Source organism: Dermacentor andersoni, chromosome 11 (genome assembly GCF_023375885.2).
Source record: "Dermacentor andersoni chromosome 11, qqDerAnde1_hic_scaffold, whole genome shotgun sequence".
In the NCBI taxonomy this organism is placed as follows: domain Eukaryota; kingdom Metazoa; phylum Arthropoda; class Arachnida; order Ixodida; family Ixodidae; genus Dermacentor; species Dermacentor andersoni.
In genome coordinates, this window is record NC_092824.1 from 114213235 (window position 1) to 114268118 (window position 54884).

The 54884-nt window shown below is 43.1% G+C and overlaps 2 protein-coding genes across 3 annotated transcripts; one reads left to right on the plus strand and one right to left on the minus strand.

Moving 5' to 3' along the window:
• Positions 1-680: 680 nt before the first annotated feature.
• LOC126539530 (transmembrane protein 203) lies at positions 681-2532 on the minus strand. The gene is made up of 2 exons (XM_072285241.1): positions 2152-2532; positions 681-689 (listed from the first exon to the last, which is right to left on the minus strand). Exons 1-2 carry the CDS (start codon positions 2530-2532, stop codon positions 681-683), a joined length of 390 nt encoding a protein of 129 aa, XP_072141342.1.
• A 3971-nt stretch (positions 2533-6503) lies between these two features.
• On the plus strand, positions 6504-45509 carry Dbct (Dihydrolipoamide branched chain transacylase E2). Of its 2 annotated transcripts, XM_050186404.3 has the most exons (10): positions 6504-6646; positions 7859-8046; positions 8873-9057; positions 9911-10065; positions 17380-17470; positions 22506-22816; positions 30471-30548; positions 35600-35791; positions 41869-41940; positions 43530-45509. In XM_050186404.3, exons 1-10 carry the CDS (start codon positions 6566-6568, stop codon positions 43695-43697), a joined length of 1521 nt encoding a protein of 506 aa, XP_050042361.1. In that variant the 5' UTR covers positions 6504-6565; the 3' UTR covers positions 43698-45509. The 2 variants fall into 2 exon arrangements, with proteins under 2 accessions (XP_050042361.1, XP_072141472.1); XM_072285371.1 differs by lacking the exons at positions 41869-41940; positions 43530-45509 and having other exon boundaries at positions 6564-6646; positions 7845-8046; positions 35600-37722.
• Positions 45510-54884: the final 9375 nt, after the last annotated feature.

The following is a 54884-nucleotide window of genomic DNA, read 5'->3' on the forward strand; positions in this document are numbered from 1 at the left end:
ACAGAACTGGTATCCAGTGCTCATGTATATAAATAAGGGCCTCAAGTAAAGGTTTGCAGACCAGAAAGATTAAACCTACTTTCAATAAATTCACGAGATGTTGTGGAGAGCTCTACTACAGCGATTGCATCGGAGCTTTCCTAGAAAAGAATTTAAAACAAAGAAGCTAAAAATGAAATTACAGTGCAGCTGACTCATATACAAGCACAAATATTTAAAAGAGCAGCAATCTATTAGTTATGTATAAGAAGGATAGGAAGTGGTTATGGATAAAGTTCTAAATTAAGAATGGTGTATTAACCTGTGTATCAGCAACTGCTCTGTCAGGGTTAAAATTGTGTCAAATACTATGCAGCAAACAAAATAAAGAAATTCTTAGATGTGGCAGTAGTTCAAAAATATGGCTGTTTGTTTACTAAAGTATAATAGCTTCGGAAACTTCGGCACAAGAAGTTAAGTACGAAAAGATCACACTACAAAGCAGTTGTGTCGTGTGGTCTTCTGGCCTAGTCCACTTCTCTAAATATTCCTTCCAAGCATAATACCATTACAGGCAACAACAGAAAAGACCTTGAAATATCACTGCTGTATGTTCGTTTCATTGGTTTCTTCCTCACTGAACGATGCACTGACCCCTTGGTTCCACTGTTTTCGCAGATATTTTACACCAACAGAGGCAGTTATGTTGTCTGAAAACACAAAAATGGCATAGAGGGCACATGGCAAATACACGCTGCAAGGCTGCCATTTTCATTCACGGCAACTAAAATTCTTACTTCGCTCAGATATTATGTCAAATTTTTTTTGTACCAATGTGTAAAAGAACTGAAAAGCTATTTATCAAATTGCAAAAGGGAATAAAAGAATTATTTCCTGAAGATTAAGCTGCACTACTACAGTCAATATAGTGGTCAGAGTACATAACCTGAATCAGTTATTGTTTGTGCTCTGCCTAAGCATCTTCGTCATCCTTGCCAACCTAACTGTATCATGAAAATATATTTTTGTTTGTGTGCTCAATCTATATCAGTCACTAACTAGTAAAATCATTGATAATAACAAGGAAGGATCTATAACACAGAGGTGGATACGGGCATACTGGAGACACCGGAAAACCCTGGAAAGGCTACACAGACCATATGCAACATGTTACTGACTTGACTTATGCATGAAAACTAAGTGATAAGGCAATGTCGGGCAAAAAAAGAAAAAAAAAAAAGAAACTTGAAAATGTAGAGCACCTATTGCTGTGATAACTCGATTTTCATTTAAGCTCTTCCCCCTTGCCATCTCATGCGTTTCCAATTTCATCAGCTTTGGCACACTTTCGAGCCTGTGCTTATGTAACCTGGCATTAAATGGTTATCTCTTATTATGTGCATAGATTCCCTTTCCTGAAACACTCATTGAATAACAGCTGTTGGTTGTGATTCAGTGAATCTGCTATGATCTCAATAAAGCGACTAGCAATATTAAGATTAAAATAAATTGGGGATGAAAGCACATACAAATTTTAGGAACACTTCTATGCAGCAGAGGCGCAGAAATTATTTTCCAAAGTGAAGAAATTGTTTTTATTACATGCAGACTTCAGTCAAAAGAATCTTAGGGCATCGTACTTGTGGCTGCAAGCTTCTGACTACATTAAAAGAGGTCAAGATAGCAATAAATACTCTTTGTACACTAGAAAACGATGGCTCACACAGTTCTTTCGTGAAACAGACGTGCAACGCTCAAGTCACTAACCAAAAACAGCCCGCAAAACACATGCAGCTATCACTGCAAAGCAAGACGACTAAGTGCAACAGCACTTTATAAACAGCATTCCGTTGACTTTGTATGTAGTCGAGACAATCGAGCAAATGACATGTTTTCGGGACATATCATTTGCCTTATTCACAGGACTCTGACAAGTTAAAGAGGGCAACGCAAAAAATAAGTAAATAAATCTCGCAAACAAGAGTTATGGAACGTTCGTTAGCTTTGTACAACGAGATAACAGCAGCAAACGACGCAGCACTGGCCCACAGACGATACACTGTGAAGATACGCAGACGACGCAGCGGCCCTACGCAGACGTGGCTCGCGCTCTTCCAAGAAACGTCACTTAAAAAATCCTAACACATGTCAATGCAGATGACAGGCACGCACCATGACGAGCATCAGCAAAATAAACAGCGGCGCAAATACTTCCGAGTACACGAGGCTACTCTTTTGTCCTTCGGCCTTGAGGCACAAGAGTAACTTAAACAGAAACATCAGCAGCAGTTGCATAAAGCTCCAGACGGCGCGAAAGGCACCAGCCTTGTACACGCCTTCGATGTACTGTCGTATGAACACGATAACGCAAAAATAAGCATTCAAACCATCGCAGATGAACAGCGACACAAACACCGTCCACCAGGACACGTCGAACGCCTTGTCCAGCTTGAGGACGACCATGACAGAGAAGAGAGTGATGGAAACGAGGTGCACGAACATTTCGAACACCGTCATGCCCAACCATCGGGCCAACTCCTTTAGCTTGAACATGGTGGCGACGCACTGTCAACTGCAACGTTGCTCGAAGGTCATTTAGCATCGCGGGTCCGGAATCGCCTTGTGTCGCTCCATAGCAGCGAAGTACGTCGCTCGAGCGTTTAGGCGCCGTCACCGTGACGTTAAAAATGGTAAAATCCTGGCAGAAAGCATACCAGAGCTCGGCACTTCTCGTAGGCCCTGTCCCCGTCTGCGATTTGTTTATCTTGTTGAAGCGCCTTCGATTTTGGATTTAGATGGAGCCGAAAATTACGAGCCAAACCGATCCAGAAGTCTTTGCGACATGTCAAAGAAAAATAAATAACAAAAAAAAGTGGATCCAGAAAGTCAAGAATGAGCATACAGATGGCGTAAAGCAGTTATTGGCATAACTTTTGCTTACTAGCCAGCAAACAAGCCGGTTTAGAGACCCGCCTCCATGCCCGCACCGTCGCAGAGGTTGCAAACGGCGAGGTGGCTTCACCGGGCGTCACTCTCTCATTCCAGCAATCGCCAGAGGGCGAAACATCAACCGCGGCGCGTTCCAGCATGAAGCGCGTAAGTGGAGCTACTATAGTTTGATCATATACTTTCTTTTTTATTTTTTCTGCTAGGAGCGCTAAAGGCAGCTAAATATTTTTATCTTAATTGTACATATAATAACCGACAACACATATAGAGTTACCATGTCATTTTCCACAATATATGTAGAAGATTGTTTTTATTAGAGATCTGTTATTGAAGTTTGTGTTTCATTACTTGAATAAAGATTTTGAGACCTCACTGACGTCTGATATGCAGCAGCCCACTGGTATCGATTGCAGTACGTGCTGTTTGTCGATTCAAATTGTACGGCGGTAATGTTTTCTTTGAGCAGCGTCGCGCAGGTTCGTTTTAATTAAATAACAATAATATCTTCGTCAGTTTATGCGTCTAAGATTCAATAGCCGCCACCAAGCGAACGTGTTTAAAGACGGTTAATTTAATCAGCTGCGGCGTTTCACTGGAGTTTTATAACGGCTGCATGCACGGCTTCCGTCGTTAGTGATACGCAGTGTCTGGCCGTGTTGACGTGTTGCTTTTAAAAAATGTGCTAGCTAGCGTGAAAATCCGCCGCTGAAACCTAGCACAGTTCGTTCGGAAACTACCCACTAAACTGGATTAACCTTGCACGCTCTGGGTGTGTACAACAAGCCCAGCTTTCTGCCTTAAATGTTTTGGAAAAGCTGCGCCGTAAGTACCGGAACATGTGGTTAGCATTCTTAATGACACACTCTGTAATAATAGTCCAATTTAAATTATTTGTAATGTGTACAGCATGATGGAATCTAAGGGGCGGTAAGTGCTAGGATTAGAATTAGATATGAATATGCGCATTAGTTTACATTTGTTAATTATAAATGGTTCATGTAGTTTGCATGAAATCAATAACTACGCTAGCCCCGCACTTTAAGAGATGGCTAGAAAAGGCAAGTTCACACAACCGGCCTACTCCACACTTCTCAAGCAGACATGCAAATCTCTAAAAAACAATTTTTCATTCTCTTCAAACAGCAAACTTGTCTTCGTCAAAGCACTCATAAATGTGTTTGCTGGTTGAAATGTTGGCTCCAGGCTGAAGCTTCCCTTGTACATCTCGTTTACTCAGTTGGACTGCATCTCGTAGCTTGCAACCTTATTGCCTCGTTTAAATACACAAATCGAGATTTAATTCTTTTCTTTTTTTCAACATGAAACCATAAATTACATTTTCCAAGGATCCGTGAACATTAATTGGGCTTGCTTATATATTTATGTAGTATCCTTGCTTATTCAAACAATATTTGCACAAGTCCTGTAAGAAACGCCTATATGACGTTCCATGACGAGTACTCCACTTGTGTCAAAGCCCTTAACACCAAAACTGAACACTAAATGAGCAGCAGAAATATCAAAATCAAACGACATGTGCTGAAAATTTTACCATACCGTCTTTTTTTTTCTTTTTGCTATTTTTCTACACTACGTGCCTCGATCGCTAATGTGTTATGAAAAGAATGGGACATGGCAGCGCGAGCTTGCTGACACTTCATCATTGCCGATCACCTTTTATGTTAAAATAATCGAACGCAGACTATAGTGTGAAACACGCCAAGCAGACCTGTATGCAACTACAGTACAAAAATAGCCCAGAAAAAATATAGTTGTCTGAAGTTTCATTCTCCATGCTTCATCGGCACGCCGAACACGATGAGAAAACTTCGCTCGATTTCAGCTTTCAAGCCCATTAAATAGACGGTTATCTGTGCTTATGTATGTTGTAAACTGAGTGACTGAAAGCATTAAGTCCAACTGACCTGTACGGAAATTGTGGACATGTACTCCTTCATTCGCCACTGACAATAAACAATGTAATCTTACTTGCTTGAAGTGTTTTCTTTTATTTTTTTCCCCAGTTGAGGCCTCGCTGTGATTTGGCGACATAATAAAGATATCTGTAGTCATGTTAGAGTATCGTGAACACTAATTACCACTAACACTGCTACCGCCCTGTCGACGGTAACAAAACGCCCAAAGCCAGCGAGCGAGCAGCGTGACGAATCTACCAGCCCTACCGCAAGGGCCATACCATAGAGTTTCCTCATTTTTGTAGGAAACTCTACGGGCCATACCAGTCATAGAGTTTCTCTTATGTATAGAGTTGTTCTACTATTATTGTAGGAAACTCTATGACTAAATGTATGTTCTTATGAATCCAGCCATATTGTTCACTATACGTAATGATGATGACAGCATTGCCTCCTTGCCTGCGGAATGGCTCGAGCTCCCAGCGTAACGAGCCTAATGTAGGTTCACGACCAACACTATCATCACGGGCGGTGGGCGGTGCCGACGGCTGGTTACTCGGCGCACGGTGAATACGTGGCCAATACCATGGTGAAACTACAGTCGGCAAATCGTTTGGGTGTACTTGTTAAAGGTTGGTTGTCAGGCTCTCGAATAGCTGCCGCCTGTAATGCGTGCAAACATACGCTGAGCGAGGATTGAAGTTAATGGCCTTCAAGAATGCGCACACGCATAATCAAGGTTTCGGAAGCCACGCGAAGTAGTGCCCAGAGTTTCCGCCAGCCACACTTGCGCTCGCGACCGACACTAATTAAAGTACCAGTGACTTTAACACTAATGGAGAGAAAGGGAAAGGGTTTAGCAGTTGGTATTGCCATAGAGTTTCCTATGGGTACTGCGGCACGCATGAAGTAAAAAATACAATGATGATAGTATGGATGGATGGATGGATGCTATGAGCGTCCCCTTTGGAACGGGGCGGTGGGTTGCGCCACCAAGCTCTTGCTACTATATGCTGCCTAATATCCTACCTAGGTTAACCAATGAAAAAAGAAAAAAAAAACACTATGAACTACCGCGTCCAAACTTTCTGATCCCCTATTGCGAATTGTGCTTTTGTACGTCTTTTGTCGTTTCCCTACTTTTCTTCCACCAATCCTCCAATCGCCTCTTACTAATGTCTATTGCGGACCTGTTTGCTTTACCACCGCTCCCGCTGAACCCAAGGGCTTCAAGGAGGCCAGTGGTGCCTAAATCGACCGCTGGGTAGACGTCTTCACATTCTAATAAAATATGCTCCGTCGTTTCCCTAGCTTTACCGCAGCAAGCACATGCTTCTTCTTCCTTCTTATATCTCGCTTTATAGCTGCGTGTTCTAAGGCATCCCGATCTCGCTTCGAAAAGTAATGAGCTTCCCTGACTTTCCGCTTGACCTTCCTTGTTGCTGTGTTGCCCACCCCACAGGCCGCATACTTGCTGGTAAGCTTCCTAGTTCTTTTCCTCCACTGTGAATCAATGTTTTGCATGTACAGATACCTGAACACTCTCCCAGCTAGTAACTTGATTTTGCCAGCGCCATCTCTCGATCACATACTTTAGTTTACAACGCCACCGCTACGCTTATTTCCGTTGCATTGTGGAAAGTGCAGGCGTCCTACTAATTTTATATAGGTGTGCTGTGGTGGCGTGTTGTCTGCTGTGCAGCTGCGTTACAACTGTAAGCATGGCAGCGGTCTTATTTCGACTCGTCCCGAGGGATTTCAAGCTCATTCCTCGCGAAGCCCGGCATCACGTGTCCAAATGGGTAACCGACTGCATTACTTTGTTGCCATTTAAAGTTTGTCTCACTGCAGTACGCATATAAAACCAGAACTAGTGCGCTAACGTAAACTCGATTGGCAAGGTACCGTACGTACCATCTGCTGATTTTTTCAAGGTACCCTTTCGCGGTACGATAATCACGCCGCCGCATACTTGCTTTTATCGGGGAAAGCCGCTACGGGGGGTTCAACGGCCTCTTTTGAAGCGATTGTAACATTTGAAACTGACAAGCTCGCGCTAAGTAACGTGATTACCGTATTTTCGGATGAATTACGGGCGATAGCCACCGTAGGCGCGACCACTGCCGAGCGTTCTTAGCACACGTTTGTCACGACTGTCTGATCTCTCAGCATTGGCTGTGAACAGTTGTGGATTCGAAAATGAACAACGCATTGTATTGGTGCTCAGTCGTTTACGAATACGAGTTGATGTGAGTCGAATAACTCGTGTTGATCGCCGTGCACTTAGCGGTAAGACTCACTTTTTGCTTTCGTATATGCGAAGGTATATGCAAAAATCTTTGACGCTTCCCGGATTATTTCTTTCGGGAATTATTCGGTACAACTATTATTGTGCGTACTACCTGTTAGTTATCTGCAGCATGTGGCGTTTGTAAGGCGAAAACGACGTAACTAAACTTATGCCAAAAAGCATGGATCGAGAAGGCATGTCATAATAAAATAATGTGCGAGCTTGTAACATTGCAAACCTTGTGTGCAACACGCTCAGATGTCGGTTAATATGCCACGCGTGTGCTGCCCTTACCTCTCTGCTGTCGTACTCATCTCTACAAAATAAACTTGAAGCAACTCTCATTGCTACAAATAACCAATGCAGTGAGGATGCTAGGCTAGAACGCTTCACAAGGCTGGTTGTTGTGATGATAGGTTGTTCACTTAGCAGAGGGATTTCGCATCATTCTTTCTCTTCTGACCTTGCTTTCAAGAGAAAGCATGTGATGTGCCAATCTTCTTCCATGCCCTCTATTCCTCCTCTAATCCAACAAATAATGCTTGCTGCCTATCATTCTGTTTTGGCCAAAAACATTGGGCGAACAACTCTATAATGAAAACTAAAACTCGGCAAGAGAAATTTCATTTGTTTGTTGCCTGCCAGCGACACTAGTCCATAGAAAGTTAATGTATTTGCACCACTGCCACATAACAACGGCACTCACCTAGGGCCCAACTTGCAGCATTCGAGACGAAGCCTGCATGTCCCACGCGCTGCAAGCTGTGTTCCACGTCGTCCGGTGGCATCACAGGTGCGAACCCGTCTGCCTGCATTGCGTCCCCTGCACACCAGCCCATGGCTTCAGGAGGTCGTGGCATTCAAGCTCTCAGACATCGGCGAGGGTATCAGCGAAGTGACAATCAAGGAATGGTGGGCCTCATCAATTCACTGTACCCCGAGTTGTTCTGGTCATTTGGTTTAGCACGTGTCCTGTTTCACTTTGTGGTCATCAAGTGCAATCGGAATGTAGGAGGCACTAAAATGGCACTTTCTCGCGGCCAGTGCATGACACATCAAATGTGCCCTCTGTACTTAGTCGTGTGACCACTGTAGAACACCTCTTTGTTGTACTATGCACTGAGAAACCATGGGGAAAATGTTTCCTTCATGGCAGTTTCCTGTTGTATTTGGAGATGTAGAATCAAACTTTGCTATAATGAAATCACATCTGACCAAAAAATTTTGTTATGTCCAATATTCGTTATAAGCATATATTCATTACACGGTTACATCGTCCAAAGAGCACATTAAATTTACTCTATTATATCCAATAATTCATTATATTCACTTTAGACTCTAGTATGAAAGCAGGCTTGCCAAATTTTCTTTCTAAATTTTAGCTGTACATTCCTTTGCTCCCCCAAGGTATATTTCTCATAAAGTTCTCATCTTCATTTCTTGCTCTGGAATTGTGATATTCTAGCTATAAAAGCGCTTCATAAGCACTTTAGCTGTTCTTAACAGAGGTAGTGACATGCTTGTCATTACCTTTGTCTGCACCTTCAGGTTCATTGTGCAAATTAACAGATGACAAATGGAGACACAACATGCGCAGAAACCACTGCATCTGCCTAAGGCATAATCCACCTATATAATTTACCTGTGCTTATTTGGAAGAGTCCATCAGCATTTGACTAAAGTAGATACTGGTACTGCTCATTTTGAAGCTGATCGTGGCAGCTTCTGGTCTGTTCAGGTATGTCAAGCTTGGTGACACGGTGAACCAGTTCGACAGCATCTGTGAAGTGCAGAGTGACAAGGCATCGGTTACCATAACGAGCCGCTATGACGGCCGAATCAAGAAGCTGTACCACGAAGTCGATGACATCTGCAAGGTCGGGTCCCCGCTTGTCGACATCGAGGTTGACGATGACTCGCTCAGTGAGTTGCCTTTTCATTTTCTCGCTAGGCCCTTACATGGAAATGGCCTAGCATATCTCGCATGTGACAAGAGCCTTACAGACTGTTTCCCCTTTGAACACAAAATAAATTTAATCAAGAGAAAAAGGCTATATGTTATAACGTGGACTCTTGTCACACATAGCCAACCGGAACTACCTCTGGTTAACCTCCCTGCCTTTCTATGCATCCTTTCCTCCTGGAAAACTTACTCCTGGAAAAGTGTAGCTCTTACTTCTGTTGTTCGCAGCAAGACAGGAAAGCTGAAGAAACTGAAGTGTTAGGGAAATGTTTGATAAAGTGCAAGTGCAGTTGAGAATACCACAGAAAGTAAAACGAAGTTAAAGGTGTCAACTGAACTTAAAGAGCATGACCAACTCTCTTGCTCCACGTGGCGTTACATGCAAGTAGCATGCACATTCATGAAAAGTTGTGTTGATATTGTGCGACATCTTTAGAGAATCTTTTAGAATAAACAACACGTGAAGAAATTACAAGAAGGAAATATGAAACTTAAGCACTTTTGTTCTCACATTGTAATAAAAACTTCCTTGTACACACCTCAGATGAATATTTAGTGAAATGGAGTGTTCAGTTTGCAGAAATATTTAGCTCTGTCTCATATACTCTGTGTAGTGTGTCCATCGGGCTCATTTCACAATCAGACTTCATTAACTTGAGAATCAACCAACTCCCTACAACAGACCTGGTTCCAATTCTATATACAACTGCTTTGACAAACCAGTTTTCCCATGTAAACTGCAGGCAAGGTGTGCTAATCTTTAGATTAAATGAAAAAGTGAACAAACATGGCATTTTTTTACAATTTGAACAGGTTCCTCAGATGATGATGAAGTCCAGGACCAGGACATTAAGTCTCAGCGCAGTAATGAACAGTCTTCGGAGCCCCTGGCCAGCGAGCCTGGTGGCGGACTAGGGGACAAGGTGCTCACAACACCTGCAGTTCGTCGGATAGCCATGGAAAACAATGTGAGCACAGTGTTTATTTTATACATTTTCAAACATTCCACAGAGCCCTCGGAACATGAAAAAGTGTCTTCTACTGTTGCTTGTACACTACTCTTTATGGAATGTTTCCTCCAAAAAAATTAATGTGCTACATAGCAAAGTGATAGCAAAGTTGTAACATATTGAAATATGATTATTGTGTTGCTCTTACTGTTCTCTATCCTACTTATAATGCACACCTTTATCCAACATGGACTCTGAAAACTCTTATAAAATAATTTTTTTCTTCTTTCTGTCTCAACTTTCTCTTCAATTTTTGTACCCCGCAGGGGCGTCTGCGTCAGCAGGCGTTTGGTGTGTTGCGACACCACGGACCCGAGCACACGAGGGTCGGACCCTCCCGCGTGTAGCCGTGCGCGGCTTAGCCATGTCTGGGGAAAAGGGGATCCTGGGGGTTGAGCCGATGCTGGGTGTTTGGACCTTTAAGGCCAGCACAATGCGTTGGCGGGCTAGTTGGTGCGAATCCATGAATACTTTGTTTAGCGCAAAACGTTTAGCGCAAATCTAAAGAATGTCGCCACTAGATATCAAATTCCGGTAGTGTTTTCCGCTCCTCAGAAACTATCAATGTTGTGCAGCCGTATTTCTAAAACAAGTAAAAAACCTGATTGTGAAAAGAACCACGTGAAGTTTGTAGATTGCAGAGTCGGTGTGGTTTATAAGATTCCCTTGTCATGTGGCAAAGTGTATGTAGGGCAGTCAGGCCGCTGTGTTAACGAGCGCCTTAGAGAACATGAGCGATCCATACCAACAGGCACAGGTTCCCATTTGGCTCAGCATTGTAAAACATGCAAGTGCAAACCCATGTTTCGTGATACCACGATTTTGAAAAAGAGCCGTGACACCACCGCCCGAGAGTTATCGGAAGCTTTTTTCATTCAGTCATTGGGGTCACAGTGCATTAGTGTGCCTTCCTTAACCTTGTACAGCGCTGAATTTGGTTTTTTGGATTCTGTCGCATGAGTGCGCTCTTGGGATCGGATGTTGGTGGCTCCACCGCATGGTGCTCACTGCGCATGTTCCTCTGGTTTGAGCGGTCTATAAAGGAGTGACGCAATAAAATGATGTCAGTTGAGAGTAGCGCCTTGTCCTGTCGTCTTTCTTGTCTCTGTCGTTTTGCGCTAAACAAAGTATTCATGGACCTTTAAGGCCCCCCGGCAGAGGCAACACACCTCTTCGGCCTCGGCTTCACATAGACGGCACCTCCAGACTGACCCACCTGGAGGACATCGGCAGTCGCCTTTTCCTGTCACTCTCTCCCTACAACCTTCGTCTTTCCCTTACTTTCCACCTTTCCTGTCTCCTTCTCTCTTCTGTTTACTTCCGTTTTCCTTGGCGGCAAGGGCTAACCCTGTGTGGCTACCCAACCTTGGGTACACCATATTTGGTTATACTGGCGGCGTACGACTGGCGTCGTGCAGACTTGCATGCAAGCTCTGCCGCGTCCCCTCGTTGGGCTCCGTGGTGGGCGGTCGGCGCTGTTGCCGAACTTTTATACATTTTCATGGAAACTTCCTTCCCCAAACTTCCTGATCGCCCTCAGAAACGAGGGCGCACCGAAGATCTCTTTCAATTTTTCGGACAACAAGTCCACAACTTTCCTCGATTCCACGTGATTCACTCAGAAAAGCCAGACAAACTAGTGCGATCCATTTCACCATTCCTTGTTTCCAAGTCTTTGACCGAAGTTTTCGGTACAGGATATAAGGTTTCGAGAATGTCAAGTGGTGATCTCCTTTTGGAGCTCCAAAATCAGAAGCAGTATGAGAAGCTGCCGAAACTTGTGTCATTTGGGGAGACCCAAGTAACAGTAACCCCGCACCGTACCATGAACACAAGCCGTGGTGTTGTCTCGGACGATGACTTGCTGGAGCTCACTGAGGATGAACTCTTGGAGGGCTTCAGTGACCAGAACGTTATCAATGTTAAAAGAATTAAGATCAGGCGTGACAGCAAAGAAATCAAGACCAAACACCTTATATTGACTTTTGGCTCAAGTATTCTGCCCGAGTCTGTAGAGGCCGGGTACATCAAGCTCCGTGTTAGGCCATATGTGCCAAATCCGCTTAGATGTTTCAAATGCCAACGCTTCGGCCACAGTTCGCAGAGCTGCCGAGGCCGTCAAACCTGTGCGAAGTGCAGTGCACACGAACATACTTCTGAAGCTTGCGTGAACACTCTCCATTGTGTAAACTGTGAAGGCGAGCACGCCGCATACTCGCGGTCGTGCCCGTCCTGGAAAAAAGAGAAAGACATAGTCACAATCAAAGTAAAGGAAAACATATCATTCAAAGAGGCACGAAGGCAGGTAGCATACCTGCCAAAGAAAAGCTTTGCCGAAGTGGCGCGTCAGGGGGCAGCGTCACAACGGCCTCCGGCGGCTGTCCGACCCACAAGCAGTGAGTCGGCAGTCACGCCATCTGCCCCCGCGACGGTTGCAGCTAGCGCTGCTCCGTCAACCGAGGAGAAGGAACCATCGACCCCAAAGGTGGGCGCAGCCGAGGCTGCCTCAACTTCCCAGGTCCCTTCCTGCGCTGGCAACGGCCGGCGTAGCCAAATCCCTCTGGGAGCCCCATCGACCTCCGGGCTGGTGGGCGCAGGGGTCTTGCCCTCCAAGGCAGGACTCCCTCTGAAAACTTCCTGCTCGCAAGAGCACGTGTCCGGCGCCTCACAAGAGGCAATGGACACTACACCCATCCTCAAGGCGCACCAAGCGCCTAAGGAGCGGCGAGGCTCCCTCGAACGCTCCAGAAAGAACAAAACCCCTATTACAGGGCCTCGAAAGGGTTCTGTAATCTAAGGCATCCCATCCGTTTCCGTAAACACAGCACCAATTTATTTTAAATATGGATACACAAATCATTCAATGGAACATTAGAGGTCTCCTTACAAATCTTGATGATTTGCAAGAACTCATCCACAAACATAATCCAAAAGTGCTGTGTTTACAAGAAACACATTTAAAATCCAGACACGCAAACTTTCTCCGTACGTATGTTACGTTTCGCAAAGATCGCGATGATGCCATCGCATCATCGGGTGGTGTTGCGATTCTCACACATAAAAGTATAGCATGTCAACCTTTACAGCTTCGAACGCCCCTTGAAGCAGTGGCGGTGCGAGTTGTTCTGCTAAACAAACTCATCACTATTTGCTCGCTTTATATACCCCCACATTACAAATTAACTAAACATGAATTTCAGTCCTTTATAGATGAACTGCCAGAACCCTATGTTGTTCTCGGCGATTTCAATGCGCACAGCTCCCTGTGGGGCGACTCTCGTATAGATGCGCGTGGTCGCCTTGTTGAACAGTTCCTTTTTTCTTCTGGAGCGTGCCTTCTCAATAAGAAAGAACCCACATATTACTCTCTCGCAAACTGATGCTTTTCGTCAATAGATCTTAGTATAGTCTCTCCTTCTATTCTGCCTGAACTTGAATGGGAAGTTACCGACAATCCTTACGGTAGCGACCACTTCCCTATACTGCTAAGATCATATAAAGAAAACGAATATCCACCATACGCTCCTAGGTGGAAGATTGAGACAGCTGATTGGGAGAAATTTCGATCTCTAACTAGTATCTCATGGGCTGACCTGTCTTCGTTAGGAATTGACGCTGCAGTCGAGTTTTTTACAGCATTCATAATAGATGTCGCATTTAAATGCATATCAGAAGTAAAAGGCTTGGCCTGCAAACGGCGTGTCCCATGGTGGAACGACGATTGTAGGATCGCTCGTAAAAATCAGAACAGGGCGTGGGGGTTGCTACGCGCTTCTCCCACTGCGGAGAATCTACCAGTAGTCAACTTTAAGAAAGTAAAATCCGAAGGCAGGCGAACCCGCCGACAGGCCAGACGAGAAAGTTGGCAGAAGTTTCTATCGAGTATTAACTCGTTCAGAGATGAGGCGAAAGCCTGGAACAGGGTCAATAGAATAAGAGGGCGACAAGCACATGCACTTCCTTTGGTAAACACAGAAGGCGATACCCTACAAGATCAGGCGGACTCACTTGGGGAGCACTTTGAGAGCGTGTCAAGTGCCAACCATTACTCGCAATCCTTTCTGAAATATAAACAAATAGAAGAATGTAAGCCACTCATGAGAAAATGTCAACAGAATGAACCATACAACTGTCCTTTTAGCATTGCCGAGTTGAGAGCTGCCTTGAGCGCATGCAAGAGCTCTGCACCGGGATCTGACAGAATCATGTATGAAATGATCAAAAACTTACATAAAGACACCCAAGTTACACTAGTCACAATTTTCAACACGATTTGGGCTGCGGGATACTTCCCGACTACATGGAAAAGAAGCCATTGTGATCCCGGTTTTGAAACAAGGCAAAGATCCTTCCTCAGTGGCAAGTTACCGCCCAATAGCCCTGACAAGTTGCCTTTGTAAGGTATTTGAAAAAATAATCAATCGCCGTCTCGTGCATCTCCTAGAGTCCAGTAAAATGCTTGACCCATTTCAGTGTGGTTTTCGGGAAGGGCGATCTACAACCGATCATCTTGTGCGCATCGAAGCGAGCATTCGCGATGCCTTCGTGCACAAGCAATCTTTCTTATCTGTATTTCTGGATATGGAAAAAGCGTACGACACAACCTGGCGGTACGGAATCCTGCGCGATCTTTCTGCGCTAGGTATCCGCAGCAATATGTTAAACATTATAGAGAGCTACCTAGAGAACCGTACATTTCGAGTGAAAATAGGTCCTGCACTGTCGTGTACATTTATACAGGAAACTGGGGTACCCCAGGGTGGCGTACTCAGCTGCATGCTCTTTGTCGTAAAGATGAACACGCTTCGTGCATCTTTACCACCAGCTATTTTCTATTCCGTCTACGTAGACGATATACAAATAGGTTTTAAATCCTGCAACCTCACAGTCTGCGAGAGACAGGTACAGCATGGTTTGAACAAGGTGTCACAGTGGGCAGAGAAAAACGGATTTAACATCAATCCTCAAAAGAGTTCTTGTGTGCTGTTTACAAGGAAGAGAGGCCTAGTTCCGGATCCTTGCTTACGAATGTGTGGACAACAGATACCAGTAAACAAAGAGCACAAATTTCTAGGTGTCATACTTGACTACAGACTCACTTTCGTCCCCCACATTAAACATCTTAAAGAAAAGTGTCTAAAAACAATGAACATAATCAAACTTCTATCCCAGACTACGTGGGGTAGTGACAGGAAGTGCTTAATGAATCTCTATAAAAGCCTCATTCGATCACGACTAGACTATGGCGCCGTGATTTATCACTCTGCCGCCCCGAGCGCACTAAAGATGTTAGACCCAGTCCACCATCTAGGAATTCGACTGGCCACTGGCGCCTTCAGAACGAGTCCCATACAAAGTTTATATGCAGAATCAAATGAGTGGTCGCTTCATATCCAGAGAACATACATCAGCCAAGCATATTTTTTGAAAGTCCACTCTAATCCTGAACATCCCTGTTTTAACACCATTAATGATATGACATATGCTACACTGTTTCGTAATCGTCCTTCCGTAAGACAGCCTTTCTCGCTGCGTGTGAGGGAGCTTAGTCATGAAATGCGTGTTCCACTCCTCGAACTTCGCCTAATGCATCCAGCCAAGCTGCTACCTCCTTGGGAGTGGCAGCTGATACAATGCGACACATTTTTCGTTCAAGTTACAAAGCACGCTTCAGACATTGAAATCCAAATGCATTTCCGGGAACTCCAACACAAACACTCCTGCACGGAGTTCTACACAGACGCATCGAAGTCGCACGACGGGGTGTCCTATGCAGCCGTCGGTCCATCCTTCTCGGAATCCGACGTACTGCATGCGGAAACTAGTATCTTTACGGCTGAGGCCTACGCACTATTGTCGGCTGTGAAGCATATCAGGAAATCAAAACTCCAGAAAGCAGTCATATATACGGATTCCCTTAGTGTTGTGAAGGCCTTGATGGCATTCTCTAACCATAAAAATCCGGTAATTAACGAACTCTATTCTGCTCTGTGTAAAGCGTATGTAGGTAATCAGCATGTCATCATATGCTGGGTGCCAGGTCATAGGGGCATCGAAGGTAACGTTGTGGCAGACCAGATGGCCACGTCAGTTGCATCATTTTCTGCTAATCCCACCGCTGCAGTTCCTGTCACAGACCTGAAGCCCTTCTTACGGAGGAAACTACGGAACCAGTGGCAACGCCTATGGGACGCGGAAACAAATAATAAGCTCTACGTGATAAAGCCACAGTTAGGATTCTGGCCTTCCGTAACAAAATCACGCCGGACAGATGTCCTATTCTGTTGTCTAAGAATAGGACACACATTTGGCACACATAACTTTTTACTCACCGGAAACGAGCCTCCAACCTGTGGTAGATGCGCGGAGAGGCTGACCGTCCTCCACGTCCTTCTGGAGTGTCGGGCAGCCGAATCTGAGAGAAGGAAACATTTTTCTCTGGCATACCGGCAGCACATCCCCCTTCATCCAGTAATGTTACTCGGCCCAGAACCGCTGTTTGACTCCAGCGCAGTCCTGGGCTTCCTGAAAGATGTTGTCTTGCATGTTCTTAGCCCCACATGTTCGTAGCGGGTCCTCTCTTAAGAGGATACCGCTGTGATAGCTCTTACATATAGCACGCGCCTCTAGGCCCTTGTGTTTCAAGGGCTCTGGCGAGGCAGCAGTGCTCCAAGTAATTTTACTATCTTATACGTTTTCCATTTTGCATCATTCTCCTACGATGGATTTTAATGGTCATAGTTTTCTTCATTAATCATCGCCATAATTTTATAGCACGTAGATTTTACGCACTTTACAGCGACTATTTTTAGGCCACTTTACAGCCAAGTCACATCTTCCATAATACATCAACATTAACACTTGTCATGGCGCTCTTTGGCCAAACCTGGCCCTTGCGCCACTAAACACTACACATCATCATCATCATCATCAATTTTTGTAATACAAAGTTCCTTCAGTCAGTGGTGCACCTTCTTGTTTTATGCACTTCTTGTGTAAAACAAATAACCATAAGATGTATCCAGCCCCTAAATATATTTTGCAATGCATGGCACTGCAATGTTTGCCATGTATCATTACAACAACATGCTTTACAAGCTCTGCATATTAAATTCAAGATCTTGTGTACTAGTATTAGATCATGAATGCAAATATGGTACGTAAAGCCATCTTCCTGAAGTAAAGCACTCACAAGTTGCGCTTGTCCCTGGTCTCAGACACACATCCTGCATGCTATACACAGCTTAAAAAACAGTAATAATGTGCTCACAGATACGCCTCTCTGATGTCACTGGCACTGGCAAGGATGGACGTATCCTGAAGGAAGATGTCCTGCGCTACATCGAGCTCAAGCAGGCCCCAAGTGAGTCTCCAACTTTTCTTTGATGGGACCTTGTATTTGCATGCTGTTCAAGGGATCCTGTGACACCTTTCATGAAAGGTGTGGAATGTGTCTTGTATAACGGGCATTTCCTCTCAAGTACTTTCAAACAATGTTTTTAAATGTGCCATTTATTGGCAACTAAATGCCACCACAGCCACGGCATTGCAGCTTTCTTCCTATTTTTATTGTTTGTGCTATGCTGTAAGTTTCCTGCCGTAACCACATAATCAATGCCTACCATTATCCACCCACCATCACACTGAGGCTTTGCATTGGCATAAAGATGAGATTGTAAGGCATAATTTTTCGTCGTGCTGTCCATCTTTTAGTTCACAGCACTGGCACATTGGTATGTGCTGCGCCACCAGATTGCATCACTGCCCCATGAAATGCAATAAACTCTGTGGAGTTTCACGAAGACAGCTAGCAAGAAACCAGGAAAGGAACTTCATATGATAACCCGAAAGGCCGTGCCTTCCTTTTTGAGGCCTAAACTGTGTATGTGAGAACGAAAACATACAGGAGCAAATATATGCGACTGGGTGAGGCTTCTAGAGAAAAAATCCAAAGACTGGGCACATTGTAATAGTATGCGAAGATATTCACCCAGCCAGAACCGTAGAGAACGTCGACCTTCCGAATGCTCTGGGGGTTCAAAACTGATGGGAGTGTTAACCGGCCAGCAGTTGAGATGAGCAGGAGATGTTTAAATCATTGATAGGAAAGCAGGGAAGGACAGATGGTGCCAGGGTCATTACAGGCATAGGCAACTTTACAAGATAAAGTAGAGATAGGAGAAAGGCTAGACTGCCACAGATATAGTGCAACCTGATTAGTTCCCACAGGCTGGATGACCATTTGTTATCACCCCATTTCAAAGATGGTGCCACTGAAAATTATCATCATCATAAGGTTTCCGCACTATTGTATTTTTTAGATGCACTGCTTAGTTGTAATATGTAAAAAGAAAGTCTGCCCTGTAGCCAAGAGTAGCCACGTTAACACAGCGAAATAGGCTACTTCGCTGATACCCTATATACTCCTGTAAGGGCTGCCCTCTTGTAAGAGTCGCACCACCACTTAGGAGGGCAAAATTTAGAAAAAAAAAATTCAAAAATTTGGAGGATGCTTAAGCTTTGCCTTAGAGTGGAACGCGATAGCATTCAAAGATCCCTGAGTGCTTCTCACGCTTCGCGGCAACTGGAGCATATGTAACCGTAATGTTCACCGTGAAATGCTGGCCGCCAACGCTATGCACGAAGACAGGCTTTGTGGTAGAAACACGGCGCCTTGCATGGGCCGCTATGTGGCAGACGCGAGCACCAGTTGGACGTATTGCAAGGAACCGGGCACGCCGCTCTGGCTCGCAAGACACCCATGCGCCGCCATGCCCAAATGGCGGATGCTGTGGTCGGTCTGTGAATTGTGGAAATGCTGGAAAACGGGTTTCTTTGAGTTTTTGCGTAATAATTATGTTTTCTCATGTAGTCTAATTACAATACGAGACCTTTCATATCTAGGTTGTGTGTATGTCGTAGTTTACAATTTTTCCACGTATTTTAGCTTCAGAAATTCAATTATTTCAGTAAATTCCTTGCATCACGTGGATGGCCTGGGTATGGGTAGTTTGAAAATCTTTTTGCCAAAATGACGCTGGACACCGACGCTAGATGTCAACAGCGGATTTTCTGTGACACGGGCCTCTTGAAAGGGACACTAAAGGCAAATACTGAGTCGACGTGGACTGTTTAAATATAATTCCAGAAACTTCACAATGCTTGTTTCATGCAAAGAAAAGACTTAGTTTACGAGAAAATTGCATCTGAAATATCCGAATGCCTTTTTGAAATTCAAATCTCCCGCCACCCAACCGGAGGAGTGGTGGCATTTCATACGCCATCACCACTCTTTGCTGCCATCGGGGAGCAAAACGGCGCCCAACAGACATAAGGCAGGCGGTGGTACCGAGTCAAGACAGAGCGGTGGATTCACTGCTGCAGCTGCTTTTTGGTCAAGTGACGTAGACCGTTCGAACAACCCGCGATATCACATGGAAGTTGAATTCGCTGCTACTTACAGTTTGTGAGAGTTTTCCGAGCAAGCAAAACCAGCGCAGTACTACACGATAAGGAAACTCGGAGATGTGAAAGTGTGGGCGGCGGAGAGTCGAGAAAAAACGAAACCTTTTGACCGCCCGCATTGTTGTCAAGGGTAATATCAAAGAGTTATTTTTTCTAAAAATGAAATATAACTGGAGATGTAGCATTTCATTTCATGTTATAATACAATACATGGATGTTTTTTGCAACCAGTAGTTGAGTACTAGCGACAGAATTTAGCTTTCGTCATCGGGTAAGTGCTTGAATGTCCCGTGGGAGTCTCTAATCATGTCCTGCATTTACCTCAATTTATGAATTATTAAGGCTCTGCTCACGATAATATTGGCACCTTTGAGATTCTCTAGCACTAATCTATCACTTTAGCTTGACTTAGTATTTGCCTTTAGTGTCCCTTTAACTCTATCGCAGTAAAACGTCCCACTGTAATGCGAAGTTATTTCCATTGCCACTAAACGACGCTAGCTGCTTTTCCGTCGACGCCACTCAGGCCAGCGATGCCGCGCCATTATTTCTTTGTCTGGCACATTGTCTTGGCTGTGTTTGTAGTGTTTCCATTCAGATCGGTGGCATTTCACCTCTAGAGAAAGGAGCTCTGTTTGGGTCAGCGCTGGTTAGGGATGATGGGCTGGCATATGAGGTCATTTACTGCAACATTATGTCATTTGTGACTCTCTTACCTTCTGCTACAGTTGCGCAAATAGTAGGAACCTGTAGCGGGCCATCATCGGCCTGATTTGTGTAAGCGCCGCACCCAGCAGAGATTCTAGAACAAAATGTGCGGCCCTTACACGAGTATATACAGTATGTGGCACAAACCACTGCTTGCACCTTTTCGCAGCCCAAGTAGGGAGTCCTATATATGGTGACAACCTCATTCAGTGCAGAAGCTCTGCCCTCAAAACTGCCTCAACTAGCTTTCGTGCTTCCACGCTCCGAGACATAGTTCCAGAGATGTGCCAATGTTGAAAATTTGTCATGGACTTGATGTGGTCAATATAGACAAATATATTTGGCGTGCACATCTACACAACATTACCTTGTGTTGCACAGCAGTGTATTTTCCACTGCATTCTCACATGTTCACTGACACCAGGATCAATGTCTCATCAGTCATTAAAGAGTTTTAGCTATTCTGCAAACTTCTTACAGTTTGTGATTTACCGGGTTACTGAAGTCCTGGATGGCACATAACAACCTGGTCGTGACGCCTTGTGATGCTTTGACCAACTACGACGTGCTTAAAAATATTCTGGTCGCATTAGTTGTCTAGTTCAACGAAAATTTTAAAAGCACTGCACATTATAAATTACAACGCTACTAACACTTTGCACAGCACAGTGATGATACCGGCCCATGCCATTTTGGAGCAGCTTTTGGGGCAGCCAAAAGTGCATTACGGAGAAGTAAAATGTGAAAAGTTCTGAGAAGCAAGTTTACGAAAACTATTGCGAACTGCCCATATTGGAAAGTCCTCTAAAGTTCAAGTACCAGTAATTTTGATAAAGCTAATGCCAGCTACACAAATAACTGCTTGCATAGGTCATTTATATGCTTTGGCAGATTTTTGTGAACAGGTAGAGCTGGCAAACAAGAATGTACCTTTTAATTTGGCAATTTATGGTATATATGTTTATATTGAAAACTTTGATTAATTCCAAGACAACTTCATTTTGTTCAATTCTTCAAGACCACTTCCATTCCAAAATATTCATCACCAAATTTGACATACAGTAAGACCATTTTGCATTCGTACATGGGGGTCTATACACAGGACCCCTCCCCCAAATTTACCTAGCTTATTGCATAGAAATATCATCCAGAGAGTGCAGTAGCACAGCTGCAATAAGTCTGCCAAGCTTCTAGGCTAGTGTGCTACATAATCACCTATGTCACATGATGGATTTGCCTTTGTGTCCAGACTTTTGCCTCTGAATGTGATATTAGCATACTGAGTGTCGAACTTGACGGTGAAAACAGTCCGAATAACAACGTCCGAATAATCGGGCAGTCTACAAACGTGAACTTTAGGATCAAAATAATTTTGTTGCTGTTCTAACACCAGCAGTATTAAAAATTTGCTTAATGCCCTAGTGGTGAGCTTGACTGATATACTGCCTTCTTAAAATATTGTAATTGTCGAGCCCGTGGAGGCATTTCGCTTTCGTTTTCACGCTGGAGCTCGATGTGCGTCGCATGCCATCGCAAAGTGCAGGTATGTGTGCATGCCTTTTGACTCTGCAACTCATTCAATTCAAAGCTTTCTGCATACACAAGAAATTTTCCCGTTCCGTCTATTAAGGCAAAAAAACAACAGAGCGTTTGCGGTAGCTGCTGGCATATCGCCTGTGGACCTAATCTCGGTTTTAAGCCACCAGTCTAGCTCGTGATCTCATGCCCAATCATCGAAATGGTTTACGGGTCCAAACATATTCACTGCCACCTTGCCGCGACAACCTTTGATGGCAGAAAGTCATCACGGCCGTACCATGCAGCAAGGCCTAACCAGTGCCACTTTGTCAGTATCCAGCGGCGAAAGTTGCTGTTAGGCACTGAGTCGACCAAAAGCATAATGGCTGTACGGCAGTGAAATCACCTTGTCAACAGAAGTGGGGGATAGGCAACAAATTGAATGTCGGCAACTTCGTTCACGGCTGCAATATCGTGCACAATATGTAAAGAAAAAAAAATTGAGGGAAGTACTGTGCAGCAATCTAACTTCATTGACCAGTTTACTATGGTCACACACGCAAGAAGCGTGCAGTCTGGCTCAGCACCATTACAATAGCTTGCTGCCGCCTCAAAATCCATGCTGTACCGCTGCCAAAGCAAGCCACATGCGGTGGAAGATGGTAAGAAGTTTGCAAACATGCTAAAACTCTATTCTTATTATGCAGGACCATCAGCACCAGCCAAGGCACCTACACCTGCAGCTGCACCAAAGCAGGTGGCACCAACACTGGCTAAAGCTCCAGTTCATCAGAAGCCAGTCGCAGTCAAGACATTGCATGCTGTTGCAGACCGTGTTGAGCAGGTGAAGGGCATCCGCAAAGCCATGGCTAAGACTATGGCACAGTCTCTGGCAATCCCGCACTTTGGCTACTGCGATGAGATCAACGTCACACGGCTTATTGAGCTGCGGCCGATCCTCAAGCCACTTGCTGACCAGATCGGTGTTCGGCTATCCTACATGCCATTCTTTATGAAGGTTGGTGCTCCATATTGCCATGCGTATTCTTTACAACCCGTGCAGTTTTTCTTTCTTTTGCTACACTGTCACTACACATACTATCATCATACAAAATGCTCTTAGTAAACTCAAATTGTTGAAGTGAGCATTGTGTTATCTAGAGTGCAGAAAGTAATGATGCTATCTTTTGTTGTGAACCAGTGTTGACAGCTTAGCAAGTATTTAGTCACCACAACATTGCTTGCTTTTTTTTTTACCACAGAGACCGTTGTTGACTTTTTTAGTGCCATAAAAAGCCAGTAATTTGCCCCAGTAAAATTTCTCAAGGGACACTAGCTGAGCTCAATGCATCGCTCCCATTTTCTTCCCCGAGAGATACAATCTGCCAACGTCCAACTTTCCCAACTCCCTACAAAAAACGAATGCATGCCTTTTACTACCCTCAAGGGCTCAAATCGATACAGCCACTGCCAAACTATCTCTGAAGACCTGCCAGTACACTTATTAGGGATCTCGGTGCTCGTCCTGCGACAGGACGTGGTGGGTCTGTCTACACATACTATGTCCCGTGACAGTGGCCCCTTTTCACTCTTGATATGCTTCCCCACAGTATACTGCATATGCTTGACTGCATAACACTACTGTGTTACGGCGAAGCTGGCTTTTGGGACGCCCTTGTCGCGCTTCTTTAGCTTCGAAGCTCTCGGTGGAGATGACGAAGGTGCAGTCGGCACCATTGCTGGCAGTGGCAAATCCTTTCAATGAAAAACACGACACCAAACAAAAGAAGGCTTGGTAGTGAAGGCCGAAGCAGCAAGGCCTAGCTTTGCAGAGCGCACGACAGCACAAAATGTTTGCACGCCAAACACCATGTGGCCAAATACAAATGGTTACGATGAGCGCAGTGGCTATGGCTGGCTGCGGCTGCCAGAAGATTGGCATGCAAGAGCACCAATTCAAGGCTGTGAGATAATCAAAATGGTGGTCGTGGTGGCTTCAAATAATGCCGTTTTGGACCCGCGGTCATGGAGAAAGGTCAGAAAAATAGAACAGCAGAGATTCAGCGTCCGAAATTTCAAACGTCTATATACATTGGCTCTATGGGGTACATGGCGATGCTACGCAGGCGCCCTAATTATCAGGCATCTCTGAAAATGCTAGCATCTGAACATTCTGTTGTTGACTATATAACGAACTCGGACACAGTATTCTCAATACCAAACAGGTGACATTTACTGACCAATACACATGCAAAATATCTCACTCATAATAAACTGGACATTGTCTATATTGAACTCGGACTACCAGCTGCCAGTGCCATAAAGTTGTTTGCATGCCACAAACACGGCACTCAAAGGGAGCTATTTCTTTTTCTCTCTCTCTCCTTTTTTTGTTGTCATACTTTCTACTTCCAAGTGGACTCAGGCAGGTCTACATAATCTTGTGCACCAAGAATGCTATTCTTAGTGACGCTAAGAAACATTTCAGGGCAAAGGCAAAAATTAATACCTAGCATGCATAGTTTTGTGTTTTACTAAATGGTTTCTTTCCTTGCTTCTTTTCTGCGCTGGCGATGATGAGTCCATATACAGCAGACGTCTCCTAATTTGATCCTAAACGAAGGTCCCGGCCGGCACCCATGTATTTCTGTGCCCCCAACATCCATTATTTAGATCCTAAATATGCCCTTTGCCAGATAATTCGAACCTGACCAGTTGCCTATGGTGACCCCAATAGCTTCTGCTTTACTGGAAGCATCTGTCCCGGCAGAGCTCAAGGGACTGTGTATGTATTGAATACACATGATTTCCCATTGGAGACACCTATTTCTAGCCTGCCCTAGAAAGATTTTCAGGCAACAACAGTAGCTCACAACCTCTTATTGCGGTATTTACTCGATTCTAGTGTGTGCCTTTCTTTTTTCCAAAGAAAGAGCATAAAACTGCTCCGCGGCGTGCCTATGTTTTGCCGCATAACAAATAACCATTGTGGCGAAGCTAACCTAAATAACTGTACGACAAGGCTTATTTTAGGAAACCGGCTGCCACTGTGCAGCATATAATGCAAATTTTTTTACATTGAAGCTGTTTATGGCTAGGGTTCCGTAGATTTGTCCTGTCCGTCAACAAGTCTGCATGTGCAAAAACAGCTCCTGAACTTGATGCAAAATCGCTTCATTCTATGCAAAAGCTTATACATCTCGTCATTTCTATATGTGTTTTTAGTAGATTAGTTATCAATAAGCACCATTTTCAAGTAGACTCTCAGGTAGATAACATTTCTTTTTTTTTTTTGCTTGCTACAGGGGTATGGGCCATTGCTTAAGGGGCTATGAGCCATTCATTGTCTTACATGATGGACATATTTCTCATTGGGTAGGCCTAGGAATGCTGACACATTTAATAACAGACGTGATACGAGAATGTGTACACGTACGTATTGTCAGGATGACCACCGATCAGGACAATCAATGGGTTTGTACCTTTGTTCTAAATTCTGTGTCGTCCACCTTCACAGAGTGGAATGGCTCATGATTTTTTGCTAAAAACTTGGATGCGCGATAGATTTTCTAGTTTCTTTAGGAGCTTCAATGTTATCTCTATGATATTTTTCTGCTTTTTACACATAGAAAGTGGGCAGGCATTTGATTCGGGAGTGTGTCTGAATCAGGCAAATACTGTGCGTTTTAACACTTTTTCTACATCTTTAATTCTACCCGCTGGATAATTCCAGCAATCTTGTCGGTCCCGTCAAGGTCGAAATAACAGAAGTCGACTGTATAATTGTTAATAAAGCATGAAAAAGGTTTGTTTCAGTTTGTTATGGGGTTGGTTTGGGTGTATCGAAGTATTTTTACTGCTTAAGCCTGATCATTGCAAGTGGCTTCAATTGTATGTGCATGTCCATTTGTAGCTACTTTTTAAGGTACTGAAGGTTAATTACAACTTACACTGGTTAATTCTTGTGCACACATAAGGCTCAGAAACATTTGTTAACTCGCTGCTGCCACAGTATGTTGTGAAACGTATTTGTGCTTTGTCCCGGTCGCTAAGAAATGTTGAAGGAAATGCAGAAGTGCTTCTAGGAATTCAAGGAGGAGCTTCGAAATGAATTCAAGAGCCTCTGAGAATCTCTGGAAAGAAGTGTCCGCCTGGAAGAAAGAAATCCTTGGGCAGATATAGAAGAGATGAAACGCAGCATGGCTTTCATAAGCAATGGCCTTGATTAAGCTAATAAGAGGCTTGAAGCCTCCCTGACTGAAAATAAGCGACTACAAAATGAAAACGAAGCACTCCGACTGCAGGTCATCGCCATTGAAAGCGACCTTGCTACATGCCAAGCTGACCTTGTGAAGTCAGAGCAATACTCACGTAACTGGAACCTGGAAATCAAAAACGTCAAAGAAAACACAAATGAATGCCTTTCAGATATCCTCAGCAAAATTGGCAAGGAAATCGTTGAGCTAATTTCAGTCACTGACATAGACCTATGTCACAGGGTTTCAGCAAAAGACAAAAATAAAAAAAAAAAGAAACATTGTGGTTCAGTTCGTGAGGAGAGATAACCTGGACAAGGTTCTAGAAAAAGCAGGCAAAACAAGGCTCACAAACGCTAAGTTGGGCCTGCCGACTGAATCATCTTTGGGTTCATCGACAGACGAGCCCATTTACATAAATTACCATTTTTGTTAGTACATGAAGAGTCTTTTGGGCATGGCTGTAGCACGCAAACACGATGTAAATTTGTTTGGGTTAAAAACGGCAAGATTTTCGCACAACGCGACGAGAATCCGCAAGTTGCAGCAATAAAGCATGAAAGTGATCTCGGCAAGGTCTGCGCAGACTGCTAGAAATTCCACATTTTCTTTGGGCAGTCTGCTTTCCATACCAGTACTAAGATGGCTGCAGATTGCATTCTTCCTGAGAATATAACAAATCTTGTGCCCTGTGAACTACACAAACTGTTTAAGCTCTTTCACCTTAACACGAGATCCATTCAGCGGAAATATGATGACGTTACTGCTTTGTTAGAATCAAAGTTTCTTTCGACGTAATCATGTTCACTGAGATTTGGTGCGATAACAACTCTCATTTTGTTTTACCTCGTTACAATCATTTCTTTTTAAATCGTCCAGATAGCAGAGGAGAAGGGATGTCGATACAGGTAGCAGTACCAGGTTTTGATGTCATAAGTGAACTTAGCGTTTTTACTAGAGACGTCGAGATCATCTACATTTAACGGGGTAGAAGTGTGTTTGCCGTGCTGTACAGACCGCCAATTCGCACTGTTGCCAGGTTCTTAAGTTTCTTCGGTTCTCTGCTTACGCATGCTAATGAGTGCAAATGGCTGCTTACAATTGGAGGTGACCTCAACATCGACATTTTAAAGAATTCAGGTTCCACCTCAGAACTCTTACTATTATTACAACAAAATGGTTTTTAATTACTAATTACTAATGCTGTTAGTGAAAAAAGTCGCATCTGGTGTTGTAACCTGTGACATTAGTGATCACTTGCCAATTTTCTGCATGCTTAAGTGACACAGAGACTTGAAGACACATGTATGGCCGGAGACAACATATCGTGAAATATCGCCAGATGCATTAGACATACTTAGGCAGAAAATTGCACAGGTTGACTGGAACCAGCAGAGGATAGCAACAAGAGCTACGACACGTTCTTGAGCATTCTAAAAAGCATTACATGTGTTCTTTTTCTCTACACATGTATCACAAGCAAAAAAACCTGTGCAAGCCGTGGATAATGTGCAACCACATCAAGCTAACAACAAAAAAAAAACATTTTGGGTCATTTCTTTTATCCCGAAGCATCGAACAATTTAAAGAATATAAAATATTTCGAAATAAGCTTAATAAAACTCTAAAGAAAGCCAAAGATTATTATTACAACCATATGTCTGACGCAGAGAGCAACCGGTATAGACGACATTCTAATTGACATGAAGAGAAAAAAATGCCGCTGGGCAGGTCATGTAATGCGTAGAGTAGATAACCGTTGGGCCATTAGGGTGACAGAATGGGTACCAAGAGAAGGGAAGCGCAGTAGAGGAAGACAGAAGACTAGGTGGTGCGACAAAATTAAGAAATTTGCGGGTGCTAGCTGAAATCGGTTGGTGCAGGACAGGGGTAATCGGAGATTGCAGGGAGAGGCCTTCGTCCTGCAGTGGACATAAAATAGGCTGATGATGATGATGTTGTTTGACGACAGTGATATCTTATGGAAGAACATTAACAAACTGTTGAATGGCAAAAGAAGTGAAGCAGCAGTTGATAACCTGACAGTTAGAGATGTGGTGGTGACAGCAACAGACCTTGGAAATGGTTTCAACGACTTTTTTGTTGGACTTGGTACTAGTACATACTGTGCTGAAACAACAAATAACAGTTAAAGAATACCACAATCAGCATTTGTTCACCCAACGAGCGTGAACGAAATTATTAGAATTTTTCAGGGACTAAGAAACAGCCGCAGTCAAGATGCTGATGATCTTCAAATTAAGTCAATTAAGTATGTGATTGATTTGCTTGCGCCAATATTAACTCACATATACAATTTGTCCCTCACGTCAGGCGTATTTCTGAGTAGAATGCAAATAGCAAAAGTAACAGTGATTTGCAAGAACGGTGATAAAAACAACTTGTGCAATTATCAACCTGTATCTGCACTGCCTATTTTTTTGAAAGGACTAGAAAAGGTCATTAACGCTCGCATAGAAAACTTCTCTAGAAAGCACAACCTCCTTACTGATAGTCAACGTGGTTTCAAAAATAGACAAAGTACTGAAACTGCACTTCTCATTCAAAAGGAAGCTATTCTGTAGAACTTCAAAAATAAGGTCATGACGCTAGGTACATTCTTAGACTTCACCAAGGCATTCGATTGAGTCGACCATTTAATAATACTCGATAAATGAGAACACTATGGTTTTAGAGGAATGGCTTTGCAACTCATTAAAAGCTATTTAAACTCTCGCCTGCGATACATCAAATTAAGCAAACATAAATCCAGGCTGATGTCCATTTAATCCGGAGTTCCTCAAGGAAGCATATCGGGCCCAATATCTTTCCTTTTCTACATAAACAATGTCGTACAAATTTATTATCAATGCCAGTACTTTATATATGCAGACGATTGCTCAGTCCTTATAGATGGTGTAAATGTGAAAGAAATAGTACCTAAAGCTACGGCCTTTTGTCAGCAACTATATGTGTGGTGCAAAAAAAATAGGCTTAACCTAAATGAATCTAAAATGAAGTGTGTCCTGTTTCATCCACAGGGATCTGCGGAAATAGCAACCAGGTGAATAACCCTAGGTCCTTACCAAATCGCCATTGAAAGATCAGTAAAATTACTTGGAGTCGTTCTTATGGAGCACATGTCATGGAATGAGCGCATAAAAAACCTACTAAGTTAAGCAAAGCTGCCAGTGTGCCAAGTCATTGTCACATTCTTCCAACTAATGTTAAAAAAACTCTGTACTATGCTTTGTTGAATTCCCACTTGTACTACTGCGCATCAGTATGGGGAAACACCACACTTGCAAACCTACATAAGCTTACATTAATACAGGAAATGACGCTATGGTCTATTGATAATGCCCCGTTTCTAGAACATGCAGATCCTCTTTTTAGTAAGCATAAAATCACAAAATCAGAGAAAATTTACACCCACAAATTACTAACACTGTATAAAAGCGCTCAGCTTGGCAAACTGGAAAAGTTTTTAGACCTAGCAAGTTTAAAGCAAACCATAGCGTTATATCCCTTTAGGTACCAACCGCCATTTGAAATTCCCTTCTCTCGCACACACTATGCTACAGAAAGGGTTCGGCACAGAATGCCACTTACATTAAACGCATGCTATGCAAGAGATACAGATATACTAACACTAATGAAAAAAGAAATGTTTGATCTCTGTATAGCCTAAATAAAAATTGTGTACCCTAAAATAGATCCACTTGATCTAATTAAGCTAAGGTGTTTGATACTTATGGTATTATGCCAAGAAGTTGGATTAGTGCTTATGGTAATTAGCTAATATGTGTCTTGATGCAGTTTCTTCTTGTATTGTTTGTATTTATTGCTTAAATGTTTCACATTATGTTACATGCATATTCTGTGCACTTCTGAAACTAAAAAAAATATATATATACTTCTCTGTATGCTCATCTCTTGCCTATGTACGGGTGGCAGGAGCTCAGTCAAGCTGCGACGAAGCAGCTTTTTTTCTTGCCACCTTTTTTCATTCTGTCATGTATACGAAAGACGAAACTAAAGACTCATTTATTGAAATGCTTGTTTAAAATAGTCTTCTTTTTTACTTTTTGAGAGTTCATTGATAGATTCACTTTTACATACACCAACATTCAAACATTTATTGCCATATAAGGCGATGCATGTATTTTCTTTTTTATAACAGCATATAACTGGTGTAAGCTAAACTTGTGTAAGCCATTACTAAGGTTCAAAATTGTTGCAGTTGGTGTGCTTATATAGCTGTAGTATTCAGGTTTACCCTTGCTTTTCCTTTAAGGACACAAGAGGCATAATCGCAAGCTTAAGTTGTGTACTGCCTTGTGTGCTACTTCCCTTTGTCTTCATGAATTATTATCCTTGGCAAAGAAGTAATGTGTCACTTTTTTCCACACGCAGGCGCTGTCCATAGCACTGTTTGACTACCCCATCCTCAACTCTTATGTGGATGAGAAGGTTGAGAATATCACAATTAAGGTGAGCACATTCATTTGTCCTTTTTTCAGCATTTCAAAACTTCTACAGGAAACACTGGGAGTCTCTGAATTGGTTGAGAGTTACAGGCTATAGATTTCTTTTAAAAAAAGAAAGAAAAAATGTGTCACTAGCTGGAAATTCTGCGGTATTTATATCTGAGCAGAGATGCCCCTGACAACATGCTGAACATATTGATAGCTGTTGCAGAATATGCATATTCTGGTGCACTTATTGAGCTCTTCATGGCATTAAAGTGACACTAAAAAGAAATGTACTAGTAAATCCATTTAGACGAAGTATTCGTTCAAAACTCTATTTATGCATATTTTTAATTATCAGAGAAAAAAGAAATTAATGCGAAACTTGCAGTTTTGAATTTCACACCAAAACCCCAGTGTACATCAGTCTGATGTCACATATTTCAATGTATTTTTTTTTTTAACTATTGTGATGCACTGAAAGTTGCTGAAACATGCCACATTCAGTCTTAGGCCTTTTTATCCAAAGTTTTATTCCTACACAACGACCACAGCCAAGTGTGAGCAGGCAATAGTCCGCTTCTTCCGGAAGTGCGTACTAATTCTTATCAAAATTCAAAAGCAGATTTTTCGCTTACTTCAGCCTGTTTATTAAACTGCATTGCACACTGATTCAAACACCCTTCTTGGTTGATGTCAGCTATTGGCCAATAGCAGCTGTCTATGGGAATCTTGCATATGACGACATATGCAAGCTCTGGCAACTTTGAAGCAGGTGAGAAGGCTTCGCTTGAAAGGAATGTTTGAGAACATGTGACTTCGCACTCTGTTTGCCAGTTCTATGCACTGCGCATGACTGCAAAATCTCGCTGAGATGTTCACAGCAGCATATGCTATCCACAGACTTTTTTCACCAAGGCCAAAGGGTAGTTCAAGGCCCCTTTAAAGGTACATAAAATGTCCTTTTTAAAGGGGCAAGTACATAATTGTCAACAGCAGATCATTGGTGTGGTAGATCTGATTTGAAGGAAACTCGGACGCAGCTGCTCACTAGAGCTAGCCACACAAGCTTAATTTTAAAAAGAAAGGTCGTTTAGTAAAAGTAATTGCTGTTTAGAGAAGCAGCAACTCTTGCAGTCATCGATCGATAACTTCGATCTTGGCAAGAAAACCCAAGATATAAAGATGCTATCAGCGGTGCCCGTTGCAGTGCCACTGAGATAGGCTGCTCGGTTTCATTTTTGGTAATATTTTCCCTAACTTTTACCCGAACTTCGAAAAAGTGTGGTTCTGTTTAACCTCTTAAGAACTTTGGACGAGCCCAGCTCTTCAACACGATACTGGTAAACTTTGCTGTACTTGTCCACGGCAATATTCTCGTTTACAAAGCGACCTGAACGAATGAAGCTGATACACTTAGCTTTTCTTCTGCTACATAGATTGCAGCACTTTGTCAGCGCAAAAACAATGCATATTTGAAATCACTCCCTTTGGGTGCCTTTGGCAGGACACTTTGTAGGGAAACCAAGACCTAAAGTGAGCCCTGACGCAAAGCTCTGTGCGCCATTTTGCATTTCATGCAATTTTACACACTTTCGTGAATTGCCTTATCAGTAAAGAAATCAGTAAAAAAAAAAAAAAAAACTTTGGTGCCAAAATATGCTTAGCCAATTAGTTGGTTTTGAAGCACTGTAAAATAAAACTTTTTTTCTCATTTCTGACTACTATTTCTCGAAATGACAATTACACAAGAACCTCATTGATGCGATCCTGTTGCATACGATTTCCCGGCGCCAATATTCGTGATCATGAAACAAAAAGTGGCCCAATACAGTTCCGCTTCTTTTTTGCCGGTTCATATGTTCCCGGAAAACGAGCTTTTGGCAACAACGTTCAGTACTTTGCCAAACTGCAATTGTGCGATATGTTTTCCAGCCACTTGATCCCTCGTCCACCACCGCAGCTTCCCTGCGATAGTCACCCACCCGTATTATGCAAGACTGGCATGCACTCGCTTTCCTATTCCGGTACCAGCAAAATTTCCCGGGTTGTTGCACATCACACGCGCAGCTATTGCCACTAACCCTAATGCGATAAGCATCTTCCCTTATCTGTTTCACAGCACGTGAAGCGTAGTTCTGTTCGAAGCATATTCCACACTTTTAATAGGCAATAACCCACACACACCGTCATTCCCTGCTGCAGGCAGTGCTGAGTGTCATCTTTTGCTCTTGCAGCATCGTAGGCATTGTATTCCAGCGTTGCTCACCAGCTTGCATTGTTCCGTTTTCCCATTGCTGTCTTAAGGCACTACGCAATAGGAAAATGACAACGTGCATCTTTTGTCGCTCGGGCCCCACCAGCACATCGCGCAGCGGCGTCTCGTGCCGCAACGATTCGCACCGAGTGGGCACGTCAAAACTTCCCATCAAACTACCCTGTTCGAAAATGCTGCTGCCCCAAGCCAAATTCGAGGAGATTGCGCGTCTTCGACCCCACCAGCGGCTCGCATTGGCATTTCGCGCTGCAACGCTTCACATTACATAGATGCCAACTACAGTTAAGCCTGTCGAATTATTTAGTGACTGCGGATCGTATGTTTTCCTGTTTAGTATGTTCTTTCTCATATTTTTTTCCAAGATGTATTAACAAGGTTCTACTGTACATATACTGGGTGATAACTTTTGAGTTTTATAAAATTTCTAAATATCGCCTGTTGTAGATAACATAATTCTAGTCCTCGAGCTAGATTATTCGTACAGGTGGACATTACTAGCATGGGAAATCGAAACACTTATTCAACTAATTAAAACATTCTCTAATTAACTTCATCATAAATTATGTTACAGCACATATTGCAGCTTAAGAATTGTAGCAAGTGCACTGGCAAGACACATCCACATGAAATTCTAGGATGACACCAGATTTGAAATATTATTTCCTAGAGTGTGGGGTGAAATACCTGGGCATTCCAGTTACTTTTATGCTTCAATACATAAAAGAGCATATTGTTAAAAAATTAAATGGGCCAAACGTGCATTTTTAGAGAGAGTTTTGACAGCACATATCTCCAAACTGGTGCCATTCTGGAAATTCATTTGACCTGACCAGCTACAATTTCTAAATTGCAGTGTGCAATAACAAAGTTAATTAGTAAATTTTTGTTAATTGGTTAAATATGTGTTTCCATTTTTCATACATGTAATATCTGCCTCTAGTTTCAGGCAATTATAAAGAATTCTATAAAACTTAGAAATGCTTACCCCGTATATTGCTAACTGAAGTGGTAAATTAGGTTTGCATGTCTAAAGTATGAAGTAAGATAGTTCAAAACCCATTAGAATTTTTTAGAAAAACAGGAGGTGTGAAAATATGCCATTAAAAAAAGAAGCAAAATAAGGTCACTTTAGGTCTGAATACTAAAGCACTTAGAGTTAATGCTCTTCTTTCTTTCCTTTTTTCCCCACTGTCTTAATACAGCCAGTCATAAGGCTGTTGTTTTCTTTAGGTGGCAGTGCCATTCGAACGCTTTCCATCTACCAAGATTCTACTGTAATACAGTTCCACTTATTTTTCTCTTTAATGTCTTCAAATAGAATGAGAAGCAGCTCAGAAATTTTTTGTAAATTACCGAACGCACCCTACCCATTCACTTAATGCTTAGGAACTGAATTAAAAAATATTTGGGGCAATACAGGGTTAATTTAGTGACATGCACTACAGTATTACTCCATGTTGACAAACAGAAGGCCATATGAACCTCTCACAAAGAGCATCTACTAAGTGCAATTTCTCAGCTGCTGTCGTCATAAGGTCCCGTTATCCTTTTCAGGAATGTTTTAGATGTCACGTAGCCTCTCCATCAAAGTATTCATCTGTCCTCCAGGCAGTTAAGCAGTTGTACCAGTGGTGTGTCACAGTTTATTTTGACCAACCCATTTTTTTTACTAGTGAACCGGTTAATAAAATGAGAATGAATAATAAAGTTCGGAAGGACAGTATTTGAGGAACGGTCAGAGTGGTAGACATTGCAGCAAGGAATCCAGGGACTACTCACCTCAATCAGCACACAGAGTAGGCTATAGGCACAGAAATTTTCAGGCTCACCATCAGCCATCACAAAAAAACAAAAAAACTTTGAGCAGTACACTGTGGCAAAAGCCCAGAATGAATCCACAGAGCATTACAGACAAGGGTCAACAAGAGTAGTATAGAAAGAGGATACATTTCAAAATTTGAAAGTGGTGATAGCTTAACTTAAGTCTTCAAATGAATGCGCCAACAAATGTTGCATGCACTTTTAGATGCTGTTGTTTGTTTAGTCATCTACTCTGGTAAATCATTTGAACATATTAAGTCTTCTATGTGTGCTCATACACAACTTTCTTACATATGTCTAAAATTTGTATACATTGTTTCTTTCTGGATATGTAGCAGGCATGTTTTCATGAACTGATTTAAAGCTTTCCATGAAAATGTCAGAGTCAGCGGAAAATGGAGTATGGTGCTTTGTCACTCGTTGTAGTAAGCATTTCCTTAACCAGTTAACGTGCTTCCTCTTTAGCCTTTCCCAGTTATTATCATGTACAAAGTTTAAACTTCATATGCCAATCAGCTGAGCCACAACGTTATCGACAAGATTGTGCAGTTTCACTTATCATACTATGTAGACCACTTAGGTTACCTAGGCCTCTGTGCTAAACCTTTGTCTGTAAAATGTATTTCATCAAAATCATGTGCTATTATTACAGCTTAGATTTTTATGTCACAGTAATATAATCACGGTGTCTTGTACTCCATGTTGTGAGGAAGAACAATGGCATTGTGTTTATGTTTATGTTAACTGAAAGTAACAAAATGCATAGATACCAAAGAAAAAGATATTGACACCAAATGAAAGAAAGCCAAGTGGGCATGAAAAATCAGATAAAATTGATGAGGTTAGGAAATTTGCAAGTATTTCTTTGATATGGTTAATGCAAGTCAAAGCAAGTTGGACAGCTTTGGGAACTTTGTCCTCGAGAGGATTTACTCATGCTCATGAGAACGATGATCATGTTCTGTTTACACCAGGGTTGCCATAATGTTGGCATCGCTATGGACACTCCACACGGTCTGGTCGTGCCCGTTGTCAAGAACATTGAGTCCAAGAACATCATGGAAATTGCTGCTGATCTCAACCGGCTCCAGAATTTGGGCCTGGCAGGGCAGCTACAACAGGACGACCTCTCCGGTGCCACCATCACATTGTCCAACATTGGCGTGGCAAGTCTCAACTTTTGTCACCTTGTTTACTATGCTGCATGCATCTCTTTCAACTTACCATTCTCTTGTTTAAGCAGGTGTTATAGGTGGTTCGGAATTGAAGCTAGAAATCCAAAGTTATGCACACTCGCTATCAGTACCAGCTTCACTACATTTATAGCTGAAGTGTGCCTCGAAATAGTGGCAGTCCATGTACTGTAAATTGCATTGCTCCGTGTACTACTGTTACTGTCTCCAAAAGCCTTGTTCACATATTTAGGGAAAGTAATGCATATGTATTTTGAAGCCTGTTTTTGCAGGCACTGATGTGGAAGCTGGTGTTAGTATGACGATTCCTAATCAATAGACAAGCCTCAGACACACTTGGAATGGTATTCTATTAAAGGGTCCCCGAAACGGTTTGGACAAATTTTGTAGACGCATAGGATACAGCTACAGTAAAACATTCACGCCACAATTTAATTGAAGCGTCTCATATTAAGAGAGCTACAGACAATATTGAGTTACCCGCCTCCCTAGCCATGCTTTTTCTCCTGAACTCGTTTGCAGAGCGATCAGGGCTAACCTCTGCCTATGCTCGCTCTGCGTCATGATGTGACCTCGTGACATCTACTTCTGGTGTGTCTTGGAGGCAGCACGCGAAGCCCCTTCAACCTCTCTGCTGGCCACCTGGCCGTCAATCCCCAGCAAGAGCTATCCAAGCCGCATGCATTGCAAGCGTTCTATCACTATGCCGAGCGTGTCTAGGGTTCCAGTAAATGCTAGCAAGCTGGGTGTTTTGACAGACGAGCAAAGGCGTAAATTAAAGCCCCCTCCATACTACTAGTACTGCTGTGATGAAGGGGCTTTGGCATAAGCGTGAGCGAGAAGCCTGCACTGTGTAGCCACCTGTTGGTACAGAGCTTCACCAGCCAAACAAAGAGCTAATATTGTAGTAACTAAGAGTAAAACATTTTAAACATTTCAAAAGAAAATGTACAAATGAAAATTTGCACAAACGACAAAGTAAAACACACTTGGCTAATGCTATATGTTAGCTCTGTGTTTGATTGGGCTCTGTGCCACAAGGTGGCTGCAACCTACAGGCCACTCACATTTGTGCTTCTGCCTACTGGCGAAATGCGCAGTCCGCCTGTGTTTACCAAAATACCGGACACGCTAAAACTGCCTGCTGTGGTAAGTAATCCTCTCGTATGAAGTGATGGCCGCAAATGCATAGATCCTGGCGCCGATTGGATATCGACAGCCTGCTGCGCTGTAGACACTCAGCCGAGGGACACGATTTCGCAACTTGGAAATGTCGCCAATCACTAAGTTTGCAGCGCACAATGCAACAAGGGCGATTCATGGTTTTCGTGAAACAAAACTTCTAGACCAACACTGAATGCGCAGCTCACCTAAACACAGTACACATTCTAACACAAGCAGACAACACTTTCTGTGTGCCGGAAGTGCTTGAGTGTAGTGATAAATTGGCATTGTGTATTGTTTTACTGTTACTTTTTCATCTATATATATATATATATATATATATACAAACAGGTTAACCAACATCCTAACTATTACGAACATGTGTTCACCATGAAGTTGGAAACATTACTGATTACGCAAACTGGGTAGCCAATCGGATAGTTCACCCTACTGATGTCAAGTGCAACAAACTACATAGATTGTAATGGGGCAGCTGATAACTCAGGGGAGCAGCGCTGCTGCGATTGGTTGCGATGCACATATTTAAAACCTGATAATAAATTGCGCGCATTACGTGGAGCACCTGAATGCATCACTTAATGATCAGAAAGACCTACCTTAATGACTCAGTACATTTGTGCATAATTGTCAAAATCGTTTCAGGGTCCCCTTAAGCCACATGGTTCATTTGGTTCAAGACGGGCGAGTTTAACAGCTGAATTAAAGACGAGACATAAGGGCATCTTTGTGTTGTCTCCCTTCTGCTCAACAATTGAAGCATAAAGTCTAGAGCCAGTAACTAATAAAATATCATATGCCATCTTGAGTTTATAGTTTATAAGTTAGTATGCATATATCCAGCATTCTGTGTCCGCTATTGCTAATACAAAATAAAAGAGAGGTTTACAGAAAGTTATTAACAGTGGCAAAATAAGGAATGTCACTGAAGCCATTTCTTGCTCTACTTCAGTGACATTCCTCGTTCTATCGCTGTTAATTACCCTATTCGTAGTAGTTTGTTGCCATAAAAATTATCCATTTGTCTCTCCTATCCTGAGGCATATTTGTGATTGTTGCTAGAATGCATATGTAAGTTGCAGTGAGCCATTTTCATGGGCACAAAAATCACACGAGGCACATTCTGGCCTGACGTGCACAAGGAAGTTGACGCATGTACTGTTTTTACCCAATCCTAACTGCACCCAATATTCATGGGCTTAAAGTAAGAAAAGAAAAATTTACCTGAATGTAACATGCCACCGATTCATAAGAGAAAAATATAGCATGCTTTCCATGTTTGCAATAAGAAAAAGAAAACTAGACACGCAGAAGTTACCTTCATAAATGGTGCCTTTCTTTCTTTCTTTTTTTTTTATTAATAAGCTTGTCCACTGAAAATGGTGCACTGTCATCACCATTTGCACTTCACTGGCCACAGATACAAACCACATAGTGTAGCGGCATTCTCAAGTGATGACTTTTAGTTTTACAAATGCTACTGTCCCTTTTGCAAGGCTCTGCATCGGACTTATTGAAGTATGCATCCTACGGCATTACTGGCACTGTGTGCAGATAGCGAGCGTAATGCACCACCAGAAACGCTGCCTGCCGATTATGCCAATGCATCCGGTGCTGACTGACATAAAATTTCGCGAAAGTGATTGTATCTCCAAAAGTTATTGGCTGAGAATACCACTCTACAACAAAGTCGAGAAAAAAATGAGTCAAGAGCAACGTTCACAATAGCGTGGTCTGTCACCATTTTGTGATGGTAATAACACTGTACTTGACAATAGGTTGCTGCCAACACTGAAAACATGGTTTTGGCTTTGTATCCAATTATAATGCGCAATCAATTTTCGGCCCTGTTTCTCAGCAAAAAGGTGCATATTGAATTTAGGTAAATACGGTACTCAAGCAGTGATGGAAAAATTCACACACATTGCCATGACTGATTTGGCATCAGCCGGTATTGCCTGGCTTTCTGTTATTACTCTCTCCTGAATGTCAATCATTGATTGCTATGGCAAGACTGAAGTTACCAGAAGCTGTTTCTTCACAGAAAAACAATGTTTTCTGAAGATATCGTTGTAAAAGAAACTGAGTGTCATTCTTTTTATCCACTACATCAAGGGCACCGTAGCAGGGCTCATTCTCATAGGAATATCGTGTGCTGATTTAACAATCATTTTGCACCTACAGCAGTGGCACGCTTCACATTCATAAACACTCTTGTCATTTACCCCGAGTGTGCTTGACAAAGCATGTGATTGTTTGTAAATGCTAAGTACCCCTGCCGTCCAAATGTTAGCTTATAGTGTGGGGTCTCCAAGCATGCTCTTGGGATACAGGAACTAGTGCAAATAATCAAAACGGCATTTATTGTGCTTTTTATACTGCAATGCCAGTTAACTGAATTACTGCTGGTGGAACGTGTCGATGGGCAGCGAGGAATCGAGAAAGTCTGACTCACCTTTTGAGGATATTGAGTGAATATGTTCGCCCCATGCCGGACACCAACCCTTGATCATTTGCATGTAGTCACACAAACAATGGTGCATTGGAGTGATCGTGTTCATCCATTCCAGTGCCTCGTTCTGAACGCTCTCTCTTCCAGGACAGTCCCACGAAGCATGTCGGCAGGCACGCATAACATCAGCGTGCGCTGCTGACCTCAAGCCAAAGAGGAAGAGGCTACTTCCTTTTGTGCCCGAGCAAGCCCGCCGTTAGGGGGTGTTGGCAGCACAACACTTGCACCATATCTCGTACTATTCTGCAACTACACCGACCGACAGCAGCACACAGCTATGCTAGCAAGCCACATTACAGGACACACAAGAGCCATGCGGGAAAAACATCAAAGGATGCACGAGAATCGAGCGTCCCCACATACTCCTATCCTTAAGTTACTATATATTCCGGCGAAACATGGCATGCAGTCTAACACCATGTCTTCACAACCAAGAGGTATTACGTCTGCCAGTAGCCGTGCCAAGCAAATGTCCACGCACTCTTGTCCATAGCATGTGCACCAACAGTGTCTCCAGGGCACTCTGCCAGTGTCCACTGCTCGCAGCAGCAACTCTGCAGACTGGACAGCACAACTCTAAGCCAGGACTCTGGAAACGGCAACGTGGTAGTCGGCACAGACGCGGTTCCTGCCAAGAAAGTTGCAGCAGCAGCTGGTCACTGCTGGCTTCTGTCCCAGCTGCCGAGGGTTCCAAGCCACCAGAGGCAGCCATTGCGCCGAACCTGCCACATGCATCTCCACTGCCTGCGGTGTCTCAATTGCAGTCCAGGGCAGCAGGCGGCAGTGCAGACAATGTGCAGATGGCAGCAAGCCAGGGATGACTCCACTCAAGCTGTATGCACTCAATGCACTTGACAAACACTGAAGTAGTGCAAGGGAGAGCAATTCTGCATGCACATCGCTGCGTGGCAAGATGTTCAATTCAACTTGCAAAATATCAGGCGGCTCCTCTGGTGCTAAGTTCACATGAACAAAGCTGGCTTTCTTGAGTCAAATGAGGTAAGCAAAGTGCAACTCCTCATCGCCAAGGTGCCCCAGGTTGTGTACCTCCATGTGAAAAACCTTGGGCCTAATGAGTCACTACTCGGACAACAGCTCTATGATGTGGTCCTACCCTGCTCACTGCACCTGGTGCCAAGCTGCAATAACAGACAGCCTGTAGCGGTACCCATAGCCAACAGCGCCCAGTTCCCTGAGTGAAAGAGACAGAAGAAGCTGCATACATAAGAAAACGTGGACTACTCACTAAGCTTTTGTACTCACTCACTTCAGGCTTGCCAACCCTCTGAGGGTGCTAGGCCTCACTCTTCCAGGATGCAGACCATATGACCCTTATACAACGAATATCTTCCAAGAACTTCGAAGAGGGCTTAGCATGTCAACAAGTTTAAACGTGCCGCAGCACCTATCGCCTCACTCTCAAGAAAACATGCCGCCAACAGTAGCAATAAAAATCCACCCTAGGCCTACGCCTCTGTTTAAACAAGGGTTGCTTAAAACCGAGCAACACTGCCAAAACTACCATCCGATGCCCCAAAAGCTCCATGTTCGGCAGCCATTGTGGGGTCGCAGCCATACTCTTGCAACAAAGAAACAACAAGACTGTAGTAAGAACAATTAGAAGGGCATTTATTGTGCCTCTTACATAGCAATCTTACCCAGCCGAATTAGTGCCAATAAATCATGCTGATGAGTGCTGGCAAATCAAGGAAATCTGGCTCACTGCACTAGGATATCGAGTGAATATGTTTACCCCCATGCTGGACACCAACGGCTAATCGTTTGTGTCTACGGTCACACAAGCGGTGACTTGTTAAAACGACCCTGTTCATCTGTCTCATTGCATCGCTTCAAAAACTTTTGCGAGGCAGTTCCGCAAAGCGTGCCGACTGGTGCACGAGACATCTGTGCACACCGCCGACCCCAAATCAAAAGAAGGAGAAGGTACCCCCTGCCGTTTGGTGGTGTTAGCAGTGCAACACTCACGCCATTTCTCGAACTACACCGACTGCCGGCAGCACACAGCTATATGGGGAAGCCAGATTACAGGAGACGCAAGAGTCATGCAAGGAAAACATCAGGGATGCATACCAACCGAACATCCCCAGAATAACTACGTATAAAGAAATGCTTTGTCCTCCTTTTTGCTATGACGAATTGCAAGCAAATTCAAGGTCACCAGCTTATAAGTGCCAAAAGTAGACAAATATTTTGTTGCTAATTTTATGATCTGGGTTGACAGTTGTTCATAAGTCCGTGCAGCTTCGTGAGCTGCTTTTACTTCAGCTCATGGCACTTGCCACATGCCTGTTTGCAGTGCCACAAAATGCAAGTTTGTCTTCATTACCCTTTCCAGGTTGGTGGGACTTACGCCAAGCCTGTCATTGCTAGACCAATGGTGTGCATTGGAGCGATTGGAACAATTCAGGTATATCTAGAATGTTGGCTCTTTTATTGTCATCCTTCTATTCTTTATAACTTGTGACAGTGTTAAAACTGCTTTGCTGAGACATAAAACCACATCAGTTTTGGTCCATTAGTGGGGCCTTGTTGAAAACAATGGGCTGCTTGTATCTACTGTTGCTCATGCATTATGGTATTTAGGGTTGAAGATTCAAATCCTGTTCAGAACAGCTATATTTTTATGGGCCTGAAGTTTCAAAACCATTGTAAAGAACCCAGAACAGTTGCAGTGATATTGAGTCCTCCTTTAGGGCGTCTGGTTGTGCTATTTAGCTTTGAAATGTCAAATCTTTAGATTCATCCCAAATTACTGTGCATTGGCAGAAAATGAATGAACCAGATTATTGCCTTTCTCATCTATGCCACTGTTTTGATGTTTGTGAATTGTGACCGCAAGCATGGCTGGGCTTTTTATAGGTATTCCATAGACCCCTACTGTTTTCTTATAAACAATGCTCCCAGAAAGCTTCTGACTCTTTTAGCCAAAATTGTTCATTGAATATGGTTTGTGAATAACAAGTTACCAGTTTGCATCACCCACTTAATGATCTTTTTTTCCGCTAAGTGTGACTGATCATGGTTATGACCAGATATGTTCTAAATGTGCAAAAAATGGCAAAGGGTATGCAAGTACTAAATCCTACTTCATATTAGCACATCAAAAACACTTCCTTTGTATATTACTGTATAAATACATTTAAGGAATTTTTTTTCTTGGCAAATTCAAGTGCAAGACAGATAAAAAGCTGGTTTAATGACAAGTGGTCATGCCTAAATACCCTCAATGGCAGGAGTTTATGGAGCATAATATCTGGAAAAAAAATTCAATTCTGTCACTGATAACATATCCTCCTCAGAAATGACATCTTATTTTGCATATGCTTTTTCACATAACCATTCCGCATCACCTTTTAATTACAAGTTTAATGATGAAGATTCTACAAAATTTTGCTTTTTCTCGACTTCTGTGCTCTGAAAACATTTGTGGTAGGCTGTACATAGGCACTTCCACATTTAAAATGAACTTGAACCTTATCCTGCATTAGAATGCAACATGTCTCCTATCGTTAGATTTTTTTCTTGTGCTGCTACTTACAGAAAAAACATTTCCATTTAGTTTTTCATTAGAGAGAGAAAGAGAGAGAGAGAGAGAGACTGGTTAACAGAAAAGAGCGCATGGCTGACACCTGAACATGATCCAGCAGTGCAGGGAAGGAGGAGAAGGGACGGAAAGATGACAAAGATAAGAAGAGTGAAAATTTTATTTTTTTGAACATTGTAGCTGTATCTTCCATGTAAGAGAAGGAACATTAAGGCAAGAAACTTGGCTCTGAAGAACGGCAAAATAATAGTAGAGGTGGTCTGGGTGATGACCTACCACATCCTGGCATCATGTTGAGACTGAAAACACAACTGTCCTATTGCTATTCCTTTTTCATAGCAGCATGACTTCTTTCACATGCAAAGCATCTCTATTTAATATTTTAGTCATTGCTGCCATAACTTTATTATGCAGCAGCTGTAAAATCTTGTCCTTGTTTCTTGTCTGTGCAGAAGCTGCCACGATTTGATGCTGATGACAATGTAATCAAGGCACACATCATGCAAGTCAGTTGGTCTGCCGATCACAGGGTCATCGATGGTGCAACCATGTCGCGCTTTTCAAACTTGTGGAAGATGTACCTGGAGACGCCTGCAATGATGTTGGTTCACCTCAAATAGACCTCAGTTATTGTGCAAGTGTACAGTCCGTGACCGTTCAAAATGTCAAGGAACAGTTCTGGACTGGGTGGCGTTACTGCTACGTGTTGTGTGCTATCTCCTAAGGAGCATTTGTGGATCACGTTTACTGTTGGACATGAGTCGCACTCCATTATCCAATGAAGAATGGCCAGCTACTCACAAACAGTACTTCTTGTAATGCCTCCTCCTCTGCAAAGTTCAGGCTGGAGAAAACCAGGGCACCTCATCGTCTGCTGCAGTTGGACGGGAGCGTGCACTTTGCGAATGTAATTTGCCAACTTTCTGGGTCACTGACTAGCTGGTGTCAACTGCTGTCGAGATCATGTTACGCGCTAATCAACATGTAAAAAAAGTCTCACGAGATGTGTACTGTTGTTTGCCATCACCTGCGGTTGTTAGTAAAGTGGGCAGCATTCATCAGGAGTCAAGTCGTGCCGAGTGAATGATGCAAATAATTCAATGCAATATGCTTTCTTAAATGTGCATGTCAAGTTGAACATAATTTGTCATTTCCTAGTGCTGTCGGCTTTGTTAAAGTCTTGAAGTACAAAAAATTTGATAAATAGGACTTTATCCTGCCGAGTTTTGTGCACGTTACAAAAAGTAGCACATCTTTTTAATAGGCAATTTAATAAGCAATCTGGCAATTCTCTTGCTGCGAATTGGTGTAATTGCTGATAACTGGTTTTGTCACCTTTTTTGAGTTGTAAATCTTGTATGCTGTGGTGTAAAGAAGCATACAAGTTTATTATAACATGTTTAAATTCATGTTTTTGATGCAGCAGGCAATTTATAGAGGTACTGTTTAACATTACTGTGTGTCTTTTTGTGATGCCAACTTTCCACTTTGACATGACATGTGATAGATGCTGAGCCCTGGTGAAATGGAGCTTAAGAAGTTGTTAGATAAGGTTGTGCACGTATTTGTACACCTAATCAACATCTTGTAGCTTTGTCTTAATCTGTATGTTCCTCCATTTGACGGCATGATTGAAACACTAGCAGGCACTTGTGGCATACCTTTAAGGGAAGATTTCGATTTTACATTGTTATTTAAATTTATATTAAGTTCATAAATATGTTGTGTGGCATACGCGTATTAGAGATTATGTCAGTGTTTGAATTGCTGCCAAGTATTGTGAGGCATATTGCATTTAGAGCCTATGTTCACCAAGTGGTACAAAAGACGAGCCCTTGATTATCTCTGCTGTAAAGGCAAGGTGCATGTCTATCATCACTGGTTTTATTTTTATGCTGCACATGCACTGAAACCATTTTTATAAGTATAACGCCTAAGCACGCTCCATCAAATGCCTGTTGGGATATAAGCATTCAGTCAACAAAAACTCTAGATCTCGAAGTCGCACTGACTGAACATATAAAACAGAAATGAATATCAGCGTAAGGAACATAATGAGTGCAAATGACCATTAAGCGGGCACAACAGGCTGTTACATAGGACACAAGGACTAACCTTAGTTGTAAAAGCAGTCAGAGATTTCTTGTGATAATTGTATTTGCTCTTGTACAGAGCTTCTGTGTATGGGTGTGTGTGTGTATCTTCTTCCCCACTTTTGTCAACCTGCATTTGCTTTTCTACTATGTTGAAGCATTGGCTTCGCTGGAATAGCTCTTCGGTTTTTGTCTCATCCAAACTATGTTGATTAGATGTAGCGCATAGCGATAATGTTGTCATACAATGCAGTGATGATGATGCCACCACTGGCATGGCCAGCAGCCTTGGTTCAAATGAAAATTATGATAAGTAAATGTCATAATAGCAGCATACAATATGGTTCTTTATGTCAGTCTCCTACTGGCTTACCACTCACCTCAGCATGTCTAAAAGCTTTTCCTTTTAAGGTACGAAGTACTGTTCATGGTCACGCACTAGGCCTATTCATAATGGCCATGATCTCTCAAGAGGTTTCCTAACATGACACATTTCTGCTCAACAAGGTGGTTGTCTGGGCCTCGAAACCAGGGCCATGCTCAGAAGTGGATATGCCTTACAAACTCACCAGCAGTAAAGTAATTCAATAATAACTTAAAGGGGCCCTGACGAACTGTTTATCGAAGTTGAGAAATGCATTTGAAGTTAAACTGGACTTCTTTCAAAATACTTCGCCGCAAAAAAATAATTACTTCAGTGTGTTGAGTAGGAGTAGAGTTATTGGCAATCAAAGGTCATGTATGATCCCATTCACAATGCTTCACATCATGTTCACGGCCTTCTTGAATGCCTTGCACTGCAAAGGCTACGGCAGAGCGGGGCATGCCCAGAACACTCCGCCTACAGAACGGCACCGTGGCACACAGTTAAAATTTGAATTTGGATGTTCACTTAGACACCACTACTTCCGATTCTGGCAGCTACGGCTCACCAAACTTTAGCCAGACACGGTTGTGCTCGGCAAGCCACAGTGTGCTCAGCCAATAGACTTGTCGCAGCACCTCACAGTGGCCACAACGTTTACGCTACGTAGTAGACTGCAGCTTCATGCAACTGTAGGGCATATGTGCAGCGTTTATGTACTTCCAATTTGCACAGTTTGAAGTGCTATCACTAGCTCAATATGAAGCGAAGTCTGCCATGGCATCTAAGAAAGGGAGGTTTACAAAGAATTTGCTGGCGCGCTATGATGTCTCAAAAGTGAAGCCGAACCACCGCAGTTTTACCATACGCATGAAATAACGCTAGTGAATAGCAGCGAATATACGAAATGCTCTTTCCACTCCATGCTATTTAGGACAATTAATTTTGCTGTGCAGGTATTGTTCAACGTCTTTCTTTCTGTCATTAGTTTGAGAAAAAAGCCTAAGCGTCTCGTCAAATTTTATAGCCCATCATGACAACAATGCACAGCTAAAGGCAACATTTTAGCCAGAAACCACATACTCTTATTTTCTAATTAGCCTAACATTTACAATTACTGACCAAAAGGAAGTGAGTTGTGAGCAGATTTCAGCTGTTGTGGCCCTCTTTCAAATTAGAAGTATAGGCAGACTCTGGCTTCACCTGTGCTGGTTAAAAAAAAAAAAGCTACAGGGGCTCCCCCTCCAGCAATGTTTTTCAGCCTCCTTAATCTAAGAGTGTACAGGAGTGAGCATGAATTGTCAAGCATGCATGTGGTCTGGCTAAGTTTCACGTGGTTCAAGGCTAGTTGAGTCTTTGAAACTAGTCAAAATTAGCGAGACCCAACAGCTACGACACTGATAAGGAGGGTGGCCAGAGTTTAATTCCTGCGCAGGCAGCCACAGCAGAGCCTGAGCAGACGATAGTCATCTTTTCCCGGAAGCATGTAATTATTATCGAAATTCGAAAGCAGGTTTTCACATACATCAGCCTGTTTGTTGAACTGAGTCAATAAATATACACAGTTAACAGTAGGAAGAAACACACTGATCTAAACACCCTTCTTGATTGATGTCAGCTATTGGCTAATAGCAGCTACGTGTGTGGCAATCTGCTATATTACGAAATAAGGTGTCCAGAAAATAGTGAAGAGCAGGCTTCTGTTCAAAAAAGTGACTGCGCGCTCCACTTGTGAGCCCCACGTGCATGCTGCATGCAACTGCAAAATTTGGCGGAGATGTTCACAGCAGCGGATGCATCCATGAACTGTGTCTTTTCAACAAGCCTGAGGGAAGGTTCAGGACCCCTTCAATCGATGATTGCTAATTAGTCAGTTATGCATTCCAATTTTTTGTGCAAATAATGTTCACCTCTTCAAGCAATCCAGTTAGCGGATTAGGATTATGCTACCTGCCACAGGCAATTTTTAAGAATTCGGGTATAATTCGTATGAAGGTTCCCACTTTTACTAGGAAGCCTACATATGCGAGCGTGTGCAGGCTTGTTAATGTTTACCAGAGTCACAGTATATGCTCCCTACGGGAGCACAGTTGCACAAAGGTCCGCCATATGGCACGCAAAACAAACCAAGTTCTTGAGGCAGGACAGCACGTCATGTTCACAGGATCTAAGCTCGTCGCAATATGAACAATCTTGGTCTAACGCATTATCTGGGACGAACTAGGACCACTTAATGCATCAGCATTAAAGCGCTCGTGCAGATGGAAACCAGGCAGCGTCCGCCGGGTACTTTGTGGTGTGGGAGAGGAGCAGGAAAGTGTGTGTGACATCACAAGTGGAGAGAAGGAACCAAAATGGGAAAGGGTGTGTGATGATGGAGAGGAAAACATGTAATCACACCTTGGGATATAAGTGTGATGTCGCAATGAATACAGGTGGCGTGTGACATCCCACTTCGGTGCTCACAGCTAGACTCCCCGGAGAAAGGAGGGAATCTGGTTGTGGCAAACTTGGCAGATTGTCTGTGGCATTAGGCAAGTTCACACATGTTTTGTGAAGGTACGTCTTTGAGTACAGTTTAAAATCTATGCAGTTGCATGAACGAGCAGTGTGGAAAGTCACGCCGATGAAGGCCGCCGAAGGAATGTCGAGGCAACGCAATGGCGAAGATATGCCAAATCAGAAAAAAGCCCATAAGGCACATTTGCCTGCAGCAGCTGGAGCAAAGTGCCGAAAGCATGCTACACAGGAGGAATGCCACATCAGTTAGCAGGTGAGCCTGAAAGGCGGTCTAAACGTCACGTGGACCCTGCTATGCTTCAGGCAAAAGTTGAGGCGAAATGGGCTAAACGTCACGCAGATGCTGAACAAACTAGCATATATTAGCTATGGTAGTTAGATTTCTTCCTGTTGCATGTGCTGAGACAGAATGTACAGCGGAATTTTTCGGTGCACACAGCTTGGTGGCGCCATCTGTCCAAACACGTGACGAAACCGTGTTTGATGTTATTTCTCTCCTTACTTTCCACAGCTTGGTTTCCTTCCTTTCTTACTTTCTACGTCTCCTGTGACGTTGACAAATGCCTGCCCAAGTCCAAAGGGATCAGGACCACTCATTACTTACTTACCAGACGCGCTAAACGAGCTCACATTACGAAAGAAAAGAAATATACCAAGCAATTTTTGCACTAAAGAAATTTCAGAAACAATCTGCATGTTGGGCAGCAAGGAAATTGCCCAACTGTGGCGATTTGATTGTGCTGCCATCGCCAGCTTAGAGCTTCCTAGCTAATACTAAAAGGAGTACTGACACAAAAATTATAACTCGACATAGCCGGTAGATTACATTGCTGTGAGCTCACAGGCATCATCTATGAAGTATCATTAGCAAATGTAACTTAGAATGCATTATATTTTAATTTTCATGTTCATGCGAATGACAAATCTGAAAGTGCAGCACCTATTGATGTAGTCGTCAGCATCGGCCCTATTTCTAAACAATGTTACATCATGAGTTCCAGCTATTGATTTTGGTGACATGAGACGTCATTGGCTTGTTTCATCGTGCGACCAAGATGGCCAAGATGTTTCAGCACTGTTTACGTTATGGTGGCTAGAAGTAGAGGTGGAGCCAACACCCATATGTTCGCGGCAAAAGCGCGCTCCTTCAATTCATGCCGAAACCACAGTGGCCGTGGTGGCGCTGCGATCAGAATTGCGATGTCTCTCCTAGCCCCTCCGCCTCTTTCTCCCGCTATCTGTGCATGAGCACATGTGATTGTCATCTTCTCGGTTCGACTTGCGCGCATGTGATTTTCGCTGTGTTTTCTTTGTGGTGAAAGATTACTCATTAGCACGTAGGCTTGAGTTTTGTGCGCTGTTCCAGCCAAATAGATCCTTGCGTAAAGAAATCGAAGTGAACGCACTGCTTTGCACCTCATTGCAGGCCAGGTTACGTATCGTCAAGGAAGACGGGAAGCGTATCACTTTGTTTTCTGTGCCGAAGGACCCCAAATGTTTTAAAACGTGGCGGCGGGCTGTCCCCCGGGCTTACAAATTTCTCGATGAGAAATCAGCCCTCTGTGAGCTTCACTTCCATGAACAATACATTGTGTAGCACTTCATGCATGTGGTCAACGGCGAAACAATCGAGATTCCCGTGATCGACCCATGCTTACAAGCGACGTAGTGCCAACAGTTTACCCAAATTCTCCATCGCACCTCTCCAAGAAAGCAGCCCTCACCACTGCTGTTGACAGGGGATGACTTTTATATCCATTAGATCAGCTGAATGCACTGGTGACATCACTGGAAAACACTTTCACCCACTGCTTCATTGTGAAGCTAGTCAGAAGCGAAAGCTTTACGGATCTGGTATCTTTTGTCCGGCTACGAAGTTGAGCCTTGTTGGCTGCCCTGAACACAAAACAGCACTTACGAATAGAATCATAAAGTTCTATGTGCTCGCAAGGCTCCATTTCTATGTCAAGTCTCAGAACGCGAAACGAGATGAAACGTGGGAGTAAATAAAGATGTGAAAACTGCGTCGAGTGCTCTGAATTGTGCCTTGAGAACCTTGCTACAAACCTTTATTTTATTCAGTGACATTTAGTTTCAGTTATGTGCAGTTTCGCTGTGATTTGTGTTGAGAAGAAGCACTATTTCCTGAATACAATGTGCACTAAATGTTGTTTCGGCAACCTGGATTTGGCTGGTGAGGTTCGTGACTGCTTCTGATGTGCTCCTTCATTGGTTAGGGGACGCGCTGATAAGTTAAAAGCGCTATTGAGGACTTCTAAAGGCCTATAGTGAATAAATTTATACATGCAGTTTCAGCTCTTGAGAATGATTCATTATCGCATTGCACTCGGTAGGAAGGAAACTCGTGATTCTCATACGATGTCCGAACTCACGACGGCCAGCTCCACCTACTGAAGGAGCACAGCAGAAACAGTCACGAACCTCGGCATCCATATCCAGGTTGCCAAAACTACATTTATTGCCCATTGTATTCAGGAAATAGGGCTTCTTCTCAACACAAATCACAGAGAAATTGCTAAACGGTGGCCCCGGCCAGCCCAGCCCACCGCGTTGGGTGCTCCGCACATCGTGGTACGGAGAGCATCGCCACCTACGCAAGACATAAATCGGAGGAGCGCCGCTCGATGCCCATTGGCGTCACCTAACAACTTCTAGCCACCATAGTTTACGTTGAGTGTCTTAATTGCACTGACTGTACATGAAGCGTACGTAGTGCACGATCAACTTCTTACCATTTAGATTGAGAGGTTACCGGTGCCATTGCCGGTAGTAGCAAAGCCAGTGGCAACGTCTTGTAATGGTTTGTCCAACTACAATGCATTCCATTTTTCTTTTGCCATGTCAGTGTCATTCTGAAAAGAATTAACATAAAAGTACGGTACTTTAACTAGTATTATGTTGCTACCAACGTTTTGCACTGGCAGTTAGCTAGAATATGTAAGCTGCAGTATTAGTTTTATGTGCTCTCTAGTTAGACACTGCATCACCAGATGCCGCTACCAGCATTGCTCCTGCCATACACAGCTTTGTTTACAATGCAAACGTCAAGAAATTTGCAGACATGCTAAAACGTTGCGAAACTCTCTAGTGCTGGGATTGTACTGCACAGTTGACTTCTCTCCAATGAAGCATTACGATGGTGCCTCCAGCACTGCGCATCTTTCCCGCCAAACTAGCAGTCTAAACAAAAGCACAGAGGGCATGGTAGACGGTGCACTAGCCTTTGTCACAAGTCTGTGCAGTTGCATGATCATCGCTGTTTGCAAGCAAGCCTCTTATGTCATGGGACACGAAGTGCAGTTCGAAATCAATTCAACACCACAACTGATCATGAGATACAAGCATGTGCTTTAACAATCATCGGTCGCTGGAGCAAAGAAGTTTCTTTAGCATGACTAAAGAAAGAGACAAAACGTTATGTAGTAACTAATTTATACTGATTTTTACTAGGTAGCCTTCATACCCACACGAGCTCTAGTAGATGTGCGTATGAAAGCTCCTTATATTTTGCTAAATTCAGGGGCTTTTTTTTAATTTTTACACGAGTTTGGCACCCTTTCTGCACACGTCTATTGACTCAAACCAGGTTGAACGTGACCTACGAGATCGATGGTGCAGTACGAAAAAGAATTCCCCATCATCGTGAGTAATTTGAATTGTAGATGAAGTGTACGGCCCCATCAAGTGCGATTTTCCATACAAGTGTCATGTCATCTATTGGCACAAAACAAGAATTGCCGAGTTTAAGCGTAACTCAAGCAATATGCACCAATTCAGTGTTTGCTTTTTGTGTTCCTCTAAGGAAAAGTGGTTCGTCTGATTCTTTAATTAGCATGCTTACACTAAGAAAAGAATTGCCTGCAGTGCATAGTGCTGAGAAAAGAAGCAGCCATGTCCTCTTTGCTGTGGGGCACAATGAGGGCAGAGGAAGGTGACGTAGTAGTTGTTTCTTAAGTGAAATGGGCGCAACCCACGCTGGTGGATCTGTCCCGAATCAGTTGGTGAAACGATTCTTATTGTTTCATTTTTAGAGGTAGATACAAGGGCAAATCAGAAACTCTGCGCCTATAGTTCTTAGCCAAATTATGGCCGTAAATGTGAAGTCAACATATCAATTCCCAGCAGTGGACCTTTCTTGTACCTTTGTTGTGCTTCACACATCCGCAGCATACGAGCAATGAAGTGTGATTCATTTTCTATGGAGCAAGGGACGAACCCCCATTGAAATCCACAGGGACATGCAGCCCATGTATGGGAAAAGGTGTTTCGCTTGCAGAAGTGTGAGGTGGTGGTGTTGTGAATTAACATAAGGCCACGAAGACTTGCAGTTGTTCTCCACGATAATGCGAGGCCACATATGGCAATCAGAGCCACCGACAAGCTCCGGTCATTTCACTGGGAGAGTCTGGACCACCCACCTTACATACCGGACCTCACCCCTAGTGATTTCTACATTTTCAGTACACTGAAAAAGTTCCTGGCAGGACAGCGATTCACATGCAACGAGGAAGCCAAGACATCAGTACGACGGTGGTTCCACAGTCAGCCCGACGAATTCTACTACAAGGTCATCTCAAATTTAGCGCTTTGATGGGACAAAGGTCTGAACCGGTGAGGGGACTAGATGAAATAATAGTGTAAGGTACGTAGAATAGTATGTATATCTATCATTACCTGTACGTGCCTTATTTTGGCTAAAAAAAAATAAAACAGGAGCAAATACTTTCTGATTCGCCCTTGTAAGGTGAAAGAAAATTAGTGTCTTGTAATTGCAAAAGAAAATGTCAACTGTTAAAGAAACAAAGGCTAAAAAAAACCTCAACATTACCATATGCTAAAGAGAATGAAGGCGAAAGCCTGCATGCTCACGAGACATTCATTTAACTACTTGACATTTTCATTCCAATGCATTACTTCCTATTACTTGTTTTCTCCCACCAAAGGTCGTCGGTTCGAGTGCCTTAATTAACTTTGCCCTAATTAAGACCAAAGGTTGCAGGTTTGACTCGCACCAAAGATTGTGCATTTGAGTGCTTTAATTAACACCAAAGGTAGTGGGTTCCACTCTCGACCTTTGCAATGTCAACTGGAAGCCAACTTGGAGACATGGGCTGGTTTGCTTATCGGAGATACGGGCTGGTTTGCCCATATCTCCAAGTGGGTTCTACTCCCACCAAAGGTATTGGGTACAAGTGTCTTAACTGGCTCTATCTTAATTAACTGTGCCATAATTAACTGCCTTAACACCATCGGTCATAGACGTGACCACTACCAAAAGTTGTGGGCTCTAGTTCATTAATTAGCTGTCTTAATTAAGTGTCCCTTAATTAACATGAAATGTGTGTTCAACTCCCATCAAAGTCGTGGGTTCAAATACCTTAATTATGTCTTAATGAACTGTGCCTTAATTTGCTTCGCCCTAATAAACACAAAAAATCGAGGGTTTGACCCACAGTTAGGGTGCCATTGAATTTTCCGTGCCGTGACACCGGATGGTAAAATTTTCGTCCCATGAGTCATCTAAAGCTTTCACCTTAATATCTAAATGTTAGAGTAAAAGTTGCGTGAGCATAAAAACGCCATACTTCTCGAGTTATATGACATGAAAATGTCAACTAGAATATCGGCTATCCCCGTTTTCTCTCTGATCCACACCGCTCTCTTCCTGTCTCTTAACGTTACGCCTAACATTTTTAATTCCATCGCTTTATGCATGGTCCTTAACTTGTTATTGAGCTTCTTTGTTAACCTGCAAGTTCCTGCCCCATATTTTATCAAAGGTAGAATGCAATGACTGTACATTCTTCAAAGACAGAGGTAAGCTCCCAGTCAGGATTCGGGAATGGAGCTGGGCAGGCCATGTAACACGTAGGGTAGATAATCGGTGGACCTTTAGATTGCAGAATGGGTGCCAAGGGAAGGGAAGCACAGTCAAGGATGGCAGAAAATTAGGTGGTTTGATGAAATTAGGAAATCAGCAGGTGCAAGTTGGAATCAGCTAGCGCATGAGAGTTGGATCGCTGGGAGAGGCCCTCGTCCTGCAGGAATAAAAAAGTTTATTTCCACCATGTGCAGTGGACATAAAAGCAGGCTGGCGATGATGATAACGAGAAAATATGTCGTGTTTGTCCATTTATAGTAAACACCAAATTTCTCGCCGAACCCCCACAGTGAGTAAGTGACATGAGCCTTCATGTAAACGTGTTAACCGAAGATCTTATGTAACATTGTGCAAGCGCAGTAGATTGCATGAGACAATTCTCAGTAGAGGCGGATCATTCCTTTTTTCTCCTCTCCATTGAATACTGTGATTGATCAATCTGTCATAGTGAAGTAGGCTTTCATGTTTACCGAAGACAAACTGGGACATACGGATGTCACTCACGAACATCACAGTAGATTCAGGATCCTTACAGTCCAAATGTACCTCAAAATTTACGATACTCCTCAAAGAAGGTCATTGCATGTTTTCATTAATGAACGCATTCATTTTTTAATAATCATTGGTCATGACTGCACACCCTTCAGATCATATTCATACAGACACAGCTAATACCACTGAATGTGCAAATTCATGATGTATTCAACCAACAAGACAATCCAAGATAAGAACTTGGTTTAAACATGTTGGCGGGCTAGTTGGTTAGAATCTATGATAGAGTGTATAAGCGCGACTGAACGAGGACATAGAAAGAAACAGATACACAGAGACAGCACTTCTTTATGTATGTTTCTTTCTACGTCCTCGTTCAATTGCGTTTATGCACTCTCCAAGATAAGCCTCCGAATATAAGTTGACGATATTTTCC

Coding starts and splice junctions, on each gene's coding strand:
- Dbct (XM_050186404.3), top strand. CDS start 6,566: ATGGCAGCGGTCTTATTTCGACTCGTCCCGAGGGATTTCAAGCTCATT. Junction 30,549..35,599: donor TTGAGAATATCACAATTAAG/GTGAGCACATTC, acceptor TGTTTACACCAG/GGTTGCCATAATGTTGGCAT. Junction 35,792..41,868: donor CATTGTCCAACATTGGCGTG/GCAAGTCTCAAC, acceptor TACCCTTTCCAG/GTTGGTGGGACTTACGCCAA.
- LOC126539530 (XM_072285241.1), bottom strand. CDS start 2,532: ATGTTCAAGCTAAAGGAGTTGGCCCGATGGTTGGGCATGACGGTGTTC.